The sequence below is a fragment of the Cotesia glomerata genome, linkage group LG9, assembly GCF_020080835.1.
Source record: "Cotesia glomerata isolate CgM1 linkage group LG9, MPM_Cglom_v2.3, whole genome shotgun sequence".
NCBI classification, from domain to species: domain Eukaryota; kingdom Metazoa; phylum Arthropoda; class Insecta; order Hymenoptera; family Braconidae; genus Cotesia; species Cotesia glomerata.
This window is the reverse complement of record NC_058166.1, coordinates 11,015,069-11,075,036: the sequence shown is the minus strand read 5'-3', so window position 1 is coordinate 11,075,036 and position 59,968 is coordinate 11,015,069. Positions and strand designations below refer to the sequence as shown.

At 30.7% G+C, this 59,968-nt stretch overlaps 5 protein-coding genes across 11 annotated transcripts in view; 1 reads left to right on the top strand and 4 right to left on the bottom strand.

The window, feature by feature from the left end:
* Positions 1–6,476: 6,476 nt before the first annotated feature.
* On the bottom strand, positions 6,477–12,377 carry LOC123271875. Of its 2 annotated transcripts, none has more exons than XM_044738405.1 (5): positions 12,227–12,377; positions 11,420–11,544; positions 8,177–8,495; positions 7,879–8,072; positions 6,477–6,968 (listed from the first exon to the last, which is right to left on the bottom strand). In XM_044738405.1, exons 2-5 carry the CDS (start codon positions 11,517–11,519, stop codon positions 6,610–6,612), a joined length of 972 nt encoding a protein of 323 aa, XP_044594340.1. In that variant the 5' UTR covers positions 11,520–11,544; positions 12,227–12,377; the 3' UTR covers positions 6,477–6,609. The 2 variants fall into 2 exon arrangements, with proteins under 2 accessions (XP_044594340.1, XP_044594339.1); XM_044738404.1 differs by lacking the exon at positions 12,227–12,377 and adding an exon at positions 11,729–11,981.
* Positions 12,378–14,646: 2,269 nt separating this feature from the next.
* On the bottom strand, positions 14,647–24,561 carry LOC123271859. 6 transcript variants are annotated; one of them, XM_044738370.1, is made up of 5 exons: positions 24,262–24,561; positions 22,750–23,374; positions 21,558–21,731; positions 21,149–21,435; positions 14,647–15,210 (listed from the first exon to the last, which is right to left on the bottom strand). In XM_044738370.1, the coding sequence occupies exons 2-5, from the start codon at positions 23,291–23,293 to the stop codon at positions 14,788–14,790; spliced, it is 1,428 nt and encodes a 475-aa protein (XP_044594305.1). In that variant the 5' UTR covers positions 23,294–23,374; positions 24,262–24,561; the 3' UTR covers positions 14,647–14,787. The 6 variants fall into 6 exon arrangements, with proteins under 6 accessions (XP_044594305.1, XP_044594306.1, XP_044594307.1 ...); XM_044738371.1 differs by having other exon boundaries at positions 14,648–15,210; positions 21,149–21,432; XM_044738372.1 differs by having other exon boundaries at positions 14,650–15,210; positions 21,558–21,677.
* Positions 24,562–28,957: 4,396 nt separating this feature from the next.
* On the bottom strand, positions 28,958–32,216 carry LOC123271877. The gene is made up of 4 exons (XM_044738407.1): positions 31,517–32,216; positions 30,992–31,256; positions 29,264–29,521; positions 28,958–29,111 (listed from the first exon to the last, which is right to left on the bottom strand). The coding sequence occupies exons 1-4, from the start codon at positions 31,796–31,798 to the stop codon at positions 28,993–28,995; spliced, it is 924 nt and encodes a 307-aa protein (XP_044594342.1). The 5' UTR covers positions 31,799–32,216; the 3' UTR covers positions 28,958–28,992.
* A 21,834-nt stretch (positions 32,217–54,050) lies between these two features.
* Positions 54,051–58,849, top strand: LOC123271874 (sideroflexin-3-like). Its single transcript, XM_044738402.1, has 5 exons — positions 54,051–54,369; positions 54,461–54,828; positions 56,011–56,187; positions 57,692–58,080; positions 58,161–58,849. The coding sequence occupies exons 2-5, from the start codon at positions 54,665–54,667 to the stop codon at positions 58,403–58,405; spliced, it is 975 nt and encodes a 324-aa protein (XP_044594337.1). The 5' UTR covers positions 54,051–54,369; positions 54,461–54,664; the 3' UTR covers positions 58,406–58,849.
* The window catches only part of LOC123271873 (39S ribosomal protein L2, mitochondrial), a 3,653-nt gene continuing 2,524 nt past the window's right edge, over positions 58,840–59,968 (bottom strand). Inside the window, exon 2 of the mRNA XM_044738401.1 lies at positions 58,840–59,675. Within this exon, the coding sequence (XP_044594336.1) occupies positions 58,933–59,675 (743 nt within the window). The 3' untranslated portion in view covers positions 58,840–58,932. The remainder of the gene's footprint in view (positions 59,676–59,968) is intronic.

The window sequence follows — 59,968 nt, the reverse complement described above, 5'->3', positions numbered from 1 at the left end:
AGCGGTGGTTAAAAAAAAAAAAACTATAGAGTACTTGCATGCATATTAATATTACAATTTATTTGATTTATTTATCTATAATAGACATTATCCTAAAAAATACGATAATTTCGATCCATGTACGATAATTTTACGCCCCTGGTACGATAGTCAGTCCACTTCAAGTTGCTAACGCTGCACAGTCGTAATCGTTGCTAAACACCTAGATGAGATAAACCACATGTTCGGTATCATCTTTGAGAAAGTTAACCGGTGGATGGACTCAATGAATCTACAACTGGCTAAACAGAAGACTGAGGCTGTTCTTACCAGCAGAAAAGTGATAGAGACCATAAAGCTGAAAGTCGGAGAACAAGAAATCACATCACAACCATATATCCGATATCTGGGAGTGATGCTTGATGCCCGACTCAACTTTAAGCAGCAAGTCGAACACGTGAGTGCAAAAGCATCAGCAATGGTAGCTAGCTTAGCTCGACTGATGCCAAACGTCGGAGGCCCAAAGCAGAGCAGAAGACTACTGCTATCATTTGTAGTCACATCAATGCTCACTTACGGAATATCTATCTGGGCGGACGCACTAGAGAAACAAGAATCATGAAGAAAGGCTGGACCAGTCTACCGTCTGAGTGCCTTAAGAGTAGCGAGCGCCTTCCGCACAATATCTATGGAAGCAGTGTGTGTCATGCCCACGTTTTTATCCACAGCGAGATGAGCTGGAGAATATCCTGAAGAGGAAAATCCAACCAGAGACAATAGTAGAAGCAATGCTGTCATCAGAGGCTGCCTGGAACGCCACAAACACGTTTGTCACGGGAGTCCTCTCAGCCCTGCGGTCCATAGAAAGAAGAAAAGCGAATGACGCCAATTAGAAGGAGGAAAGAATAACACCTTAGCCACCAGAAGAAAGAGCAGTAGCTAGATCCTCCCCTCACGAAGTAATGCCTGACGGCGGTTTCCCTGAGGGATTAGGGGAAAGAGGAAAAGGGGTTTAGGGTTTAGTGGGTAGGGGCGCTAGCGTCGAGTTTTAGTATGACACTGCGTCGAGTCGCCACATATCCAGGCCAAACAGCTATGCCTAGAATCCGTAAAAAGGATTCCCCAACCTTAAAAACACACACACACACACACACACACACACACATACACACACATACACACATACATACTGGAGGGTATGTATGTATTTGCTTCTTTTGCTCCTGTCACTAATCAAACCTACCGAGGAAGAATCAACTCTGTACCGACCGTTACAGGCCAACAGTCACCAATGGAGAGGCTCGGCATCAAAATCAAAGAGTTAGCCGAGTTTATAAAAGACAAGAAGAATCTCCATCATGAGATTAGAAAATTGGTTACATCTATCACTACAGCATATAGGTTAGCCAACAAATCACCAGGCATATCGGTCTCAACGACCCAAACAACTCCGAGTCTGACCAAAAAACCACAGCCATCTTTGGTCACTCCTAAAAAATTACCACGTCAAGGAAAGGACAATAACAAGAAGAGGCAGCTGTCCACGCCCAGCCCTTCTTCAACAATCGACAAGCCACCACAGAAAAAGACAGCCCAGGAGGACGTCTGGACTACAGTGGACCGAAATAGGAAAAAGAAGGAAAAAGAGCATGAAACAGCGGCTCCCCCTAATAAAGCTCAAAACCAGTCAAGTAAGGGTGCCTCTAAGAAACCGAGGAGAAAGAAGACAAGAACTAAAGCTGTTCTTGTCCAACCAGTAAACACGGAGGCGTTCTCCTTGAAATGGCTCGAAAAACCGAAGACAGCAAGGCTTTCACCGATGCAGTAAGGTCAGCCACTGCAAACATCGGCACGGTCAAGACGCTAACACCAACAACAACGATCAAGATCCTCGACTTGGACGAAATCTCTACCGAGAGCGAAGTCCGTGAAGCACTCAAACGTGAATTCACTGACAGCCTGGAGGTCAAACGGGTAAATTTGACAAAACCCACACCACGAGGAAATCGGGCAGCCTTCTGCGAAGTAGACGAGGCCAATGCGATTAAGGCCCTTGACAAGGCCCATATAATGATTGGTTGGGTGAACTGTCGTATACGCCCAGTTGCAAAAGTAACCCGCTGTTTTAAATGTCTTAGTTTTGGACACCAAACACGCCAGTGTGCGGGACCAAACAGAAGCAGGTGCTGCTACAAATGTGGCGGAGAGAAACACAAGGCTGTAAACTGCACGGAGAAGCCAAAATGCTTCCTTTGTGCTCCGGACAAAGATGCCCAGGATGGTCTATGCCATATTTCTGGCACTGGAGCTTGCCGGGCATTCCGCACAGCACTTGCAGAAGCCAAGAGAGGACAGAAACGACACGCATACTACAAGGCAATCTGAATAGGTGCACCTTGGCGCAAAACCTGCTGCGCCAGCGTGTCTTTGAAGATAAAATCGACGTCTGCTTTATCTGCGAGCAATATCTAAACATCGAAGGTAAAACAAGGTTCGCAGACGAAACTGGCACGGCAAAAATTTGGATTGTGAACACAAAGAACGTTACCGTCAACAACAGCGGAAGTGGAGCAGGTTTTGTCTGGATTCAAACCCCCACAACCTACTTCATGAGCGTCTATCTCTCACCTAACGAAGGGATTAGTGTGTTCCGACAGAAACTGGAAAATATAGAAGATGCGGTCACTAAGTTCAACGGCGAAGTCATCGTAGCCAGAGACTTAAACGCTTAATCGGCTGAGTGGGGCGCTGCTTTCTCCGACACCAGAGGTAACGAGGTCGCTGACGTCGCGGCTAGACTCGAACTCATAGTGCTGAATACCGAGAGCACCACGACTTTTAGAAGACCAGGGTACCAAAAGTCCATCCTCGACATTTCGTTGGCGACTCCAAGGACTGCCAACATGATCGAAGACTGGACTGTATCCGAAGAATACAGTGGCAGTAACCACCAGTTTGTGACATTCAACGTTGGATTGTCATCTACTCCGGTTTCACAACGCGACCTTTCTAAGCGGAAGTGGAATACCAGAAGGCTTAATCCAGAGGCATTGCGAGCTTCACTTGCACGAAGCTGGTCTATCCTTCAGAATAACCCGACTCCGGATACCTGCAGAGAGACGGAAAAGGCAGTGCTCAATACGATGAAGGAGATTGTTGCCGCATGTGACGCCTCTATGCCGCGGCTGAAAAATCAGAGTTTCCACAGGCCAGCATACTGATGGCCAACAGACATAGCAGAACTTCGCAAAAGATGTCATAAGCTACGTCGCCGCGCAACGAGAGCCGCGAAACGCTCCCCAAGCGAGGACTTGTATTCAAAAGAGTACAAGCAGGCCAAAAAGACGCTAAACCGAGCCATTAAAGCAAGAAAAGCGATATTGTGGAAACAGATCTGTAATGATCTCGACAAGGACATCTGGGGCAAAGCCTACCAAATTGTCACCAAACGACTTGGAAAGGCTTCACCAGAAGCGCTGAAGTCTCCTGCCTTAATGGACAGCATTGTAGTGGAGCTTTTCCCCAAACACCCGCCGCGGGAGAAGAAACACTACGCTAAAAACAGCGAGGGAACACCCTTCACAACTAAGGAACTACAAGACGCGGCCTAGTCACTCAAAACAGGAAAGGCACCTGGACCTGATGGCATCCCGGCAGCGGTGATCAAGATTGTAGCCCTGGAATACCCAGACATACTCCTGAACACCTACAACGCATGCTTGGCAACTGGCACGTTTCCCGCGGTCTGGAAGCGGTAGAGATTGGTTCTCTTAGACAAAGGAAAGGGAACCACTCTGTATGCTAGACATTGCTGGAAAACTGCTCGAGAAGCTCATACAAGGGAGACTTCGCAATGACATCGACCGTGCTGGAGGTTTTGCCACCAACCAGCATGGCTTTCGGAAAGGTCGTTCGACAGTCGGAGCGATCGAGAAAGTTATAAAGACAGCAACACAAGTATGGTCTGGTAGTCTCAAAGCTCGTAAAGTATGTCTCCTTCTCACGCTAGATGTCAAAAACGCATTTAACAGTGCAAATTGGAGAGACATTTTAGATGCTCTGGAGCACAAGTTTGACGCGGAGCCAGAGAATCTGGCACTAGTCGACAACTACCTGGACGAAAGAAAGCTAATAGCGGAAACTACGGAAGGCCCACAAGAATACGCCATAACGGCTGACGTACCGCAAGGCTCAATAATGGGGCCCGATCTATGGAATGTGGACTACGACGGGCTTCTTGAAATCTCGCTACCAAAGCAAGTAGAGCTAACGGGCTTTGCAGACGACGTTGCGGCCACGATAGTAGTAGACAGCGTAGAAGAGGCCGAATTACTGGTCCGGGAAACCATTGACGCCGTCGAGACCTGGCTTGATAAACACCACCTGAAACTCGCCAAACATAAAACCGAGATGGTTGTTCTGACACGTCAAAAATGGTTCCCAAAACCATTCGCTGTGGACATGGGAGGAACAACACTGACGTCAACAAGGGCCCTGCGCTATCTAGGGGTAATGATAGACGAGAAACTATCTTTCCGCGAACACCTTGACAGTGCATGCAAGAAAGCCAGCAAGACGGTGTCTAGCCTAGCAAGAATCATGACCAACACTATGGGACCAAGAACCAAAAAGAGAAGAGTTCTTCTAGAAGTAGTCCACTCGGTACTGCTATATGACGCTAAAAACAGTGATGAAAACATGGAGGACGCAAGAACGAGGATAAAGGCGGAAACGCAGCAAGAGTGGCGGGACCGATGGACATCGGGAGAGACGGGCAGATGGGCGGAACGCCTGATCCCAAACATCAACGTCTGGCTTTCTCGGAAGCACGGGGATACGGACTTCTTCCTGACCCAGCTATTGACAGGACATGGGCAGTTCAATGCCTATCTTTTCAAGATGGGTTTGCACAGCACACCAACGTGCAAATACTGCCCAGACAAAATTGACAACACCGAGCACACGTTTTTCGAGTGTGATCGGTGGAAGGACGACAGAAGCAGCACCGAAGAAACAATAGGCACCACGCTCTCCCCTGAGAGCTTGGTAATCTGCATGATCAAAAAAGAAGAAAACTGGTCAGCTGTCGCAGCCTACGCGCAGCGCCTTTTAGAAGAAAAAATAGCAAAAAGGGATTAGAAACCAGTAGTCACAAGAAGTAGGTGTCGTGAGACACGACATGGACTGGATTGAAGTAATGCGAACGCGGTCCTGATCCAGTCTTCCCTGTAACATCTATGGGGAAAGGAGAGAGGAGGATGTTTAGTCGGTATTGTTGCAAAATAATATTGACTTCTGAGTCTGACATATCCAGGCAAACACCTAGTCCTGGCACCAACACCAAGCCCTGACATACGTTAATGTATTTTACCTCCTCTACAAAAAAAAAAAAAAAAAAAAAAAAAAATATACATACATACATACATACATACAGACGTACGGATATCATCGTAAAAATAGTCAGGAAAGCTTCTTAGGGCTTTAAAACGTCGAAATCTGTTGAAACCTCGATTTTTGCAAAACGGGGTGAAACCAATAACTTCCCGATTTTTCGAAAATCATTGATTTTCTTAGCGGGAAGTTAAAAATTGCTATCAACGCTGGAAACTAGTGTCATTTTTTGAACGTAAGAACATTTTATAATTATTTTTGAGGAAAAATGGTTATGCAGAAATTCATGAAATTTTTAATTTTTCGTATTTTGTGAAAATTTATTGAAAGAATTTAAAATACAATTTTTAATTTCTTGTCAACAAAAATTGAAAATTTCAAAAAATTGGGCTTATTAATGCTATCGATTCAATTATCAAAAATAAATTTTTCATTAGATCTCAACGTTTTGGGCTCTTTAGAAGCTATTTCAACCATTTATTTAAATACGCCCTTTCGGCTTTAGAAATTATTTTTCTTAAAGCCAAAAGAGCTATGTTAAAAAAAAATTTTTTGCGTTCTTTAACCAGATTTTTACTTTTATAAATTCCCAAGTTAATTGGAGAAAAAAAATAGTATATTACTCATCTAGGGCAGTAAAGTAAGAAATGTCTCAGATTACACGTAATTATTGTTCAAGGCGAAGCCCTTTTAGTTCTGCAGCCAAAAGGGCGTATATTTTTAGGTACGCCTTTTTCGGCATCGGTAACGTGATACGGATTTTTTTTTACAGGGGATGATTTTAGGGCTCGTTCCGTTGACTCCAAACGAGCGGAAAATTTTTCATTGCTTCAGAGCTTCCAAATCATAAAATATGCAAGAATTAAAGTTGATATCGTATTTTAGTACTTTTATTTTGAAAAACTTAATTTTTTCCCTACGAACGTTCAGAACTTCAGGTACATAATTAAAGTATCAACAGATTTAATATAGATTGTACTGAAATAATTTTTTATATATATTTACAATTTATCATGCTTGATAAAATATACAAAATTATTTAAACATTTACACGAATAAATTTACACATACATAATCAAACAAAACAGTACAAAAATATATTATCGTAGTCATTTATCATTTCTCAATATTTACACTCTAAATGCCACTTGTCATGTTTTGCATAATACTAATGCTTATGAAAGTTCTAATGATTAAATCAAAATAATTTGTACCTTGTCTAAATTTATTTAATTTAATTTAATAGGGCTTGTAACCCGAGTAAGCTAGGTTCGAACCGTATGAATTTGCATCTGGCTGATAAATATGGTAACTAGGTTCATGATATTGATCTTCAGAAAATCCAGAACTACTCGAATCTTTGTAATGAGGAAAACCAATTCCACTTTGTGAATACACTGGCGGCTGGTAATTATTCATCAGAGGTTTGCAGAATTTGAAAAATGCTATCACACCTGGTATCACTATTGCCAAGAATCCCAAGAATTTTTTGAAGGACGCCAGACCCAGGATTAACGGTAAAAATAGAAGTAGTTTTAGTTTAAAGAGCTTCAGAATTATTAACATTGGTATTAACAATTTTTTTAGGCGATTGCGTGCTGAAACAAAAATAATTTTTTATTTTTACAATAAGTTACGAATTATAACTTACACACACACACACACACACACACACACACACACACACACACACACACACACACACACACACACACACACACACACACACACACACACACACACACACACACACACACACACACACACACACATACACACACACACACACACACACACACACACACACACACACACATACAGACAGACAGACATATATACAGACACCATCACGGGAATAGTCAGGGAAGCTTCCTAGGACCTCAAAACGTCAAGATCTGATGAAAACTCGATTTTCGAAAAACGGGGTAAAAACAATAACTTCCCGATTTTTGAAAATTTTCAATTTTCTTAGCGGGAAGTTAAAAATTGAAGCTCACACGTATATTTTATATCCAAATATACTTTCACGTATCACTTTGGATATCAATTATACATGATTTAATAATTTTCTGTTATCTCTGTATATTTTATAAATTAATTTCAAGAATCAATTAAACTTACTACTTAATTAATAATTTTTTTAATATTTTATGATTTAAAAAAAAATCAAAAATTATAATAAGTTATTGTTGTTATTGTTAAGTATTGTTCGTCATTGTGATATCTCACCAGATCAGGCCATATGTATCTATATCGAGCCATACATGATCATATGATAAAAATTTTTTCACGATTCAGTACAAGGATAATAAATAATTTTCGAATACTATATGATTGCTGTTCAAATAAACATGTGAGCTTCAATGTAATAATTTCAAAACGATAGACATGTATCAACTATAATTAATTAATAACATATTTCAGTATATTATAATCAATTAAGTTAAAAATTCAATTTTTTCAAGCTAAAAAACAAATACCTTAATAATAATCCCTAAAATTACTCACAAAAAAGTGTATCCTTTTTATTTTCAAGCGTATCTAATTCATCAGCAATTTCATCCAAAAACCGCGGTGAATATACTTCATTTTCACCCGTTTCCGATGACGGTATTTTAACTTCGATAGCTACTGTTTTCAAAAATTTTTCGGCTTTTCTTTCGACAAATTTTACTAATTGATCCCATTCGCTATCATCTGACCTAAAAATGAATTGAACAAATCTTATAAACACCAAATTATTTTGCAAATTATAATTTTATTATTATTCATTAATTAATGATCATTATAAGTAGATTATATTTACCTTGGTGAGCTAGTATATTCGAACGGCTGCCGATTAACTTCCTGCACCAAATCTCGCCCCATTCTGACAACTCTTACATTGTCATTTAAATAATATTCATGCTGCTGGAAAAACTCCGACAGCGAGTTTATGGCACGTGATTTGAAACACTCTGCGAAATCTCCACCCAAACAATTCTCGTTCATTTTGGCGATGTAAGGATCCACATGCTGACCGGTACCGAATCCGATCCAGTCGAACAAATTTTTTCCCTGGCGGGTGTTGTTTGAGTTCGTTCGTGATTCTCGAAAGTCGTTAATTTCAAAATTGATTTTTCCATCTGAAAAACATAAATTTTATTTCTCAAAAATTAGTATTCAAAGAAGAACAATATTTTTATGAATTTGAATAAAGTACAGGACATATATGTCAGAAACGAATACCATATTACAACCGATAAAAAATTTAACAAAATTTTTATGTAAGAAAAAAGGCTAAGTTAAATATTTCAGGCAATAATAATAATAATAATAATAATAATAATAATAATAATAATAATAATAATAATAATAATAATAATAATAATAATAAATCATTTTCGTTTGATCTCAAAATTGTGTGATCTAGTCTTTGGAGGTTCCAAAATATTGTTTTCAGAATTTAAAGTAATTGCGTAAGTAATTTTTGAACGTGCTTAGTAAATTGATTAAAAAAAAAAAATTTTTTTTGCAAGCACGCTTAAAAGTTTTGTTTAGATTAAAAAATAAACCTGTTAAAATTTGAGCTTTTAATATTAATATTAAGATTATCCACATGGCTCTTTTCATATTTTCTATAAAATTAACATAGGAAAAGATTGTTTTACTTTTTCTTTTTTTTTTTTGTAACTCACTAATCAACAATAATATTTTCTGAAATGTTTTTGAAATTCTAAGATTATTTCAATTAAATTTTAATAGCAGTTTTACCAAAAAAAACCTTACTTTAGGCACCTTTTAGTCTTTTGATATTTTTGTGATTAAGATTATCAAAGATACGAAGTCTGAAGTAAACCGATTATTCCAAATTGACCTGGAAAATATAAAATTCGATGGTGGGGTCCAAAAAACATCTGGCGAGGGCTGGAAAACTGAGCACCCTATTGTATTATATCATTCGATGGTTTACAAATAGATCCCGAAAAAGGGGAAACTTTTTCATAAATCGATATTTGGAATGTGATATCACCAAGGAGAACGATCAAACTAGCAGCCAAAATAAAATTTGGTCAAAATATCTGTGTTTAATATAACAAATTTAATCCGAAAGCTTGCTAGCAAGTAGGTACAACTATAGTTCATATTACTTAACTCCTGTCTGTTTACAGTTTTGTACTTTATTTATAGTTATTACTGTCAGTGGTGTTAAATAAAGTCTAAAGTGTCTTTAAAATAATTTTATTTACGGTTGTGAGTATAGTTTTCTCATATTTGAGCCAGGAGACTGCACAACTTGATTTTGATCGTAACTCGTATAGACAGCGACTCGGGTTCAATATTTACCGATGAATAATTTTTTATTGTAAGTATTATTTTTCATAAAACTAATAAACAAAGTAGTCATTAGATGCTAGACTAATTATTTTAAATAACTTTTTAATTAAATATCAATTTTTTCAAGATCTATGTAAATCAAGAGTGACAGTGTAGATAATGGAAGTGATTACTTTATTCAAATTCAAATTTGAGTAATTTTATTATTCACAGAGTTAGATTTAAGGCAAGAAACTTTCAAAAATGTATTGAATGTTTACAAAAAATTAAGATATTGTTCTTTTTGAAATTAATTAATTTTTGACAGTGGTTTATGTGTAAATATTTATGTGATTTAATTTTAACATTGATTTGTAATGGGATTTTTTTAATGTCAGTAAAAATTTAGATTGTAAATTAAAATCAATTAGCAAATTGAAAATACATTACCAGTTAGTAAATAAGTAACCCAATAATTAATAATGAAATTCATGTTGCAGGATATTTTCTCAAAAAACTTGAAATTGCAGTAAAACTCAGCGATAGTCCCGGCAAAAAATAAGGAAAATCTCATGAGAAATTACAAGAGCTCAGTTTTGTAATTTAAGAAACTGTAACTAAATTATGTTTTAAAAATCATCGATCACCTAGTGTCCTCATTGATTTAGTAATAAAATAATTAAATAATTATGACACCGTGGTGGAGTTGGATAATTGTTACGGTCATAGTAATTTTGATGATCGTGGCCTTTGTGTTTTGTATACGGTACATGTTTAAAAAATGTCGTGATTTTCCTAGTTAGTTTATTATAATTATAAGAGACTTTTTCTTTGTGAAATGTGTTAGTCTTCAGTCAACGAAAAATTATGTAATATGTGTTAAAATACTCGGACACTGATATAGTGTAGTATTGTAAATGTAAATATGTACTATTAAGAATAGCTTTAATCTAAATATTTATTAAAAATGAAATATTTTTATAAAAATAAATGTACATGAATTTGAATGGAAAAATTTTTCATGCAACATTTATTTTGTGTAATTATTTAAATCTGAGTCTTAATTTCTTTTTTCTGTTTCTAAATTCTAACACAAAATCAATCTTAAAAATTATACTTTTTATTGTAATTTTATATAATATTATTAATTGTGTAAAAAATATTGAATTCTTTGAATTTGTATTTAAAAAAAGAAAAAAAATTAAAATTGAATTACAAAAATTGACAAAAAAAAATGTAGTACCCAGAAAAATATTTTTTTCATGATATTTCACAAAATTTTATGTGATTTCATGAAATTTACGTTTTGATTTTTTTTTCAATTTAATGAAACCTCCAAAAACTTATTCAAAATTTTACAAAAAGAATATGAATTATGTGAAATTTTATAGTGATAAGCCTTTCGGTCTTTATCTATACAAGAATTCACATAATTTTATAGGATTTATGATAATTATCTCTTTGTCTTGGATAAAATTTTATCAATTTTTATATACTTTCATGAAATTTTTATTAAAATTATATGAAATTCTGTGAAAATATATTAGTTTCATACTAACAGTTCTTTCGGGTATAATAATAAATTCATAAGATTTTATGAACTTTTATATAACTTTATAAAATTTGCCCAATCTTCATAAAATTTCAGCACTAAAATTTTACAAAATTGAAAAAAAAGTTTCATCATTTGATAAAACTAATCGTAATTTATCTCAAACTCGCTATATTTTTACATACCGATAAAATTACTTACGTTTACTTTCAGTTGGTGTGTCTTCAAAGGTAACCGTCAAAACCGACGTTACCAATAGAGATAATAAAAACTTCTCTAATAAAGATTTCATCAATTCCATCTTTTGATTTTTAAAATATCTTCATCTGAAAAAGAAAATTATTTACTACTAATATAATTATTCATAATCTACAAATTTTATCCAATAATTTACAACCAATCCTTAAGTTTTAAAGTTACAATAATTATAATAACAATAATATAATAAAAATGCACACCAATTTCTTTTAAGAAAGCCGATAAAAATGAAAAAATATTTTTATTACTCACATATTTTTTATATTTTTATGAATAAGCCATAAAATTTCCGGAGTGTATAACAGTAATTTACATTCCATGTCGTTGATTGAATAAATTAATGATCAAAAATGTGAAATAGCTACTGTGATATTCAAATTTAAATATAAAATAAAATACAAACTGTAATTAATAATAAATAATATAAATGAAACAAAATAAACTGAAAGATATAAGCGCAGTGTCGCTATCCACGCGGTTCCCCAGTAAACTACCGGTTAGTTTTGTGTACACTCCACACGTACAACGATCACAACAATACCGTTATCTTGACAAGCCAATGAGGACTGCCATCGAGAGAGAATGTCTTCAAATTCTACTTAATGTTAATGTTAACTTATATTAAGGTATACTTTATTTATTAAATTAATTTAATTTGGCGCAGCTTTTACGAAATTTTATTTTTAATTGAGTTGAATAAATTTTTCGACTCAATAAGTAAGTAATGAATACTTAATACTTAATACTTACGGAAAATCACTAACACACAATTGGATCAAGTGGTTCGGTTTGACTTTTAAAATTTCGGTCGAGACAGTAATGAGGCCGAGGATAAAAAATACTGAAGAAGAAGAATAAGTGTGAAATCAAACGGGCTTATGACCGAGTGACGGTTTTGACCGGCGATTTGTATTTATATGCGAAACGGTATTATGTATGTTGTATATTGGGTATTGTATGTATATAATAGTTAATATATAAGGTAGTGTAAGTGAATTGTAAGATCAAGGCATGGATGCGTGGGTTTGTTATTGAGAAGGAACAAAAAAATGATTTTAAAAAAAGGATTTTTTTTGTAACTGGAAAGTGAAAGTTCAGGAAAGGATGTCTAACCGGAATTGGATTTCTTCTTCAAGACTTTCAAAAAAATGGGTATTCGTTTCTTGACATAACAGTTAGGCGTGCGTCATAAAATGATATGGATAGTGGGATTTTCTGACGCATGTTCAACGGTTTAATGGACTTTTTATGTCCAGGTTGAAGCTTTTAATTGGAAAAATTTATTGAGGAATGAATTCATTAGTTGGAAGAATTTGAGAAAATTAATGACAAAATAAAGATGGTTTTTTTTAATAAGAACGGTTGTAATTTTGAGTATGTGGAATGGAAAGAGTTCTTACACTGGTAAAAACATTTTAAGGATTAAGTTAGTCTGCGACAAATTTTTAAAGCTTGCAGAAAAAATAAAATTTACTTGATACAAGAAATTTTTTCGAAAGAACTAAATTGTTTCTGAGTAAGAACAAATTTTTTGAGACGAGAAAATTTTAATTCAATGGAGATAATTTTAATTTTCTTAAATATTTTTTTGAGTCAAGTAAATTTGTTTTTTATTAAAAATTTTTGTTCGGAGTAAATATGTCTTTTTTATCGACATTATTTTAAATAAAAATTCTAGATGAAAATTTTTTGGTTTTGATTATAATTATTTAATAATATCAATAAAATACTATACTTTTATAAATTTTATGTGAAAACGGTACGCTGATAAAAGAATGATCTTGATTCAAAAGAAAAAATCTCAAACCAAAAAAATTATCTCAAAAACTTTACTTTCTTAAACTAAATAGAAAAGTTTTTGAACTCATAAATTTTATTTGATACAAAAAAATTATCTTCTTCATTGAAAATGATACTGTTGCTACTTCTTCAGAATAATTTTGTTAGTTAAAGTTTAATTTTTTTAGTAGAGAACTGTTTTTTTCTTGTTTTAGTGCAGAGGTATAAAATTTTTAGATAAACTCGATTTCAAAATTAGTAAAAACATTTCAGTTAACAGAACATATTCTTACATCAATGAAACTATAACTGAAAAATTGTGTTATGAATCCATTTTTAGTTTTTCAGATTACCAAATAAATAATTTAACACAAATTTCATCAATATTTTTGTTAATTCCTTCCGTATCCTTCACAACTTGTTAAATTTTTATTTTATTCTTTTCAAAAAATTTCCTTTAATACCTCAGATTAATTGTTAAAAAATGTGTCACTCTAAATCTTCAAATAAACTTTTTTGAGCTTTTATTTTTACAACTGTATTATACAAGCTTACGAAACTCAAATGGTGAATATATGATCATTTTAATTGAACATTAAAAATAATTATTGATATTTCAATGATAACAATACAACAAGCTAAATAATGATTAATTTTCGAATTAATCAAAATGCTTAATTTCAACAAAATGTAATTACACGGCTTTTTTATAATAATAATATTAATAATTTAAATATTTGATTACTGACTCGTGACGGTTTTGTTCTATCTACTATACCTTTATGATAATTAATAAATCATATATATCATATTATACATTATGTATGGAACTCAAAATTTAATTGCTTTTGTTCCTATGAAAAAATTTATATCAAAAATATATGTATAACTTTGTTAAATCTATTTTCAACAGCTATTTTTTGGCGATTAAAAATTTATCTCAAATATAATAGAAATACATCTTGAAAATAAATTAGGATTCCATGTAAAAAAAAATATGTAATTATTTATTAACAGATTCTTATATTCATATGATTTTATAAAGTTTGAAATATGCTTTTTTTTTTTGTTTTCATAGATGCATTTCTTCAATATTTTGAACATAGTTCAACTACAATTTAAAATATATAAAATATGTACGAAAATCGTCCATGAGTTAGCTATTAAAAATGTATTTTTTATGCATATTTTATCAATTATTTATTTAGTTTTGATATATTTTTAGCATAAATTTTTTTCAATGAAGTTATTATACATTTAAATCCATTATTACTTTTGAGATAATAAATAAGTAATCCAAGTTCCACTGGATAAATTTTTAAGTAAATTATTTTAGTTACTTAAAAATATTTAATTAAATTAATTATAATAATATGTCTGTTTTATTCTTAAACAACCACTTTGATATCAAAACAGTCTGTGATGCAAAAAACTAATCACTCTTTAGAACTAAGTCAAAAATAAATAAATTTAACAAAAAATAAATTAATAAATAAATAAATAATTATCTAAATTATCTATACATTTAGTTCCTATAATTTTCTGGCGTGAACAAGTTTGTCGATATCCTGATAGGTTGCAAGCATGGCTTGATTTTGCCTTAAACTAGGATCATCCCTGGCGATTTCACAATTTACATAAACGTCTTCGCACTTCACTCCATCCTGGCCATCTTTAGCGGCTTTCATGTACCGGAAAAATCTCAGCGTTTCGGGATTGTCACTCGCCGGTCGACGTAATTCGTTCAATTCGCGGGATAATTGAGCTGATATCAGATTAGAATACGGTGCAAAACGGGCCGGGCTGCGGTACATGGCACATACCGCGTATTCGCGACATCCCTCAGTGGTGTGTCCAAGACGGGAAAATACTGCGTCCAGTCGAGAAAGCAAGGGTGAGTAGAATGGATCATAGTTTGTTAGAAGAAGAGAACTTGAAGGAATCTCGTGAAATACCTGGAAATTAAAAATTATTATGTTATTTTGTTAATTTTATTCTTAAATAATGATTTCTATTAGACAAAATTTGTAAAATAAGAAACTTTAGTGAGATTCATTGACGATACATTAAAAATTCGATAAAATAAGAATTTATTGCATTCTAGCTGTTGAATCAATCGTAAAAATATTTTTGATGTAGATAAATTGACAAAATGTGATAGAAAAATGGTGAAATTTTGGTAACAATAACTAAAAATTCAAAAAATTTTTAAATGCATGACTCATAAAGTTTATTAAATTTTTAATAAAAAATATATTATAATGATAAATAAGTTGATAATTACAATGACAAATATAAATAATAGGAGATAACTTGATTCGAGAGAAAAAATCTTGAACCACGAATAACATTTTCAAGAAAATGGTTTTCTTGAGTCAAGAGAAAAAATTTTAAAAATTTATATTTTTTTGTTTCAAAAAGTTGACAAAGAAAAATTGAAATTCGAACTTTTTTGTTCCGAAGTCTCTCAAAAATCCAATTTTGAAATTTTTTTTTTGATCGTAGTCCACTTGGTGTATTTAAGTATATAGATTAAAACCCCGCCGGGTTTTTTAGTTTCAGATAAGCCAATCAGCTGATCTCATGGAGGAAGTGAGCGTCAATTTTTTTCGAGGCAGGTGTCTTCAGACCACTATAACTTTAATTCTACTGAATGTTTTCAGGTAAGAATTAAACTGTATACTCTTGAAATATGTATAAATATGGTAAAAAAGTTTAAAGTTCTATCTCTTCATCGGTCTTTACAAAAAAATCCCAAAAAAATGCTCAAAAATCAGGGCGTCAAACCAGAAGACCCCCTTAAATCAAAAATAAATCAAGCCAAGAATTTATTCTGAGTTTAAGAATTTTTTTTTTTGAATAGATAACCATTTTCTTCAAAACGGTATTCTTGGTCTAAGATTTTTTCTCTTGATAAAAGTTCATTTTCGCGGTATTTTCTCTACTAAACTTAACACCAGCTGTTATTATCACGTGCATGCGAATACAGGACAAAATTTATCGTAGGTCATGCAAACAACTTCATTAAGTCAAACCGACTATTCGATTTTAAATTACGCGCGCTTAAAACACACCATCTATGTACGTCATTTCCTTTATTGCCACCATAAACTGAAGAAAAACTGAAAGTAATAATCATTGCTTTAGTGTTAGATTTTTCTCCAATAATTTTTTCTAGGTATTTATTATATTGTAAAAAAAATATTATTGTAATTCAATTATCTAATGAAACTAAAAATATCAACTTTAAACCAGAAAAATTGCTCTAAATAAATTTTAAAAAAATTAGGAAAACGGTTGACCCTGAATGCCATCCCTGCAATTTCCCGCTAATTCCAGACCTGGGCGCTTGAAATTGCATTTACGAAGTTTTTGAGCTCGAAGAGCTTAAAAATACAATTTATATGTTGTTTTGAGCTCTCCAAGCTCAAAAAGATAACTTTTCTATGCTTTTGAACTCTTCAAGCTCAAAAGTTTGATAGAAGGTTGATAAAACACTATTTTTGGAGTTTTCAAACCGCAATAACTTTTGAATGAATGAACCGATTTTCACGCGGTTGGTGGCATTCGTAATTCCGAAAAAACATTTTTTTGGGTTTGCTTTCCCGCACGATATCTCTCGAACGAAGAAGAATATATGGCGAGGCTTTCGCCTACCTCCGAAGAGGCCGTTTCCTGGGCTCAAAAGAGCTATACACGCGATATCTCTCGAAAGAATCAACCGATTTTTAACGGATTAGCGGCGATCGACATGGTTTTCCAAGGTTAAGAGCTGATTAGTTTTTGGAGTTGATCGATAAAGCCGTTCAAAAGTTATTCCAAAAAAATCACTTTTGAAAAAATTTTTTTTTAGTTTTTTTTAGATTTTTCGAAATCTATCGGTCCAAATCGATCCAAAATCTAAATTCGGACAAGCCCTTTCGAATGGCACCAACCGCGATCTTATCGGTCAAGCCATTCAAAAGTTATGAGAGGTTTACATACTTACACACACACACACACACACACACACACACACACACACACACACACACACACACACACACACACGCGCGCGCGCGCGCATGCATTCATGCATATATACATACATACAGACATAGTGACACCCTCCCGGGGATAGTCAGGGAAGCTTCCTGTGACCCTCAAACGTCGAGATCTGATGAAAACTCGATTTTTGTAAAACGGGGTAAAACCAATAATTTCTCGATTTTGAATATCTGAGATTTTCTTAGCGGGAAGTTAAAAATTTTAATTGATCATAATTGAATTGTCTGTATCATGTATGATGGTCTATAAATTATTTTAGTTACATGAACTCACAAGAGTATTGCAATAAAAATGATCACAGAAAGAAAGCGAAAAACATTTGTCAATCGTAGAGGACTTTCGCATTTTAAGTCGTGCAAATTTATTAGTTATAATAATAAAGAAAAATTTGTCTTTTTATTTAATGGAGATAATAAATCGAACAACGTCAAGGTATATGACTTAATAGGAATAAACAGATCAACATGTATCAAGCTCGCGTGAAGAATTGTTTTCATAAGACGTAAAGAAGAACTAAATTAATCTGAGGAAACAAATCCGTTAGTGTTATTTTTTTTTTTACTTTTGACTCCTGCTTATTATTTATTATCAGTTCAATAATTCTCATTTCCCTGTGCCGCATGTATAGTACCAAAGTATTATACATTATACATCTTCCGACAGTTCCGTTACTGGAAAAATGCTTCATGTAGGTCGAAATAGGAAACGATTAATTTATGTATTTTCTAGCTATTATTATGATATTATCTAAGCGGTGTTTCGGAAAGATCTGAGAATAATCTTAAAAGATCTAATTAGTTTTTCCATCTATCTCACCAGATAATTTATCGCTTTTTTATTACAAATAAATTAAACTACGATAAAAATTTGATTGTAATCTCGCTATAAAATTTATTTTCTATTTCTTGTGATAAGTCTTTTTTATTAATAAAATAAATAGTATAATACTTTCAAATAATAAAATGTATAAATACCATACTCATAATACTATTAATTTTCATTGAACAACGCATGGTCTTCCGCTCGTGAGACTAAGAATGATTTTGCAGAACTTTTTATTTGTATCATAACAGAAGTTTGGTAAAAAATAGTATTTTTAAAATCGAACAAGAATCAACAGAGTAATAATTTTATTTTCCTCAAAAAAATATTTTTTAAAAACTATTCGTCGTGCGTTCAACTCAGCTAGCAAATTGCAATCGTTATAGATCATATAAAATTAAAAATTTGAAGTTTTGATGATACCATTAAAGAAATAATTATCTAACACGGTTTGAAGTGTCCATATATAATTTTTAATACATTCTGCAATGCCCATATATGGTCAGACCCGAAAATTAGGCATGTATGACCGATCGAAAAATTTTTTTATGGAAAATTGAACGAAAAATTAAGATGATCCAAAAGTGCACGCCTCACAATGCTCATTAAATTTTAGAAAAAAAATTAGGAAAACGGTTGACTCTGAAGGCTATCCCTGTAACTTTCCGTTAATTCCATACCTAGGCGTTTAAAATTGAACTAATGACGTTTTTGAGCTCTTCAAGCTCAAAAAAACAATTTATTTGTTATTTTGAGCTCTTCGAGCTCAAAGAGTTAGCTGTTCTATGCTTATGAGCTCTTCGAGCTCAAAAGTCTGATAGAGATTTAATAAAACACTATTCTTAAAATTTTCGAACTGCAATTACTTTTGATTGAATAAACCGATTTTTACGCGGTTGAAAATTAATTCGACGCAGTTTTTAAGTTCTGTGATTTACTACTGAACACGAATTAATCAGACCAAAAATTTTGGAGGAATTTGAAAAATTCCCTTTTCCGAATTTTTTCAACAAGGATCTCACGAACCAATCAACTGATTTCGACGTTCTTGAAGAAGATCGACGTAATTTTTTGAGCTCTTCTAGTTGTATCATCACATCAAAAACGATCCGAAAAGAAATGTCGGAGTTATGGTAAAAAAACACTTGTTCCCAAATTTTTCGTCAACGATATCTCTCGAACCAATCAACCGATTTTCACGTTCTTGGCGGCGATCAACATAGTTTTTTAAGCTCTAAAAATTATTTTCTGGAATTGAAAACAATTTAAGAAGAAATGTCGGAGTTATGTAAGAAAAACACTCTTTCCCAAATTTTTCGTTCACGATATCTTACGAACAACTTAACCGATTTTGATAGCGTTGACAGCGATCGATGCAATTATTTAAGCTTAAGAGCTGATTAGTTTTTGGAATCGATCGGTAAAGCCGTTTAAGAGTTATTCCAAAAAACCACATTTAAAAAATTTTTTTTTCGTAGTTTTTTTTAGATTTCTCAAAATCTACCGGCCCAAATCGACTCAAATTGTATTCAAAATCTAAGTTTGGTCAAGTTTTTTCAAATGTCGTCAACCGCTATGAAATCGGTCAAGCCGTTCAAAAGTTATAAGAGGTTCCCGGGGAAAAAAAATTATATATAATTATATAAAATTATGTCTAATTATATATAATTTGATCTAATTATATATAAATATATAAACTTATACATAATTATATATAATTTTATCTACCCGGGGACAAAAAATTTTATATAGTAAGATATAATTATATAAAATTATATATAATTATACAAAAGTATATAAAATTATGTATAATTTTATATAATTATATATAATTTTATCTAATTATACACAATTGGTAACTTAAAATTTTATATAAATATATATAATTATATAAAATTATGTATCATTTTATATATTTTTATATAATTATACATAATTTTATCTACCGGGGAAATTTTTTTATATAATTATATAAAATTATATATAATTATTCAAAACTATATAGAATTGTGTATAATTTTATACAATTTTGCATAATTATATATAATTTTATCTAATTATACATAATTGTTAACTTAAAATTTTATATAAATATATATAATTATATAAAATTCTATGTAATTATACAAAATTCTATATAATGTCTGAGCAGAATTTTCCGAAAATTCACAAGTTTTCTCAATTTTTTCAAAATAGCTCAAACTATATTGAAATCACAGAAAATACAACTAATTGAGAGTTTGTAAAGAGTAAAATTTTCCACAGATACAATTTAAAACATTTTTCTATTTATTCATTAATTTAAAAAACAGAGTGCTTCAAAGCTGCACCAAAGATACAGTTGACAACACGTTTGAGAAATCTAATGTAATTTTTCAATTATAAAATACTTTAATATAATCAGCGTTAAAGTTTTTTTTTGGATAAATTTTTACTTATTTTGCAAAATGTTGAAAAAATCAATTGAAAAGGACTTTAATTGTTAGTTAAATTTGACCAAAGTATCCCACTATGATCTGACTTACGTTATATGATCATGAGGGCAAAGTAGTTTCTAATAATTCGACCTGCTGTTATATACATAGTAAAATAAAAATCAACCCTTATATCGCTACACTGAGAGAAAAAATTTCTTTTGAAAAAATAAGCTATGTTGTAATAAGAACTTAGTTGTTTTCGTAAATTCGTAAATTTTCTATCTAATATTGTTTTATTCTAATTTGAAAAAAATTTTTTTCAACACAAAAGTTACTGTAAGAAAATTTTTTATTTCTTCAACTAAGAAATAACTGTGTTAAAAATTTTATTTCTTATCACAAAAATGCCCATTTTTTTCAAAAAAAATTTTTCTCTCAATGTAGCGATATAAAATAATTTTTTAGAAAATATAACATTGATTAGTGCAATATGGTTGTAATAGAAGCATTTTAAATCCACAAAATTGCTTGACCTTAATGTGTTAATCGTAAAGCACTACCTCAACTGTGTTCGCGTTATGAGGCGTGCAAAGTGAATGAGCATTACCTTGAAGTCTTGTTTTTTCGCATAACCATTAGCAGCATGCCTGGTATAGTATCTGTCATTAAGCATGGCGACCGGTGACAATCTTGAGTCAATAAAAGAATACCGCGAGTCTGGTTTCTGAACTTGCATCATTCCTTCCTCGTACATAGCAGATGCTGGCAAGGTTCCCAAGGGTTGTTTCGCCAGATAATCATCATTGTAGAAATCAGAGTTGTCTTTGAATTCAAAGTTTTCATCCGGCGTCGCAGTGACACCTTGTGAAGACTGTGCGAACGATGAAACCCCTGCTAAACAGTCACAAAAACTGATGAACCCGCTCAAATTGAATAAACAATAAAAATAAGCGAATATTGATTATAATTCATGATAACTATTATTTGAATTTAGTGGCTAAGTAACAACTAATTACCTTTTCCAACCATTTTACCAATACTTCCAATGATACTCGGCAAAAAAAGTGCTATCAGGATACTTTTAATAACCTGGGCACCTATGATTAACGGTAACAGCAACTTCTTCAAACCGAACGCTAAAAAACCAAGTCCAAAGCCTGTTAAAAATGGATTCTTTCCATCCGACAAAGCTGAAAGCAAAATTTTACCAGGCATTTTTAGCGTTTAGTTGCTGTTAGTCAAGCCATGCGCTCTCCATCAAAGGTCACGATCTTCAAGTCTTTATTTCTTGCTGCTAAAGTTTTCTTCAAAAATATTTATAAATTTTGCCCCTTTTTTATTGTATTAATTCATGCAATCGTTCATAGCGAGCAGTTACTTTTTCACGACATTAAAAAAAATTTTAAATAATATTAACATTATTACTTTGATTACGTTTCAATTGTATAGTTAAAATAATAGTAAGGTAAAAGCTCCAATAGATGATCACGTACCAGTATATGATCACTCCATGTATTTGTATAACTATATTTGTGAATATAGATATACAAATACATGGAGTGATCATATACTGGTACATGATCATCTATTGGGGCTTTTACCTTATGTTAATCAAATTCATAAAAGAAATTCGTAAAAAGTAAGGTTGATAAAAACTAATTGAATGTTTGAATGTGACTTCTTAGTACGCATACGCAAAAGAATTTTGATTTAAATTAGTTTATTCAATTTGACAATTATAATTTTTAATAGCTAAAAAAAAATTCTTATTTTAGACCAGATCTAAACATATAGAGCCGATTTGAACATCTAAGTACATTTGCTTCTTTAGATCTGATCACATGTAGTATTTTTCCATAAGCATTAGTACCAAATTGTTCCAAGTTTGAAAATTATTTATGAATGAATTTTTAAAAAATTTGTTTCATCCTAAATTTTGAATTATTTTAAAGCTATATTTCTCCATGAAATTACTACCTACGATAATTTTTAATTGTATCTTCGATATACAAATATCGTCTTTTTCAAATGTTCAGCTCGAAAATTCCCCAAATATCCAAGACAAAGTATTAATTACTCAAAAAATTAACAAAAAAAACTGACTATAATTAATCACAACAGTTTTAATAGCAAAGCGGCATTAAATAAGCTTTTAAGCGTTTTGTTAATAACAAAAGCGATATAAAATCGAGAAATAAATTAACTTACAACCAAAAAACGTTCTCGGCTGTCTCAATTGGTTCAGTTTTATTTTTAGAACATAATTTTTGGTCAGCCTGTGAACTTTATCAAACAAACTTTCGTGCGGATCCACACCCGTGGAATTTGTTCTCTTTTCTATTTGCACTGAGTCGGTAACGTCGAGGATGCTCTTACCCTTGACGTCGTCTAAAAAATCCTCCAAATCTTTTTTTAGGCATTTGGTAGCTGAGCCTTTGCAAGCTTTGGTGTCTATTGAATTTGGATTTGGACTGTGAGATTGAGAAGAATTGTTGTCGGTGTAAGTGAGCCCAGAAACGTCGACATCAAATTTGCTGGGCTTATTTTTGAAAGAATGTGGATGGGATAAATCAGGCTTATCGTCCATCCAATTGTGATCTACGTTGCTAGACGTAACTTCATTGCTTTCTGTCTCGTTCACCTCGGCCTTGGCCTCCAGTGCATTACAACAAGTAAATGTAATTGCAATTATTAAGTAATAATAATAACAATGATGAGATTTTTTATGACTCCAGGTGTTTTTATAAGCCATTTTGCTGGCTCTCAGCAATCTTGAGCGTGATTATTGTTATTTAAGATCAAAAATGGCTCGGCTGCATTATCATCTTGTTAGCTAGAAGTAAAAAGTTATAATAATTGAGTTTAGTTTAGTATTTGTTTATGGATAATAATGGGCAATAAGAACTAAATTGCTGTTAAAAAATAGAGTAAAAAATTGATGTAGTTTATTATAACGATGTTTACTTGGTGGATATTTATTTTTGCATGGATCGTAAATTTACTCATAATTTTTTATTGTTATTTTAATACTTTCTACATCAAAAAATTGTTTTTTTTTCTCATAACAAGAATACATGTTTACATTTTGTAGTAATTTTTTCTGAATGTCCAAAATTTTCAAAAATTAAAATCTGCATTTTTCAAAATCTACTCCGAATTTTTTTTTTAAATTGTTATTTTTTGAAATTTTATTACTTTTACAAAAATGTAGTAATTTTCTAACTTTGACTTTAAAAAATTTTTTTTTTAGCATTAAAAAAATTGTATCTGAAATTGAAATTTTGAAATTAAAAATAATTCCAAAAATTACGCAACTAAACTTCCCAAAAAAATAATCAAAATTAAAAAAAAAAATAATCGAATTTTTTACACCTTTCCAAAATATCAAAAAATTTTTATTTTAAATTTCAAAATTCTTTCAAGTCCTCCAATGTTTTTAGATTTTAAAATAATTTGCCTAAAAATAATTTTTAGCTAAATAAAAATAAATAGAATCCTGAAATTCCTAAAATCTAATGTTTTATTTTGCCCTGGATACATGGTTAAACTTTACAAAGCCTTATTTTTTCCGGATTCCTGTTCCTGTATATAAATTTAATAACAATAATGTAAACTATTTAATGGTCAATACACACCGGTCATTCACCGTACTATCACTATTGTGCTCTCTCAAGGCCACTTGTCACACAGCAAACATTAATGGAAAAAAAAAATACTTACACGTGTTGTTAACACAGTCCTTAATCTCAAAGTAATTAAACAACAAAAATATTTATCGCACTGATTAATAACAAATCTTGAATACTAATTCAACTTTGCTTAGAGTTATATACAAAAACTTGAATAAAATAAAGTTGTTAAACATTCAAAAAGGAACGAAAAATCGATAAAGCAGTGGTACTAAATCGAGCAGTTTAAAGTCGGCTCGCGGACGGAGGACTCCACGGTACTGGCGAACGCACTCTTGGAATCGGTTGAACGCGGTTAATCTGGGTTACCCGGCCATCAGTCGTCTGTCCATTTGTACACTACTGTAGAAGAGGGCTACCTTTACTTCTTGAGCCTTCCTTCTTCCAACAATAATAATGATAGTAAAGTTAAAAAGAAGAGGAAAAAATAAATACATAAAAATACTTAAATGTTATCGCTCTTTTTCTCACCTTTCTATTCACCGATTTACTTTCTTTATTGCTCTAATCAGGCTTGTCATTTACACTTTGTCGTTTTTACACACCTCACTAAATTTATGTATTTATTTATTTATTTATTCATTTACATCTTTTTATTTATTTATTTAACGACCGAATTCTACTTAAATTTAAACTTGAAATTTTATTAATTTTACATTTATCCTAAATTTTTGTATATAAAAAATATTTTTTAAATCCTGTATTTTTTATTACATTCATTAAATATTTATAAATAAATTTGGTTTAAAAAAATCATGATAATTTTTTTATGAGATAATTTTGAAATAATAACAATAGAACAATTATAATTAAAAACAAAAACTGACCTTTAACTGAAAAAAGTTTTGTTCTGATCAAATTTCTAGATACTTCGATAAATCTAGTATATCAATTAATTATTTTCACGTGCAGAAACTTAACTCAGATGTTTTACATCCATGATTTAGCTATAGAATATAGTTTTCTACGTGTGAGTAATAATTTGATAATCAAATTCTTTAATATATACACATTTTGGAACTTTAAAACAAATTTTTATGTTTATCTATATAGAACAAAATCCATACGACAAATTGTTTACCTTGTTGTCTGTAATTAAAAAACTTTTAAGATAATTGGATGCTTTTATATATCGTCTTATGATAATTACATTTGCATATGAAGTTACAAAAAAAATTACATTCACTTTGTAATTCTATGGGGCTATATTTATTCAATTTTGAGTTTCTATTATTACAAAAAATTACATTCACAATTTATCAAATGTAATTACTAATAAAGTCGCAATTTAGATTACATGAGACTGCATTTACTAGTCTAGTATACTCTACTCTGTAGACACTACTTTGATTTTTTCCCTTCCCATGTAGGGAGTCCCCAGAGTTGAACGACGGGGCCAAGCTTGCGCCAACACTGGGACGCCAGGCTTGGCATCCCAGAGTTGGGCCAAGACTGGAGAACTCAGCCTTGGCCGTTCCTTTGGTGAACCAGACTTGGGCCAAGGCTGGGTTAACTAGCCTCGGCCGTCCAATGGCGCGCCAGTCTTGGGCCAAGACTGGCTCACCTAGCTCTGGCCATTTGATGGTACGCCAGACTTAGGCCAAGGATGGGTTACCTAGTCTTGTCCATTCAATGGAAAATCTAAAGTTAAATAATCATTAAGTATTATAATTTTTAACAGTAAATATTCTTTGTTTAACGAATATTTATTAGCTAATGCTACAATCGAAAATTTATTATTTAACAAAAACAATTACATATCATCAAGATTGATATGATATTAAAAAATTAAAAGATAATAATTTACAGTTGAATTTTTAATGTTGATAATTTTAAACATTAAAATTTATAATAAAATATTAAAAATGTACAGAACGATTTACAAAGTCTAAAGTAACATTAGAAATTGGCTCTTGCATTTTTTTACCTAATAAACATTTGTAAAAAATAGTTAATTTTCATCAAAAAACAATATTAAATATCCTAAGTTATATAAATAAACCGTCATCTTATAGATTTAGTTTATGAGAATGATGAGATGTATTTCAACATATCGGTCGTACGGTGTAGGGGTTATTTATCGGTCTGGCAAGCGCTTGGCTCGGGTTCGAATCTCGGTTAGGACGGATGCGAATTTCACTTTATTTCTTTACTTTGCGAAAATTAGGTTTAAATTAAGAGTTAAGCGGTCTGAATTTGCGTTAGCTCTACATCAGAAATAAAATTTTTGAAAATTAACTATGGCTCAGCCCTGGCAACCAAGCTTGGCCCAGCCATGGCAACCAAGCTTGGCCCAGTCATGGCAACCAACCGTGGTCCCATGTTATCATTCCAGACTTCCACCAAGGCTGGGCCAACTCTGGCTTACAAGCTTGGGCCAGAGTTTCACAGAGTTGGGCCAAGCCTGGGCCCGTTGTTCTTTCCTATATGGGTTCTTTTTGTTTGTAATTTTGTTATTTACCATTTGACTGATTTCTCATTGAAATCTTATGAATCACGCTTTAATTCAGAAACTTGGTCGTTTTTGTTTTCTCATTTTGAGAAGAATTAAAAATAATCTTCTTAAATTTGATACAAAATGGGCTTGGTTTTCATTTTGACTTCTAAAAAGCTCTTCGTTTATTTGACTTTTTCACGTCAGATGATCATTTGATTATGCCTAAATATGTAGTAATAACAAAAAATTTTCACTGAAGGATTGAGTGGATTTTGTCCATATTTAAATTAAAAAAACCTCTCTTGTTACAAAATAATAACACCAATGAATTAGTATATTCGAAATAATTCTAATTGGATTTTAAAAAGTAATTAATTTCTTAATCCCTCGGATTTTTTGCTTTTAGTATTTTTCCTTACTATAAATTGGTGAGTATCTTTCTTGATTGATGATTTACATCAGAAGAAATTTCTATTTTCTTGGTATCATGCCTATACTAATTTTTTGGAAGAAGTAAACCAATCGGAAGCCGATTACATATAAGTATCTATAACATATGTAAGAAACAATCAAAGAGTAATGGACGCGTGACGTGCACTTATCGCGATCTAGTCATATAGACCTAATACCCGTTACATTAATGTGACTTTTTTCCTCCGCTATAACGCATAGTGTAACGGTTGACTTGACGTACGTAAGCGACATTTCTTATGTTACATTACATTAGGATATATAGATCTATCAAACGAAATGAAATTTATATTGTAATGACAATGATAACAACAATAAAAATATTGCATATGACTAGTATTTATCGTATCGTTAGCATCCGATCTATGTAAATCATTATCATTTGCCAGTCAATTTAATACTCAATTGTTGAGGACATTTACCAAAATTACTTGTTGACAAAAAGTAACGGGCTCCTCGTATCGGATCGATTGATTTCAGTTTATCAACTGAATACATTGTAATACTTATTATGTCCCATGTCTAGTGTATATGTGTGAATTAATGAAGATTTATAAATATTTTTAAGCAGCAATCGAGTTTCAACATTTTAATAATACGAAAACGTGTATAATTATTACGATAATTATTAGCTGGACGTGTGGCGAGAGTCCAAATCTGTCAGTGGGTCAACAACTCCTGGGCCAACGGATTTTATGTAAATGGCCTTGAACTACAAATATATATAGTAATAGTATAACAACAAATAAAAATAAAAATAAAAATATCAATTGAATTACCGTTTATAGGCAGACCTCAAATATTTGGGTCATGTCCTTCGGGTTAATAATTTTTGAGTGGTTCGTCGTATTTTTTTGTTCGTTCTCGAATTATCATTGTATTTACATTGGTTGATTAAACAGGAAGATATTTTTTTTAAGAGGAATTTGTTGTTTTTCGATTGTACGGATTCAAGATTGAGTTTATAATTTAAAAATTATGCAATGTTAATTTTTCGAAGTAATTAATCTTTGAGATATTCAATTGTTTGTTACTTTCACTGGCTTCTGCTACGATAATTAATCACTATTATTTCAGTTCCATATAGAACATGTGTCATGTCAGAAATCAATGGTTAATATAAAATTTACTGCAAATGTTTTTTACTTAAAAGTTTATCATGTAAAAATAAACAAACATATAAAGGGTAACTTGATCCAAGAAAAAATTTTGAAGATTTTTTGTGAAGCAGAAAAACTTTTGAACAGTGCCAAATTCTCTTGAACTAAAAAAAGTTTTTAAGGGAAAAGAAACAATAATATTTTTTTGTAAAATTTTTATTACTTAAAACTTTACCATGCAAATTTCTTAACTCAAAATAAGAAAAACATTTTTTAAAATTATTATTTATTATTTTCATTCAAAATATTTTTAGTTGAATTAAATTAACTTTTTCATCAGTGAGTAAGAAATTCAAACGCATATGTACTTAAAAAAATTTATTAATAGATAGAGTCTTGTTGATTGAGATTCTTACAATAGAAAAATATTCTAATAAGCTACAAATAAATTAAATTTTACAATTTGACATAGCTACGCATTAATGCTTGAGTTTCAAATATAAAGTGGAAAAAATTATTATTTTAAGTAGTTATATTTGACAAATTTTATAAAAATTACACTTTCTCATCATTTACTTAATTTAAATACAACTTTTAGTAATGAAAAGTTTATAATTTCTTCAATTTTGCATTTGAAACGTTGCGTTGCTATTTGAAAGGTAGAAAATAAATTAAATGAATAAATAAATAAATAAGTATAAAAATAAATAATGCAGTCATTTTCATTGTAAATTAATAATTAATATTTTAATAACTAAATTTGTCTTCGCTGTCTATAATACGCAGGAGGATAATGGTAAGGCGCTGGATATCCTGGTAGTCCTGGATAAATGTCGTTCCTATGTGACCAGCCTGGATCTTCATTACCGTATCCTGATAACAAAAACAGTTACTTTAAAATTTATAATTTACTTTTCCAATAATTTTTTATTTTTCAATAATTTTTAATAAAGTCTTAACAAATCGTTATTTTCAAATTTATTATAGTTGTAATAATATAAATGAATAATTAAACAATATATTACCAGAAGGATAATCAACTGGAGCTTCAGCAGCAGTGCCCCAATGGAATGGAAAAGTAAATCCATGATGAGGAACCTTGCAGATTCTCAGTTTGGATAAAAATCCAGGTACGAATAAACCGCCAATAATTATTAATTTCTTAATTAAGTGCACGCCCAAAAATATGGGAATCAAAATTAATTTTATTTTCAGTAAATTCAGCAGAATAAGAACTGGCAGGATAATTGCTTTCTTTTTTTTATGGAAAAGCCGTGAGTTATCTGAAAAATGAAAGATGCCATTAATCACTGTTATTAGACGCTTTTTTACAGTGTAGATAGACGATTTATCACGCTGATGATTACGCAGCGACCTGACACCTGTTATAATCGTCGATACGTATGCACGGGCGCTGAACAAAAAGATTATTTCTTGCATTCCAAAGGAGAAAGGCTCATCGACTTATATATAGGTACGCGTTAGTTCAAAATTAATTTTTTTTTTTAAAAGTTTACGATCAAGAATTTAGAGCAGGAAAAAAACGGTACGATTATGCAAAAAAAGGCAGTTAAGTATTGAAAGTCATATTTAAATATGGCAGATAATTTCTGTACATGATCATGTTCTATGTGAACATAAATTTAAATACAAAAAAAAAAATTGTAAAAAATTATGCATTTTATGAAAAAATTTTCTGGTATGGTTAGGTATGGTCAATTTTTATAACTGGTTATATATGGCCTCATATAATTATACATAGCCTGATATGGTTATCTATTGCTATATCAAGCTCTTCATAAAAACAAAAAAAATCTATTGTAATTTTTCAATAACTTTTTTTTTCTAAAAATTTGTCCCTGAATAAATGACAAATTAAAAAAAAATTGGTTTAGTAGTTGATTAAGCCAAAAAAATAATCTCAGATAAGTTTCTTAGCAGAGTCAAAAAATTAATTTTTATTTTATAAGTCAATACCTTAAACTTAACTCTCCTGTAATGAAATAATTCAGCGATCATGCGCCCTCTGTTGGAGATTTTTAACACTGCATTTGATCAAAAAATTTCATATGGACATATCAGGCCCAAATATAGACATAATAAGTCATATCAGGACATATCAAGCCATAGATGCACAGTAAAAAATTTTTCGTCATTGTGTAAAGTGTAAAAATGTTTGTGTAGAATTTAACATTTTAGTGTGTAGAATTTAACATTTTAGTATGTTGATTCAACACAAATTGTCTAAAAAAAGTCATCAACACAAATTTTTGTGTTAAATTTGACGAAAAATTTTTTACTGTGTGTCTCGAAATGGCCTAATATGGCCATATAAGACCTGATATAGCTAATTGTTCAATCAGACCATATATGAGTATATTAAGACATATCAAAAATTATTAATGGACATATGAAACCATATCTAACTATATATGGACATATAAAACCACATCAGAAAATTTTCTCATTTTGTTGGAAAAGTTTTAAAAAATGCAATTTTTAATTTGTAATAATGAATTTAAGTTTCGATAGAAGTGAGACACACGTGGTAGCTGATATCTTTCTAAATTTCCAAGAAAATTTTTTCGAAATTTCACAATGTTTATTTTAGTATATCTATAAAATATTCTCATTATTTCAATAAATTGTATATATTCATCACATGTTGAAAAAATTGTGAAAATTTACAACAATAGGTAGTTAAAAATCTATTTCTCTTCTCAATGAACAATGCGATTTAAAAAGAAAGTTACCTTTCCCGCCTTTTTGCATTTGCAAAAGCTCATCTTCGTCCAATACGATCGGTGCGTTTGAAAATGATCTACCGGTACTCAAAGCCGGTTGGAAAGTATAAACTAGAGCACGTCTTTTAATAATTTCCTCTGCGGTATCACGCAAAAAATTCAGCGTTTCTGTCACACCGAATTTGTAAGCCTTCTTTGCTGGAACTTTTGGCAGAATTGGCTCTTCTGTTACTGCAGGTATCCTTATAAATTTTATCGGCCCGTAGCTGAAATCCTAGATTGTCAATATAAATCTTTATTAACAAATAGTAATATAATTATACATATGCACTGAAAAAAAATTAACTTTATTCAAGAAAAAAACTCTTGAACAAAAGAATCATTTTTAAGAATTTTGTTTTGAATTAAGATAAATAATTCTTGTAAAGAATTTAACTGAAATTTACTTAACCCAAAAAAAATTTCTTTTTAAACTTTTTCAAAAATGGTTTTCTTAATCTATTATTTCAATGGATTAAATTTATAAGTAAATACCTTCTCACGCACGTCGTTTAACCACCTAGCAACACGATATTTACCACAGACCACAACGTCCCTCTTGATAACACAATCTCTGCGACATCGTGATACAAAATCACTGGAAATCGTTTCGTTAACATACTCTGCGGCAACTGTACTTGCAAGTACTGTTAAAGTAAATATTATTGATGACACACGCTTTATCGTCCTTGGTAATTTTAATTCTAATAATGGTGTTAATAATAATTTGGGTAATTTCGGGCGAGGAAAATATTTTTTTGCACCGTCAGTTTTCATTATTTAGCACTTGATCGTTTTTTATGTCATCCATGTGATAATCTGATGACTTTAATTGACAATTTTTTTCAGCTTAGTATCATCGCACTTTAGTTAGGAAGCCATTATGATAATTTTGGGTAGTAATAATTCATGACACTGAATTTAATTAAAAGTTTTTTGATTGAAATCTTAAGATTTTTTTTTTTTTTTTTTTTTTATTTATTAAAAAGTTCGAAGCAAGATTATCAAGAGTGCAAGAGCCTGTAGTTACTAGTTGCGAATAGAAGATGTTCTGAGCATATATACGAGAAATGAATATAGGTCGGTGGGGGTAACGGTCCATTGCTTGTGTTAGAAATACTCTTTACTCGTTACTATGACTCTTTTCTCAGATGTTGGGTACTAGATACCTCATGGATTGCTGATCGGAGAATGATTGAGGCTGTTTATTATAAAAGCAAAGACACTGATGTGTACTCATTGTCTAGACTCTAGTCGGGGTTTTCATTTTTGTGGCTTTATGTTGATGGTCTTCAAAATTTAATTTGTGAAACGGCTTAATGTGTATCATTATGCATATTAAATTTGTCGCGCATATGTAAATTACTCACGATTTTAATCTGTGAACTGTAAAAATTTAACTAAAAAAACTTTACGAACACAAACTTATAATTATTGAGTATTTTTTCCCGTATGATCATGAATTCAATTTGTTTTGTCATTTCGTTTGGATATGGATTCATTTAATTGAAAGTTCAAATTTTAGTTTTAAAAGTTGATTAACGAGTCCCGTTTCATTCAATTTTAATAAACATTTTTTGAAAATATTAATTTTTTCTTTTATTAACCATTTTAAATGAAAATTTCAAATATTATTTTATCTGTAAAGTGCTTCTTAAGGGCCCAAATTTTAAAGGAATTTTTTCTTAAAAAACAGACAAAATTATCCTTACTGATACGAAATACTGTTAAGCAGTAGATACTTAACACCGTGTATTTACACGGCCGTGAAAAGTCTTTATCGATCTTTATTATACTTCAATTTTTTGTAAGTGTAGTATCAATTATTTAAAATCAATTACTAGAAGAAATTTATCTGATGTCTCGTATTAAAGACTATTTCTATTAAGATTCCCATTAACTTCTAATTGATTATTAATTAATCGAACCTTTATGGTTAAAGATCATCAATATTTATCACGTATATTTTAATTATTTACAATTTAATAATTTTTCTGTTTGATTTAAGACAAAAAATCCTTCAGAGTATCTTGCTTGGTTCAAAATTTTATCTCCTAAATAATTGTAACAATATTTAAACTATATCAACTATCAGATAAAAAAATTAACTTGATTCAAGAATAAAATTTTTTAACCAAAAATTACATTTTTAAGTGTTTGATTATCTAGAATCAAGTGTAAAAATTATTGATCTAAGAAATTGTTCATGGTTCATGTAGATTTTACTTAAATAAAGAATTTTTCTACTTAATTCAAGATGACAAAAATCTTCAAAATGATTGTATCAAGAATTTTGCTCTCGAATCAAGTCAATTTTTTTATGAGTGTGTAACATTTGGTAACTTTTCGCCTCACAATTATTAAGAACAATCTACCAATTTATGAGTGTACTCAGATTCTAGGAATCAATTGAATCTTAATTGAAGAACGTAACGTTAAAATTCACTTCTTTTTCTTTCTGAAGTAAACCACAATCTCTTCTAATTCTATCGTGGTGACAGGATAAAAAAAGTTGTAAGTCTTCGACGAAATGAGGATGCTGCAAACGGTGAAGATATTCCCAGATAAAATACTTTTTATTACCGTTTACTTAACTAGTGTAAGTTGTTGATTATGAGCGAAACTAAACATTGAGTAATATATTATGAATCGTATTATTAAACAAGGACAGAACTTACTTAGAGGATTTCTAACTCAACACTACTTGGCAGCGACCTTCAGTCTCTGACGTCCCATTTAATTACTTATGATCATCGTTGTTATTATAATATGGACGCATTGAACCTAAGTATTTAGTTGTCGGTATCCAAGTAAGAATGGGGTGAAAGGTATTCTCGTAACCTCGTTACAGGACACGAATTGACCTCTCAGTCTCATCGCATTCAAGATTCTCCACACGTGCTAGTTGTCGTGTATTTAGCTAAAACTTTAGATCTTAGAATCCTATTTAACTCGATATTTATGTTTTATGAACTAATACCAGTACCAGTACTTATTGGTCTTGATGGATGGATATTCAAATGTGAGTATTGAGGAGTCGAATAAGTGCGTAAAAGATATGAATTTTCTTAACCTCTGGCTTCTCTTCATTCTATCTTATTGAATTGTATACGCTTGTGCGTTACCGATGGCCTGATTCGATGGGCAGCTTCAACTTTAACATTGAATGTTGTTTTTTTATTGCAATAAATAAGTCTTTTATCATGTGTGAAGCATTAAAAGTTTTTATTGAGAAGACTGGGTCAATTGAAACAATGAAACTTCAATAATTTATTTCTTCTTACTTGCCCCGGCAAAAAAAAATTAGTCTCATTATGTATTTTATTTTTAAATTCATATTTTGAAAGGCGTATGATTTTATGATGAGTTTATAAAAAATACATTAAAAATTTTTTATAGTATTGTATGTTACAATTGATTTGTAGTTAACTTCATTTTCGATCCAAGACAAAAATTTTTGAAGCTAACCGGTTGCCTTTAAAATTATTTCTAATATGAAAAAAATATCATCCCTTGAATCAAGAAGTTTTTCCATAATTGAAATATCCAATATTTTTTAACATCCCGCTTTATAAATTAATAATTTTCAAAAGTAGGAAGTTATTGTTTCGATTTTGAGAATTTTCATCTCCACATTTCGAGATTCTAGGAAGCCGTTCCGACTATTTCCGACTGGAGGTCCTGCCGCGCTTGTTCGTGCATGCGTGTGTGCATGTGTAATAGTATATTACACACCTAGGGAAGTAAAGTAAGAAATGTCTCAGATCACATGTAATTGTCGGCCGAGGCGAAGCCGAGGTTGACAAACATGTGATCTGAGGCTTTCTTATTTACTTCCCGTAGAGTGGATACTATTTTTTTGCTCGACGAAGGCAGAAAGCGGCACTTTCGTTTAGCGCAGCGGGCCGAAAGTTGACGCTTTTTGCCCGTCGAGCAAAAAATAAAATTTTTTCATACGATATATTTAGAATGAATCAACCGATCAAAATGAGCGACACAGCGTTCGAAAGTCTTCATTGAAATTTTAACCTGATTAGATTTTCACGTCAATCGGTCGAGTCGTTCCAAAGATATTCAAAAAATAAAAATCAGAAAAAAAGTTTGTTTTAAATTTTTCTAAATAACTTACAAAATATTCGACTAATCAACTCTAAACATCAGAAATATTTTTTTATTACTTGAAAAATAATAACCATTTAAAATTTCTATACAATCGTTTTTTTTTAGATAACTTTTGATTTTTTTGTGCTTAAAGAGCTCAAAAATCAACTAATAGGAATATATTTGAGTTCGAAAAAAATATAAAGTTCCAGGAATGACTTGTAGGTCAACCGCTTTTCAAATTTTTAAATTATAGAACAATTCCGTAATGAAATTCTCTGGTCTTGGATAAATTTATTTTTTTTAGTCAAGAATTTTAAATTTAAATATTCCTCAAATAATACTTAATATTCATTAAATTTAAGAAGAATCCCAATTGTTTTGTGATCATGGATTATGGTTAGTGAAAGAAAACCAAATCTTAATTTGTCGGTTTTCATCACCACAGACAATGACAATTCAACGTGGGAAATTAGTCAATAGTAAAGGGCATTTAGTGTTACCTCAACAATTTATGGCTGCCAGTTAAATTAAGAAGAGTTCGTTTAACTGTGCTCGGTAATAAACATTAATGAATGCCTAATATAATATAATAAGTGGTTAAATTTGTTTAGAGCTCATTGTGGACTGAAGCTCAAAAACAAATTATCTTTAAATTAAAAAATCTTTACCAAAATTTTTTAATTTAAAAACTGTCACGAAGTGGTTACAGTAATAACTTGAGCTATTGTTAGTATTTCCTTTGACATATGAGGACGAAAACACATAATCGCAAAGTAAATAGCTTAAAGAAAAAAAATGATTATCATTATTACGGTCACAGTTGTTATCATTATTTTGTTTTTTTATTAACGAGTACTTGAAACGACACGGATTAACAAGAATCTGGTGTGGATAATCGATGAGTACAGGTACTTGGTATAAATAACTCGTTGCACTTGATTAATACAGGAAACGAGTAGTTATCATTAAAAATGTATGCGAAAGATAAAAAATTTATGGTCCATTTTTTCAGCCCAGTTTCGTGTGACTTGAAAAAAAATTATGATTATTCGCTGAAGAAAGTTTTGTTTGAAATATTGTTATGTTAATTATGCAAATATTGCGGAGTCTGTTGGTGTATAAAAAGAATTTATTAGGCTTTGAATAAGTTCACTGGCTGTGAGAAAATATATGTGTGTTAAGTTAAGATTTAGTGTGTTTATTTGATAAGTAGGCGTACTTATATTGAGAACTTTTATTTATCTCGACAATTCAATGAAAGGATTTAATTATCTGTTGGGTATTTATTAACTGTTTATTTAATTGCTTTCATATTATTATCATTAATTATTTTAAATTAACTTTTTTTCTTGGTGCAATTTATAAAATTCACTCGACTGTTATTAACTTTTATTCTAAGTAAACTTTGGTGTTAACATTAATTTTCATTTTTTGTGAAAAGAAGTAGAGCTTCTTATTATTGTGAATTCAATGGATAAGTTTGTAACTGTTTAGCTATATATTTAAGTAATTTAAGTTATTTCGCATGATCTGGAATGATTATGAACGGAGAATTGAAATCTTATAATAAATTCGACAGATCAAACACTGATTATATGACTATTATATTATTATATGACCATTTAAAGTTTTCGACAATGTTGAAAAATTGGAATAACTCTTTTGACCAATTTATGTTATTTCATATTAATAAAATAGTTTGGATACGTTTATTTGTAGATTATATCTAAAATAGTAATCATAGAAAGAATATACAATCAATTAGTAAAAAAAAGTTTTCACAAATTCCAACAGGTGGCGCAAGGCCGCAAAATCTTTCCGCCGTCACAAAATTAGGTCTAACATAATAAGTTCGTTTTCATGAAAATCAAACTGAATACAATTTACATTGATCAATGTTAGTTTCTTATAAAAATTTATCCTAAAAATTAAATATTTAGTTCAAAAAGATCAAACATAATGTTCTGAAAATTACCCGAGTCGAAATTTAACGCCGACATAGAACCTCCATAAGTAGTATTCCACTCGGACTTGTGGGCTCAAAGTAGATTCTAGTGGCATGATAAATTAACTCCGACTTTAGACCTTGTAGTGGCCGAAATTTCCGTTTTTGACACTAGCAGGTCCAAAGTCGAAGCTGGTAGAAATAAAAATTAGGTCCGATATTAAACCCCTTTGACCTACTTTATGATAATAATAATAACAAAACAATAACAGTATGATAGTAATAATAATAATAGTTAATTTTCAAGTCTGGCCCATGCCATTTGAAAAAAAAATGATAAAAAAAGAACTTTTTAAGTGTCATTTTTTTATTTTAATTTTGATGTAGAGCTAATGCAAGTTTAGACCGTTTGACTCTTAATTTGAACCTAACTTTCGCTACTTAAAGAAATAAAGTGAAATTCGCATTCCGTTCTAACCGAGATTCGAACCCGAGCCGCGCGCTTGCTAGACCGATAACTAACCCCTACGCCGTACGATCGATGAGTTGATGCACATGATGCACATCTCATCATTCTTATAAACTAAATCTACAAGGTGACGAAGTGTGACGGCTTATTATTTATATAATTTATGTTATTTAATATTGTGTTTTAATGAAAATCAACAATTTTTTACGAATGTTTATTAGTTAAAAAAATGCAAGAGTCAACTTCTTCTATGACTGAAGATTTTGTACATACTTCTGTATATTTTTAATATTTTACTGTAAGTTATAATGTTTAAAATTATCAATATTAAAAATTCAACTGTGAATCGTTATATTTTAATTTTTTTAAGACCATTTTAATTTTGACGATAAGTAATCGTTTTGGTTTAACAATAAATTAAATAATCACTTGTTAATTCATTTACCTGACTTAGTGAAAAATTTAGGAACTTTATGGGCTCATACATGCTATAAATCTAAAGTTTTCAATGGTCAAATATTCAAATTATTACATTGAATCATCATCAGCAAATGAAAATGTATATTATTTGAGATATTGAAAAGAAAATATTTTGGAAAAAAATTTTGAAAAATGCCAAATTTGTCAAATTTTGAATTTTCGAAAATCGTCAAAAATGACGGTCGACATTAAAATTTTGGCTCAATTTTTTTTGTACAATACCTTGTACTGATCTTTAACGATCCTGAAATTTTTATAACTGTGTTTTTTGTTTCTTCAAAAATGGGATTTTTTGAATTAAAAAAAAAAAATTCTTTTGTTTTTTGCAACTTCTAAATAAGGCAAAGTTATGCAGATACATAGTATTATAATTTTGAGCATTAAAAAATTAAATGCACGACCTGGAAATATTATATAATAAATTAATTCAACTTTTTTTTATTATTTGGACGTAATCTCAGTCAGTCTTAACACATGATATAATTCGTTATTTTTTCGTTTTATTACTTAATTTGAAGTTGTTGAAGCCACTTATCGTCTTCTTAACATGGAAATAATTTGAAATTCAAGATTGAGCAACATTAATGTGCAGAAATTTGTAAGTAAACAAGTATTCGAAAGAATGAAAATAAAATAGATATTCTCATCCTATTATTTCTGATTTTTATTGGAAATTAATATGTGTTTGAGTTATTTGGCGTTAAAATCTGTAATTGAAGTGAATAAACGGACAAAATATATCATGCGTTAAAAAAATAAGAAATTGTATCATGTGTTAAGTCTGACTTTAATAAGATTACATTATAAGTTTACATCCAAATAATGAAAAAAAAAAAGTTGAAATTAATTTATTATTGAATATTTCCACGTCGTGCATTTAATTTTTTAATGCTCAAAATCACTATTCTATGTATCTGCATAACTTTACGTTATTTAGAAGTTGCAAAAGACAAAAAAATATTTTTTTTAAATTCAAAAATTCATATTTTTTAAAAAACAAAAAACACAGTTTAAAAAATTTCAGGACCTTTTAAGATCAGAACAAGGTATTATACAAAAATAATCGAGCCAAAATTTTAATGTCGACCGTCATTTTTGATGATTTACAAAAATTCCAAAATTGACAAATTTGGCTTTTTTCAAAATTTTTTTCCAAAATATTTTTTTTTAATAGCCCCAAGTGTCCCCTTTCAAACAAACGAATGGCCATTCCTACATCTATAATAGCGTTCGAAATGTTACAAAAACAAAATTGAAAAAATCGCGAAATTTCGAATTTACAAATCTTTTGAAAAAATTTTTTTATTTTTTTTCCTTTGGCAGAATTTTGTTTTGTGATAATAGAAAACTTCTGACCAGTATTTATCCAAACCGAAAGGGGTCCATTCCAACTATTGGTCGATTTGACATGGAATTACCCAAATATATTTAATCATCATAGTCATTTTTTAAAAGAGTTAATTTTTTCTTGATTTGAATCTTACAAAATAGCTTCAAAACAAAAAAAGAGAAAAAAATTGGGTAATTTTCGAGAGTTTCAAATAGAGTCAAATAAAACTGAAAAAAAAATTTGACAATTTTAAGAAAATTAAAAAAAAATTTTTTTCGTTGCTCATTTTACTCCTTTTTATAGTTTAATTTTTCATTTTTCACCAGTATTATAATATTTCTTCTGCGATGCTGCATTATTTTCATGTTTTATAATAAAATACATAATTTTCTTTATACGCCCTTTTGACTTTCAGAAAAATTTTTATAAAACCAAAAGGGCATATATACCTTTGAAATACGCCCTTTTGGCGTTGGTAAATTAAAAAATTTTTTTTACTGATCTTCTCGTTTTGGACGATTCTGAGTTGGTTAGCAAAAAAAATTTTTTTAATCTTTAATTTTTTTTATCATCACAAATATTTTAAAAATAATTAGTAGAATTTTATTAATATTAAAAGACAGATATTGTTGGACTTGAGGGTTCAAAATCGGACCTCTCGGTGAATGTTTGGACCCCTGGGTTCAAAGTCGGAGTTAAAGGACTACAAGCCTCTCAGTCGGATCTATTCCGGGTTAGAGGGATCTATATAGGCTCTAAATTTCGACTCGGGTAAATGCACAGATTATTTTAAGTTATCAGAATTCGTTAAGTTAAATAGCACGAATCATTTTATGTTACAATTGTCAATAGTTGCATTTTTCAGTTAAAATTGATATTAATAAAAGATTTTAAAAAACTGAACTCTGAAAAAACCAATTTCTTGAGTTTTTCTTTAAATAATTTTATCATTTTCCTTTTTTATGAATTTAAAAATATTTTAGTCCTCAATGTTAGACACAACTGTTGAGTCTATACAACTTAGTTAATTTAATTTGGAGAAATGTGAAATTTCTTCAAAGATTTTCTGCAGATTTGGACAAAAAAATGTTTCTTTTGATGATAACTATTCATTTCCATACTTTGTAAATACTATCTTCCTGTAGTTCAATTAGAATTTTCCCTGGATTTGGAAAAAATGTTTATAAACGGAAATAAACAACTTATACACAACGCTTGTGAAGTAGCTGGGGTTGTCCTGGTGTTTAATTTTTTTTTTTAAAAGAATCCGTTAAGGATCGAATTTCACGACGCTAAAAAAAGAAATAAGAAATTTATTTTTAGTTAAATTAATTATTAATTGAATTAATTGATCACTGGAAAAATCCATTATCAACAAAACAAGCTAAAAGTCAGTTAATAATATAAAAAGTATTTATTATTTAATAAAAAGTATAGTAAAGCTTTTTTTTTCTTTACACATAAATTTTTCGAAAACAATTTAACAATAATCATGAGAGATGTAAATGAAAGAATTGAAAACAAAAGATAAGATTTTTTCTACAAGAATAGACCATAGAAACCGTAAAAAATGGAAAATTTTAATTTTTTGCTACAAAATTATGAAAATTGAGTTAGCCGACATCTAAAAATTTGTAGAATTTTTTTTATTGAAAAAATTATTATGAAAAAAAAAAATATTATTTTATTTGTAAAAAATTTAAAAAACTTTAAGCGCAATTTTTAAAAAAATATTTTTCAGTTTTGATTTAATAAACGAAAAAAAAATCAAAAACGCCGGCTTACTTGGGTAATATAAAAAATTTCGTCAAGAATTTATATAATTACTTATTTTTCAAGGTTATATATAAAACGTGTCCGTTAAATTAGTAAAACGGTTCACCCTAAAGGCCATCCCTGCAACTTTCCACTAATTCCATACCTGGGCGCTTAAAATTGTATTTATGACGTTTTTGAGAATTTTGAGCTCAAAATATAATTTATGTGATATTTTTAGCCCGCTGAGCTCAAAGAGATAGTATTTCTATGCATTTTTGAGCTCTTCGAGCTCAAAAGTCTGATAGGAGTTTCATAGAACACTACTTTTGGAGTTTTCAAACCGCAATAACTTTTGAATGGATCAACCGATTTTCACGCGGTTGACGGCATTCGACGCAGTTTTATCAGCCTCATAAAGAATTTTCAGGTTTTTATTGATCAAACCAAAAATTTCGGAGTAATTTCGAAAAAACATTTTTTTTGGTTTTTTTTCGTTCACGATATCTCGAACGAATTAACCGATTTCGACTTGGTGGCGATCAACGTGATTTTTTATTGTCTAGAGCTGATTAGTTTTTGGAATCGATCAGTGGAGCCGTTTAAAAGTTATCAAAAAAAAACCACATTTGAAAAAATTTTTTTTCTTAGTTCTTTTAAGATTTCTCAAAATTTAATGATCCGAATCGGTCCAAATTATACTGAAAATCTAAGTTTGGCCAAGCCCTTTCAAATGGCACCAACCGCGATAAAATCGGATGAGCCGTTCAAAAGTTATAAGCGGTTCACACACACACACACACACACACACACACACACACACACACACACACACACACACACACACACACACACACACACACACACACACACACACAGTGACAACCTCGCGGGAGTAGTCAGGGAAGCTTCCTATGACCTTCAAACGTCGAGATCTGATGAAAACTCGATTTTTACAAAACGGGGTGAAAACAATAACTTCCCGATTTTTGAAAATCTTCGATTTTCTTAGCGGGAAGTTAAAAATGAAAATTAATTCTGCAAACATCTGACAATTTTTATTAATTATAACGGCAATAATTTATTACAAATAACAAAAGAAATTTATAAAAATAAATAAATAAGTAAATAATAGAATAAATTGAAAAAATAATAAATATTGTAACGCAGCAAAATATAGTCTAAGTCTGAATATTAGTTTAGCATCTGCCGCTAAGGCACGCACAGTTGGACATGGGGCTCATAAGTAGAGCGAGGATACTCAGTTTTATACACGGAAAAAAATTGAAGGAGTTTTTACTATTTCACTATTGTAATTTTTACTAAATTAAATAGTAACGGTGGACTATACTTCTCATTTAGTAATTTTTACGATCTACTATTGTAAATTTTATCCAACAAACAAGGCTAGCAAGAAACTTACAAGTCGAATAATATAGAGCAAATTATACAATATGTGTTTGTAAACTTTACAACTCAAATTTCGTAAAAATTGACAGTCGGTTTTTTTAAAAGAAATTTTAGGGAGGGAGAGAGATAGAAGGTTGGACTAATTGGTACCTATACAGTAACCGAAAAAAAGATCGGATTATTCGTCCCTATCCGGGAATCGAACCCAGAACTCTTTGTTGGCAGCCAGAGGCTCTCCCTCTACGCTATCCGAGGTAAACTAGTACCCGTGTCCTTTAACATTTACATAAACTCGGAGTTTAGCGCTGTGCACGGCCATCGCTCACACTAATTGAGAAACATTCCAATTCAACTATTGTAAAATTTGTTATAGTTATATTGGAAAGATACAGAGGCAGCACTGGAAATTTTAATCTCTTACTTTTTACAATAGTAAGTTGTAAAATTTCGTGAATAAATAGTAAATTTTCTTCTAAAATATTTGAAAATTAATAGTAATAAAAGTATAGTCCAGTTTACAATAGTTGTATCGTAAATTTTCCCAGATATTTTTTTCCGTGTAACCCGAATGTTGCAGCGGACATGAACGCATATACCCAGATATTATATAACACCCGAGAGCTGTAAAAAATTTAATTAAAATAGACATTTAAAATTGATAATATTTTATTTAAATTACATAATTTATTATTTTATTTTATTTAAAATTTATCTTGAAATTTATCGATAAATAACACCAGTTGAAAAAAAATATCAAAACTAGTTGTGGCGTAAATCGAACAAAAATCCGTTTAGGTGCACGTGATGCACAAGAACGATTTCTAGGAATGACGCTGATAATTCTTAAGGACTTGATTATTTAGAGTCTGAAACTCCCTCTAGAGAACACTAGTAGCGATTATCGACATAACGGCAAAAATACCGTGATCGATGTTATTAACAGAGATATACTTAGTAACTAATAATCTTATTAGCTCCATTAGACTCAGTGGACAATCAGAAACCACCTGCTAAATCCACTTGATACCAACGCCATAGATCATTACGCCGGCTATGTGACGTCACAACGTCATTATTTACGTTTTGCCTAATTAATCAATAGATCTGCCATTATTTTTAATAAAATATTTTAATTAACATAATTGATTACTATAATTTAATTTTTTTTTAATGAAAAATTTAGTAATTTTAAATAAAAATATTTAACAACATCAGGAGTTGAATTTTATTTCTACCGAAAAATTGTAAGCAACTTTGTTTAAAAATTACCAACAATAATGATTATAATCATTATTTAATAATTATTAAATATAAATCTGCTAGTGACTATTTGTTAAATAAATATGATATTGAAATTGAGGGACATGTGATAATTTTAAGAATTTTTGTAACAAATGAATTATAGCTAACAACTATCGAGTGTTATATAAAATCTGAAGATATGTATTCAAATCCGCTGCGAAATTCGGCTTATAAAACCTTGCTCTACTTGAGTATCCTTGCTCTACTTGAGAGCGCGGAGCGCAATTGTGCATACCCTAGTGGCAGACGCTAAACTAATATTCGGACGGACTACATTCTGCTACGTTACATTATTTATTATTTTATTTATTTGTAAATTTTTTTCAATTTTTTTTTTCGAGATGACAGTCTGGAGTATTTGTTTTGATTGCCCATATCTGTAATTCGATTATGTCGATTTTTTTAATTTCATCCATTTTCGAAAATATATTACAGATTATTATTATATTGAAATATACAATTTTTTTAATTATTTACACTGTTTCTTAATATTTACTAAAGATAATTCAACTTACAGGTTAAAGTGAAAAAATAAACATACACACACTAGTATAAGTAGAACATCGGTGTGATCAATTTTTACGATTCAATTGTAGATGGCGCAATTTCTAATTTTTACCTAGTTTCACTGGCCAGTTACTGGATATAATTGCTGGCCAGTTACTAGATATGATCGCTAGCCAGATACTAGATTTAATCGAGTGAAAACTTGATCATTTCTACTAGGGTTTTCACGACGATAGCGTCTCTAATTCATAATGGATCTTCTCCAAGCTCAACATACTTACCCATATAGGAAAAAACAACGGGCCCAGGCTTGGTCCAACTCTGTTAAACTCTGGCCTAAGCTTGTAAGCCAGAGTTGGCCCAGCCTTGGTGGAAGTCTGGAATGATAATATGGGGCCACGGTTAGTTGCCATGATTGGGCCAAGCTTGGTTGCCATGGCTTGGCCAAGCTTAGTTGCCAGGGCTGAGCCATAGGTAATTTTCAAAAATTTAATTTCTAATGTAGAGCTAACGCAAATTCAGACCGCTTAACTCTTAATTTAAACCTAATTTTCGCAAATCAAAGAAATAAAGTGAAATTTGCATGTGTCCTAACCGAGATTCGAACCCGAGTTTTTTGGCCCAAGTCTGGTTCACCAAAGGAACGGCCAAGGCTGAGTTGCCCAGTCTTGGCCCAAGTTTGGGACGCCACGTCTGGCGTCCCAGTGCTGGCGCAAGCTTAGCCCCGTCGTTCAACTCTGGGGGCTCCTATATGGGTAATTTTTAGACGAATACCAAGGTCAAGTTCAAAGATGAGCTTAATCGGTCAAGTAGTTCAGAAATTACAGGGTTTCAAAATTTTCAAAATCGTAAAAATTTATATTTTAGCAGTATATTTCACGGATAACTTTTTAATGAAATAACTTATCGAATTTTAGTAAATTGCATTTTAAAGCCCATTAAACGTCTGAAGATATTTGATGAAATTTTATTGTTGCAGCCATTTTTTTACAGCATAATTATGGATGGTGTCGATATAATTATCACGATATTGATAAGTTTTTTCTATAATTTTTTAGCTGTGTAACAGCGTCATCATGATTTTGATTCAATAATCATGATATTGATAAGTCGTTCTTATGATCATGCGTTAAAATCTAATTGTAATTTTGATTAATAAGTAGTTAAATGAAATCTACTTCTATTTTGGCTACCGAATGGCATTTTTGGATTTTTTTTTCATTTATTAAATTAAAACTAAAAAACATTTTTTTTTTAATTGCGCTTAAAGTTTTTCAAGTTTTTTTACAAATAAAATTATATTTTCTTTACACACACCCACACACACACCATCTTAAAAATTATTATGGAAGCTTCTTAGGACCTTAAAACGTCGAGATCTGATTAAAATTCGATTTTCGAAAAACGGGGTATGACCAATAACTTCCCGATTTCCAAAAATTTTTAATTTTCTTAGCAGGAAGTTAAAAATTTTCTAGTCTCAGACAAAACTTCGGTAAGTTAATTGCTTGACTCATGATGCGAAGCATCAGATAGTGTTTTACGATCAAAAAATTTTTTGTTTCCTATTATCATTCAAATAATTTTAGATTTATATAAATTAGTAATTCCGGAATTTCATTATTGGAAGTAAAACAGTTATCGATTGAAAAAAAAAAAAAAAAATTAATTTCACGCAAATAAAAAAGTGAATTAATAATTACTATATTCTGTCAGAGGTTACGTCAAAAACATAATATTTTTTTATGTTATTATTTTTAATGATAATCCCAGTAAACTACTTAAGAGGATAATGTACATTTTCTCACTGAGAATTGTACAATAAAAATAAAAGTTAAAATTACGAATACAGTTTAGAATACCCTGGGGAAAAGTATTCACTCAACTCAGTCATTCACATGCTTGATGAATAAAAGTATTTATTATTTTTATATGATTCTTCACTTTTTTATCGTTGCTATACTACGAAATGATAAGACGTATGGTATATACTAATACCGTCAGAGAAGTGTGTCACGATGTTCTGTCGGATTTGAGATGCAGAGGTAAGGCCCGAGTCATCGTTTGGAGCATACTTTATGATAATAATAATAATAGTAACAGATAAACGTAAAATGCGAATGTGAATATAAATACATTTGAGCGTCGCACCTTTTATTGGTAACCTTGCGTTTAATTATCGTGTCTGTCTTTATACAAGTATTATAACTGATGATACTTAATTTATAATATAGATATTTTTATTTCTATTTTTATAGTAGATAATAATGTCTATGGATTTATTTATTTCCTGGTCTTTAGTACTTGAACTTTCTATTATTATTTAGCGCTTCAACAATAATTAATTGTTAATTAGGATGAATGAGGGATTTAAATAACTTTTCTCTTAACTTTGTAATTTTAATTACGTAAATATACAATTACCTCCGATTTAAATTTAACTGAAAATAATTAATTACTTTTGACCCTTATAATTGGTACCAATGAAATTTAATTAATAATTAATTAAAAATAAACAGTAGAATAGGGAAAGAATGATAAAGGGCAAAGCTCTCGCAAAACTTTTTATCCAAAAAATTAAAAATATCAGATAATTCTATACCGTGTGTATATGCCCGGGAATAAATGATCAGACCTGACCATGCCTGTTCATGTTTGATCAGGCCTGAAATTAGACCTGATCATGCCTGTTCATGTATGATCAGGCCTGAAATTAGACATGATCATGCCTGTCCATGCCTCTTCATGTCTGATCAGGCCTGTCTATGTCTGGAGGGTTAAATACGCTCATGACTGTTTATGTCTGATCAGGCCTGTCCATGCTTATTCATGTCTGATCAAGCCTGTCCATGCCTGTTCATGTATGAAGGGTTAAATACGCTCATGTCTGATCAGGCATGTTCATGTCTGTCCATGCCTGTTCATGTTTGAAGCATTAAATATGCTCAGTCCTGTTCATGCCTGTCCATGCTTAGAAAATTTAATTAAATTTACCCTATGGTACGTTTTTAATGATAATCAAAATACTTTTATTTATTGAATAGTAAAATATGTCGTTTATTGATAATTTATAAATTTATCAATCAAAATTAATGTACATACACTGATCATATTCAAAAATTTTTACTTAGCATATTTGGTTCTTAGCATGAACAGGCATGGACAGGTATGATTAGGCCTGAGCGTATTTAACGCTTCAGACATGAACAGGGATGAACAGACATGGACAGGCATGATCAGGCCTGAGCGTATTTAACACTTCAGACATGAACAGGCATGATCAGGCCTGAGCGTATTTAACGCTTCAGACATGAACAGGCATGGACAGGCATGACCATGTCTAATTTCAGGCCTGATTATACATGAACAGGCATGGTCAAGTCTGATCATTTTTTTCCGGGTAGATCTGATCAGACTTGCATAGTCAGAGATGAGATAAAAATTTGTTCTTTGACGAAAAAAATTTTTTTGGTCATGCCAAAATGTGCAAAATTATTGTTATAATTATGTTTAAAAGATTTTGAAATAAAAAATTTGTTACATTTCCTAAAGGAAGTTTTGGCTTGCTCTGCTCCTGCCTTATATTAAAATCATTACTTATTTTATTATTTAAATAAATGTGATGTTATAATGAGATTTGGTTAAATAAATCAATTAGGACTATCAAAATATATTACAAAATCAATTTTTATATTATATTTATGATAAACTTATTTGATACGTTATGTACTTCATAAAATTTTTGTCACATAAGATAGCAGCACAGCAAACCACCTGACTCAAATTACACCAAATACTATAGTAACCTCACACTCTTAAACTTAGCTAAAATAGAGCGTATCGACAACCATATCATACGTCTATGCCGCAATCACTTTGCTAGTCCCTCCTCCTCCACAATAAACAGCTTAATATCTGGTCTATTTTACCCACAACCAGCATATTTTCAAATAGCAATGAAGTCGGGATTCACTCCTCCCGAAATATTCACTTACTTGGACAGTCTGGGCTACATACAAGACTCAAACAGTATACCCCTAATATACCACGTCAAAAGAGGTCCCAACACAAAAGCTATCACTTATGACCCAAAAGCATTATAATTCTTAGACCTGAAATACTGCACCTCAATACCCCTCAAAGATACAACAAATAAACCTCATTTCCGCAAAGAGTATTGGTGGCTCACCTAATCACAAGTTCTTTTTCTTTAATTGTTTTGTTGTTCTCTTTTAATCGCTTCCTCTTTCTTTTTGTCTTCTTGTTCTATTCTATTATTATGTTATATTTTTTAATTTTAATTGTTGTTGATTTAATGTCTCTCATGTACTATTCTAATAACGTAAGCCTTTTTTATGAAAATCACGTTTCTTTTTTAGGCTAACTAGTATAAATCATGTATTAACACTTTATGTATTTAACACAATAAGAAAAACTATATTATTTACTTCACTATGTACAGCCCCTGAGGCTTATCAGGTATTAAGAAATATCATTTATGTTATCCTCTATGAGAGCCCGTATGGGCCAGGTAGACAATTTATTTTAAGTAACAGGTCTTACGTTTATACCTGTGTATTATGTTTATATCTATGTATCAATGATTTAAATAAATAAACGCTTGAATAAAAAAAAAGCAGCACAGCAAGCGGGAACTTCAAGGCGCACGGATATCGGTAAAGTTAAGCAGCATTGAGCGTGGTTAGTAGTTGATGGGTGACTGCTGGTGTCACAGCCGTACAATTGCATGTTATCATTTTTTTTTTTTATTTTAATTCATTATATAGAATTTCGTATGACTATATCAAGTACTATATCCATAAAATTAAGCAAAATAATTAATTAAAAATAACAATGGGCTTTCAGACCTGACCATATCTGATCAGGCCTGATTAGGCATGGTCATTTTTCATGTCTGATCAGGCCTGAAGACTCATCTCTGATCAGGTCTGATCATTTTTTTCCGGGTGGTCACATATTGACACATATGATTAAATAGTATATTTTACGCATCTAGGGAACAAAGTCGGACATTCCAACCCGGACAATATTGTCGTTGTTGTTTATTGGAAAACTAAAAATCAAAAGAAAATACAAAACATTAAGTGTTTTATAAAGACTTCTAACAAATCTATTTAACAGTGTTAATTTAAAATTTTATTTTTTTTTCTTAAGATTCTTCGATATTAATAAAAAACAAGACTACTGTGGAATATGCAATATCTCCAAAACCAAACAACATTTTTAACAATAATAATTATCGTTCAGGTCTATTATTTATTAATATTAAATGATTTCATGAGATAAATGTATAATTATTTTAAGTTGTAAAATTTTAAATAATTTTTTATCATATCTGCACCGAAAGTTTAAACTTTCTGCCCTGTTTTGTGGGAAGAAAGTGCGACTTTTATCTTATAGAATAACATATACAAACCAATGAACAGCTGGAAATTTGCACTAACCTTCCCACAAAAACAAGAGCACAAAGTTTACTTTTGCAAAAAAGAGCACTTTTCGCGTGTTTATCATCCTCGCCTCCGGCTTAGGTTAGAATGTTCTACTTTTTTCCCTCGGTGTGTAATATACTAGTGCCACGACTAGATAACCGCGGACGAAATAACCGTGACAAAATAACCAAAGAAAAATAAACCGTGGACAAAATAACTATATGACAAAATTACCGCAGATAAAATAACCGAACGATGTTATAACCAAGTAATAAAATAACCGAACGACAAAATATTATAATGAAAATATTTTCGCATAAACACACACACAAAATTTATGACAAAAGGGCACAACATGGTAAAAAGCTCATATGTTGGCTTATTTTCGAATAAACACACACAAAATCCATGAAAAAAGGGCACATCAAAATAACAAGCATACTTGTTGACCTATTTTCGAGAGATTAATTATAAACTTTTATGATCTAGATATTTTGTGGTGTGGATATTTTGTCATCCTTTTATTTTGTCGTTTGGTTATTTTATCCACGGTTATTTTGTCGCGTTCGGTTATTTTGTCTGCGGTTTTTTTGTTACGGCGCCGTAATATACTATTACATATATGTATGCCACTGAGACACAATTTTATTTAATAGTAATGAAATTTTATTACTATTTAATAAAACGTTTATTTGGCTAATCCCAAATAAAAATTTTTTGAATATTTATAAAATTTCCTTAAATATATACTAATAGAAATTTTATTAAATACTAATAAAATTTTATTAAATACTAATAAATTTTTCTAAGCATACAATAGATGTTTATCTACATGTAATATGAAGAAAATTTATTAATCAACTAACTAACAAGTATTGATCAATAATTGATTGAATAAATAATTGAGTAAAGTTGAATTTTGTCGAAACTATATTGTGAAATACGAAGTCTACAACTGTTGTTATCAAGTGGTTGTTAATTTTTGTGCACTTAGATTTAAAAATTTAACAAATGAACCTGCAATCGTGGTCATTAATTTAAGTATGTTTTTAAAATTACTGGTTAATAGCCGTTTGTAAACTAGAACGTTTATTAACTCTAAATTTGGAAATCAGTTGATAATGTCATTTGTAAAATTAGTGGCAAATAAAAAATGATATTAATGAAATTAGCGAAATGAAAATTTTACCAAATATAAATTCAATCATTTATAAAATAGCGAAAAACAAAAATCTGTGGCTACGTGAATTTAGCCAATTCTTACTGCAAAAACTTATAAAATTAGCCGATTGTAAACTACAAATTGTAAAATTAGCCGTTTTTAAACTTCTTATAACTTTTGAATGGGTCGGTCGAATCTGCTCTAATTTTCAGAAAAACTAAATTTATGGAAGTTTTTTTAGATGCCTCAAATCGTTTTTTGATCCATCGATCCGTTCAAGAATTATGAGAAATTTACACTGAAAAAAAAATTTTTTCCTTCTAGAATACTAAATTTTTTGCTCGAGTTTTCTTAATTTAAAAAAACTGGTATTCTTAACCTTAAAACACCACGCTGTATTATAAGGCTAGTTTTTTGACAGTGAGAAAAAGGTATTCTTATAGTTAAAAAACTTTCGTATTGCACGACTCATGATGCGAAGCATCAGAGAGTGCTTTACGATCGAAAAATTTTTTTCGCCTCATTTTGGCGGCTATTTTTATTATTATAGCCTTGTTAGTTCACAGAATCAAGATATTTTGCATACTATTGTCGAGATAATTTAATGGAGATTAATTTCATACTTTTTAAAAATTGATTTACTGCAATAGAATTGGAAAAAAACACCAAAATAGGTCAAAAAATTTTCCTGTCCGTCATGTGTGAAACCCGAAAACACTGTAACTTGTGAAAAAATCCATTATTTGAGTTAAATTTTTTGAAGTGAAACTTCTTTAGAATCGTTGTGATTTCAAACCGGATGCAACGAAAAAACGACAGGTAAGAGACACAAATACAAAAATGTGTAGGATGAAGCCAGGGGAAAGAATGAGACAGAAATATACATAAAATTTGTATATTATCGGTCTCTCCTCTTTGTGCCATACTTCGTAGCGTCCCCACTCCCGTCTTCTAAGCATAGTCGCCTGTAATTTGTGAGCCAGAGCGAGAGAGCAGATGTCAGTGTGTATGTATATTGCACACTGTTTAATACGTGCTTGTATTTGAGCATTTAACGTGTGTAGTGCATGTGAAAACTACGTGAGCTTACTGTACACTGTATGCGGCTGCGTATTACAGCGTTTTAGTAAGATAGCGTGGTGTGTTATTATTTAACTGTTTGTGAGTATTTTTATATCTTGTACTAAATAATAAATTTTATAAAATGCCGAAAACTAATGCCGAAATGTGTCGTCAATATCGACGCAAAAAAAATGAAATTAAAATGAAAAAAAATTCAGCAAAAAGTTCAACAGAACGTAGTCGCGAGTTTCGTGCACGTAAAAAACAATTATTGAACAATCAAAATAGATGTTCAGATATAAGTGTCAATGTGGGATGTCACTGTTTACCTTTAACTGTCAAAGCTTACGAGCTCATGTACAAGATCTGCAACATGACAATATAGTGTCATCGTCAAATTTTTTAATTCTTTCGGAGACATGGATGAATAATGAAGATATTGTAGACATTCCAAATTTTAATATTGTTGTTAATTACAAAAGACCACGTACGAGGGCAGGCGGAGTAGCAATTTATTACAACGTAAATGATGGAGACCGTGTTGTTACGCCACAAATGGATCTCAATGCACAACAGCTAGAATCATTGTCTGTTCAGCTTTCGAAAGTTGGAGAAATATGTGCCTGTGAGAGCAGAAATGACCAAGGAGATTTAATTTTGATCGTAGCAATTTACATCTTTCCCAACCAATCAATAAAATCAGTTATTGAATTTATACATGAAAATTTGATCAAATATACCCCAGAGGTATCGCGAATTCTCAAAAAGAATTATGATAAAATTCCGATGATTTTAAGTGGGGATTTTAACATAAATTTTGCATCAGATACAGCGCTTCCTTTGATTGAGTTTCTCGATACAACATTTTATTTAAAAATGTGTAACAATCGCACTCAATCAACTACAAGATCAAAAACGGTAATAGATGCAGTGTTCCAAAGATATATCAACCAAATTGAAACTAAAATATTTGTATCGTATTTTAGTTATCATAAGCCTCTTGTATCATTTGTTGAAACTGAAAATATGGAACTTGAGTAATAGATTATGTAACATATGTTAAATAAAATATAAAATATCTTTTAAAATTAATCAAAATACTTTCATTTTTGAACAATTAAACTTTGTAATTATCCTACCCTTGTTATAAATATTCATCTCATTCTTTTGTCGATTCACTGAAGTTTCACTTCTATCGTGTGTGAATCGCACACACACCTTTTTTTTTTTTTAATTCTAATCGACGATTGTAAGTCACTGAATGCGAATGATTAATTAATTCAGTGTCGTTTAATTGCAATTAATAAAAAACGAAAACTACAAGACTGTATATCTATATATATCCATGTAAAATTAACATGGATGGTGATATATCTATATCTATAGATATTATGTACATTTTATTCCACCAGGGGCGCTTGTGCAGTACCTTCCTACTACAGCTGTTTTTTCGGCAATTAATTTTGAACGACTTAAGTTTTTTTTTTTTTTTTTTATATTTCATAATTAAATGAACATTATGAGTCGTGCACTTTTGGATTTTCCAAACTTTTTTAATCATAAGAATACCAGTCTTTTAACCATAAGGAAACATTTCTTTGGTAGAAAAAAACTTTTTTTTCAGTGTAGAAACGACTAATTTGACAATTCACAAAATTTATAATCGGCTCATTTTATAAGTTTTTGCAGTAAGAATTATCTAAATTCACATATTTTCTTGGTTCAAGAATTTTTCTCTCAATTCAAGTTATTCTTTTTTTTTTTTTTTTTCAGTGCACGACTTTTACATTGTATTTTATTTATATAAAATTGATAAAACTTAATCAATTATAACCTAATTTTTAGCGCTACAATAATTACTTTTGAAAAAATTCATTTAACAGTTTTTCATCAGTTACATGATCAATGATAAATAACCGTAGATCGTATTAGCTAAAAAAATTTGTTTTTTAATTATCAAATTTAAAAAACTACGCCATCTTTTGGCGCTAAACTTAAAAAAATCATCTAGAGTAAATAAAAATCTGTTAGTATAAAATATAAGTTAGTTCGAGAAAGACCGCGAGTGAGCCGCGCGCACGCCAACCAGTCAGATCAATGTGAACTTGATTCCGCGGCGATTCTGTGCCGAAGGACGGGCGAGGTCATCATAATTTATTATATTTCTGCTCCGTAGATACCAGAAAAGCTGGTTGTAGCTGTAACACAAGAAATATACCTATAGTTACTCACAATACGTGAGACGGAGAGAGATTACATTATAGTTTACACGCGTTACGTTTAACTTATAATATAATAACGTTGCAGACGCCATCTGTAATCTTAACACATGTCGCATGTCAGAAACCATCAGTGTACACTAAAGTCGGCGCGTAAGTTTGATGTTTCTGTCAAATGTTGTGTCTAATTCGCTTCAAATTTATTTTGTGAAATAAATTAATTTATTTTTTTGTTATGTTGCAGTTTTAGAGTGACTTGTGCCATAAAATATCTGCAGAGGTTAAATATAAGGCCGTAATATATATAATATACAAGGATCGTAGATAAAATAAAATATAATATAATATCGTGAACGAGGAGTATAGAGAGAAAATAGACCTGACTTGTAAGAGGGGAAAGTTTGGGATCAGGACACGTGAATTCTAATATTCAAGGACAGGAACAAAAATGTCGGGCTCTAAAGTTCAGAGAATTGATTTAGAAAAGCCAAGATGGGATCAAAGTACTTACTTAGGACGTGCCAAGCATTTTTTCAACTTAACTAATCCCTTGAATGTGTTTGCGTCAGACAGTGAACTTGACAGATCACGGGAAATTGTTTCTAAATACAGGCAAGAATTTTAAATAATTTCTTTTGATTGTTATCACAATAAGTATTGGTTGAGGGTGAAAGTAACTGACAACTTAGTTTATTTTTCATTTTATGAATTTTCTATGTTTATTGTTGATTTTTTAAATTTTTTATTGACATTTCTTTTAATTTATTACTTTTTTTAATTTTTAAAAAAGCTTACCATTAGAGAAATGTTTTATAAAAATTGCATTAATAAAATTGAAAAATTTTTCAAGTAAAATTAAAAAAAAAAATTTTTTTACAATAATTTATTTGTTATAAAAAATTCTAAAAATAATTAGACGTTTGTTAACTTCAGTACCATTTGTTAAATTTTTTAAAAAACTTCGTTAATTTTTCAAATTTTATTGATTTTATGTGACAGAAAAATTAACAGACATTTCTCAATTTTTGGAGTTTTTTTGAATGAATAAATTACAAAAAAAAAAAAATAAAGAAAAATTCCCCTACATAGAGACAAAAAAAAAATATTCTCACATTTTTTTTAAGTATTTTTTTTTTTTTTTTTTTTTTTTTTTTTTTTTTTAAGTATCATTACTTAATTTATTCACAAAACAGTAAGTATGTTATTTTTTAATAATTTTCTGTGAAAGTTTATTTGTTAAAAATATTAGATGTTTCATTTTTGAATATTTTTTTGTGATATTTTATTTGTCGAAAAGTCATTTATTATCTGTTATTTCCCTTGTCATCTATTTTTATCCAGTTGTTTTAAATTAATTGCTTCTTTAAATAATATTTTTACTGGCGTCAATGAACTCCAAATCTCAAGTAAAAATTACCGTACGTATCGTATTAGTACGACAGTAAATTACCACAACTAATAGAAATCCTTGTTGTATGTAATTATTTTTTAATTTATTCAATATGGTTTTACAATTATCAGCCGCAAGACGCTATCGTTTTAAACGGGTCAACAATCTTGGTTACGAAACACATGAATTATATTTTATTCAGATGAAATTCTGTGTTATAAACCCGAACGCGTCAATAAAAAACATATTTTTATATTATGTATATGATAAGGATAAGATAGTGCTCAATGTTAAACTTAATTACTAATTAACAGTTAAGTGTTCTAATAACGACACATTTTTTATGTTTCAGACTCAATATTCAATTTCTGGCTTGTCTAACTAATAAAAATTAATTATTTCAGAAAAGGAGAATCGCTGGAAAGCCTGAAGATAACCGAAGATGAACTGTGGAAGAATAAATATTTATATGACAGTGCGTATCACCCAGATACTGGAGAAAAAATGCTCGTTATTGGACGCATGAGTGCCCAAGTTCCCATGAATATGTTTATTACTGGCTGCATGTTGACTTTTTACAAGTAGGAGTTTTTTCATTTTTTGGTATAAAAGTTCTAAATTTTGGCAGTAATTTATTCAAAATTTCAGGAAAAGCATATTTACTCTAAATAACTAATTTTTCATCAATTCTTTCACTTTTTGATGTAATAATTTTTAGTAAACCCCATAGATAGCACTTTACTCTCTAATTGCCAGATGAAAGAAGAGACTCAATTTTACTAAAAGCAATTTCATATTTAGACTAAAAATTACCGTCTATTATTTTAAAGTTCCAGTTTAATATGAAAATTAATCTGATAATCTTTAAATTAATTTTACTAGAAGTTTTAAAAATTTAATTGTGTTTTTCTTAATTTAAAAGAACTGGAAATACTTTGAGGTTATAAGTTCTCTTTTTTTGTCTAAAGTTGTTAAACTAACACTGCACTTGCACATGAATGCAAACTCGATGACTATTATTAACAATTTAAAATTTTCGGAGAGTTGTAACACAAGTTTTTGAAATTTATACTAAAATTTCACTTATGTACAATTTATTTTAATTGTATGGAAGTGAGGCTTTCCCTATGATTAACTATAAAAAATCAAAGAATTAGCGGAATAATTAAAGATATAAGATAGATTTAAAAAAAAAATACATTTTTGAATTTCAAAAGTCTTTAAATTTACATATTGATCAACATATTGAAGGTGATATATTAATTTTTCTACATTCATTTTTTTTTTCATATTAAGAACCAAAAGTAGAACGATTTCAAAAAATAAATTTTCTCTGATCCGTCAATTTTTCAATTTTTGAAATTTGGTAAAGCATATAAGTAGCAAAATCATAACTCTCATATTATTCAATGTATACACAAAATAGTGAATATTAAAATAATTGATGTGCTGGCAAAATTCTTTTCTTATTTTAAATGTTATATTATCGATGCGCACTATGAAAAAAAAAAATAATATTGAAAAATAAATGCATTACCTTCATATTTTGTTATCTAAAGTAAAACAATTACATTTGTATAGTTTCTTATATTAAAAAATTTTTATATTCGATTTTTTAAAAATAAAACAAATTTTTACACATGGAGAAAAATTTAGTTAATTTCTTCGAATTTTTTATAGCTGAAAGTAGATAGAGCTTCACTTCTGTACATTTTCCCAAGTGTTGATCATGGATTAATTAATAACTAAGTTTGAAAAACTTCTTAAAATATTTATCAGACGTTAAAATTTTCTATAGTATTGAAAGAAGATAATTTATAAAATCTTTTGTTTAAAAAAAATTTCTCAATTTTTCTAAATATTGCTTATAAACAATAAATCGTGAAAATTAGTTTTCATATTTAAAAAAAATTCTATTTCTTAAAATAACATTTGCTAGCTAATAACTTTTCTGTCTGAAAACGTAAAACTAAAATTAACCCCGCCTACATCTGTACCAGAGGCTACAAGTCTATTTCAATGACGACTTAAAAATACCCAGAACAAGAACATAAGACCGCTCATTCTAATAACATTTTTTTTCAGATCTACACCAGCTGTCGTGTTCTGGCAATGGTTCAATCAGTCCTTCAATGCGGTGGTTAATTACACAAATCGCAGTGGTGCCAGTCCAATTCCCACTGAAACTTTGGTACGCAGCTACGTAGGCGCAGTAGGTGGCGCAGTTATCACTGCTTTGTCACTGAACCGTTTGGCGCGACGCGCGCCCCCTCTGGCAGGTCGTTTGGTTCCATTGGCAGCCGTAGCTGCTGCTAACTGCGTGAACATTCCACTGATGAGGATAACTGAGTTGCAAGAAGGAATTGAACTTCAAAATGAGGAAGGAGCAAAGTTGGGCAATAGTAAAAAAGCTGCTCGGGAAGCCATTGCTTCTGTTACTATGTCCAGGATTTTGATGGCATCTCCTAGTATGGGTAAGTCAATTAACATTATTTAACTCTAATTTGATCAACTTTAACAACAATAAAAATAATAATATTAATTGTTAAACCAGTTCTTTCACCAATACTGATGAACTTCTTGGACCGACGCAACATGTTAGCGAAAGCAAAATGGGCTGCAGCGCCAATCCAATTAGCAGTTTGTGGTGTCTGTTTAACCTTCGCAACTCCTTTGTGCTGTGCTCTTTTTGCTCAACGAGTGCCAGTTACTATCGACCACCTAGAGCCTGAAGTACAGGAAGCAATCCGTGCTAAAAATCCAACAATAAATATGCTTTACTACAATAAAGGGTTATGAACGGTGACATACAAGGTTATGTTTTATCCCATAAGTTTCAAAAAATGGGCGCAATTTTCTTATTGTTACGTTTAATCAATTTTACATTGATAGAAAAATTAATTTTATTCAAACGAATAGAAATTCTTTAACTGAAAGAAAAAACTATTCAAAAGTTTTCTCTTGAATTTAGTTAATTTTTCTATCAGCTAACAGATGGCCATATTGTTAGATAACTGTTTTGTTGTGGTTATGTTACTGTTACTCGCTGCGAATAAGAATCTCATAAACATTCCTCAGAATGTATTGTACACCTAACTGTGAAACAAAGACACTTAAAACTTATAAATACAAAAAAACATTTCATTATATCTAAGAAATAAGAAATGAATCTCTGGGAGGCATTTACGAGGACTGAGATCTTACTCAGGGGATAAATGACAATAAATAGATGATTAATCTAAACGATTATTTGGTTCTTTACTAAATATTTTATCATAATGAACATTATTTAAATGATAAAAAATAATTATTAATTAATATTGGTATCAATAGACAGAATCATCTCTTACAGGAACAGTTGGCTTGCGCTTGGCGTCCAAGTGAGTGTTGTACGCAGAGTGCGTAAGGGCAAAAGGTTTTCTTCTATGGAAATTTTCCTTGGTGTTGAAATGTATCGGTGGAGGAATGGGTTTAATTTTTCTACCATGCCGACCATCTTTGCGATGCCAGAGACCACTGCGGGGACGATTTCCAAGCTCACGGTTCCTCTGAGCGCTGCCAATAGGTGTCGATCCGTGATTGACGTTGGAGAGCCGGCCTACGGTAGCCATACAGGTTTTCGAGAGGCTGAAAAGCTTCTTGCTAGGCATCTGGACGATTACTCGATCGTCGCCATCTCGACGGAGAATGGTCCCTGAGGTTCCAGCTGCGTGGATCAAGAAACCTCCTAAACCTGGATATTTTTCGACGCAGTTCACAACAGTGCCGATAGGTAGAGCTCCAAGTGGATAGGCGTCGCCCTCAAAGGCTCTCACGGTCATTCTAGGAATTCCTAAAGATGTCCGGATTACTTGGCCAGCTTTCATGTTCTCGGTCGCGAGAATATAACTCAGTTCCTTGCCGTGGGCTACCAGAGCAACGTGGGCTGTTCTACAGCCGTCTTCAAAGACTTCGATGACTCGCTCTTCTTTTGGGGGAGCATCTGGGTCCGTTGGTCCATCACGCTTCCATTTTATCCAGTGATACTTGTGTTTTATTCCACCGCCTATTCCGATGTTTACTAGTCTTCCTGAAATTGATAATTGAAGAATATAGATTGTAGATTTTTTCGATCAAAGGATAAAAGTAAAGGACACATAAGGTAAAAGCCCCAGTATATGATCATGTACCAGTATATGATCACTCCATATATTTGTATATCTATATTCGCAAATATAGGTATACAAATACATGGAGTGATCATATACTGGTACATGATCATATATTGGGGCTTTTACCTTAGTGTTGACAAAAATTTTCAGACAGGATAAAAAATGTTAGTTTTGTAATGTAAAACAGTTACTTTTTCATGTATATTTTAAT

Excerpts from the sequence above, each read along its gene's own strand:
- LOC123271875 (XM_044738405.1), bottom strand. The coding sequence starts at position 11,519 with ATGGAATTGATGAAATCTTTATTAGAGAAGTTTTTATTATCTCTATTG. Across the intron at positions 8,496-11,419 it reads CACACCAACTGAAAGTAAAC|ATGGAAAAATCAATTTTGAA; the intron begins GTAAGTAATTTT and ends TATGTTTTTCAG. Across the intron at positions 6,969-7,878 it reads TAAAAAGGATACACTTTTTT|CACGCAATCGCCTAAAAAAA; the intron begins GTGAGTAATTTT and ends TTTTTGTTTCAG.
- LOC123271859 (XM_044738370.1), bottom strand. The coding sequence starts at position 23,293 with ATGGCTTATAAAAACACCTGGAGTCATAAAAAATCTCATCATTGTTAT. Across the intron at positions 21,732-22,749 it reads GCCGAGAACGTTTTTTGGTT|CTTTGTCGGATGGAAAGAAT; the intron begins GTAAGTTAATTT and ends TTTTGCTTTCAG. Across the intron at positions 15,211-21,148 it reads CGAAAAAACAAGACTTCAAG|GTATTTCACGAGATTCCTTC; the intron begins GTAATGCTCATT and ends TTTAATTTCCAG.
- LOC123271877 (XM_044738407.1), bottom strand. The coding sequence starts at position 31,798 with ATGAAAACTGACGGTGCAAAAAAATATTTTCCTCGCCCGAAATTACCC. Across the intron at positions 31,257-31,516 it reads TAAACGACGTGCGTGAGAAG|GATTTCAGCTACGGGCCGAT; the intron begins GTATTTACTTAT and ends TTGACAATCTAG. Across the intron at positions 29,112-29,263 it reads TCCAGTTGATTATCCTTCTG|GATACGGTAATGAAGATCCA; the intron begins GTAATATATTGT and ends TTTTGTTATCAG.
- LOC123271874 (XM_044738402.1), top strand. The coding sequence starts at position 54,665 with ATGTCGGGCTCTAAAGTTCAGAGAATTGATTTAGAAAAGCCAAGATGG. Across the intron at positions 56,188-57,691 it reads TGCATGTTGACTTTTTACAA|ATCTACACCAGCTGTCGTGT; the intron begins GTAGGAGTTTTT and ends ATTTTTTTTCAG. Across the intron at positions 58,081-58,160 it reads GATGGCATCTCCTAGTATGG|TTCTTTCACCAATACTGATG; the intron begins GTAAGTCAATTA and ends TTGTTAAACCAG.